The sequence below is a fragment of the Prunus dulcis genome, chromosome 4 (genome assembly GCF_902201215.1).
Source record: "Prunus dulcis chromosome 4, ALMONDv2, whole genome shotgun sequence".
NCBI classification, from domain to species: Eukaryota; Viridiplantae; Streptophyta; class Magnoliopsida; order Rosales; family Rosaceae; genus Prunus; species Prunus dulcis.
This window is the reverse complement of record NC_047653.1, coordinates 2,470,836-2,526,049: the sequence shown is the minus strand read 5'-3', so window position 1 is coordinate 2,526,049 and position 55,214 is coordinate 2,470,836. Positions and strand designations below refer to the sequence as shown.

The window sequence follows — 55,214 nt, the reverse complement described above, 5'->3', positions numbered from 1 at the left end:
CTTGTTGATGACATGTTCATGATGATCAAGTGTTGCATTTTAGAAATTTTAAGTTCGAATCTCGAGAACGATAATTATTAAATAAATAAATATTTTTAAAAAGCCCCATAGTCATTTGAGGTATGTATGTCCTTTAGTGGTATATGCAACGTTTGCCTAATCTGAAAATTGTATTGTAGGCCACAAATGACAGTTGAATTGTAAGTTGGATCCTATCCAGGTTCAAATTTGACCAACCTAAATGAATCATAATTAAACATGGTTACCATAATTAATTGCCGACAGAGGCGAGAAATAGATGAAAGTCCAACATTTAACTTTGCCTCGATCAGACATTAATGGCAGTTCATGTTTGTCTACCAATAGTTAATTCGATGGTAGTTAGGTTAGGTCTCCCTCTTTTTAGATTAACATGGAAAATGTTTTAAGGTCATTTTTGGTATCTATCGCACGCTCATGTTCAATCGAGAGCAATGCATATGGTGTCTTTTTATTTATTTATATCGAGAATAAATCCTCTAATTCTACTCTGCACTCTCAAGCAACTCCGAAGTTGGTGTACACCGAAGAGGAAAGAAGGCAAAGTCCGATCACGCGAAGTGTTTTCCTATCCTCCATGAAAGGAATACAAATGTAGTCACGTTTTCGTCTTACAGAAGGAACAAATTGCAAGGAGCATATTACACCCAATGGCAATGATGACACAAATGGAGAAGCTACGCTTGGCATCTTTTTATCTTTAAAAAAGGGAAAAAAAACAATAAGGAAAAGGCGAAGCATCCTAAGGGAGGAACAAAAAAAAAAGAAAAAAAGAGCAAAGGCTCCGTGTATATAAAGATCTCCAAACAATATGATTCCCACAACATCAAATCAAAGAGATGAAGTTCTTGCTTCAGTTCCCGTGTTGCTCGTGCTTCTGCTTCATCAAACCCAGAAAGAGCAAACACAAGCAGAAAGAGGTCCAGAGTAACTGAAAGATGGAATTCCTCTGGCCAACATGATTCCCACAACTACTGCAATCTGCTTGCTGTTTTGACAACCTTTGTCTTCTCATTCCTCTTGGAAAGATTGTATCACAAATGTAATTGTCTTTACATGAACTATAAGTTGCCCTTTTAAAGGGATTTCTCCTCAGTTTTCTTCACGCCTTCTTTACTCACCTCTTGATCATTTGGCGCTAAGCCCATCTCACGAATTTGATGTTCAACAGAAACCAAACCAGTCTGCGCAAGAAACCTGCAGCGTAAAATCAATCCATAAGTCATCAACGAGCCTTGAAATAATCAATTCCATATAGTCAAGATGAAATGAATTTGAAATAAAATGACAAAATCAAACATGCCTCAAACAACTTAGCTTGAACTACTCGGGTTTATTTTCTGTCTCTTTCTTCTTCAAAACCCACAAATGAGAAATAACGAATTCCAGATAGTCATGAAAGTTTTATCCTCCATACTCATAATTTTTCAAATAAAATGAAAAAAAATAAAGCATCCCTCGAACAACTTAGCTCAAACTAGTCAAGATGAAATGAAGGCATGCCAGTGTCTACCATATATTAGCACTTCAGAAACATAACTCGATAAAACTCAAGACTCATCAACTGTCTAAAATTGCGTAATTAGAGCTTGCCATCATCATCTAAATTGCATAAATGATTTAGGTTGACTCATAAATAGAGTGGACCACCCAATATTGCCATATGAATCTCTAGCACTTAAAAAGGTCTTTTTCTGCAAAGAGTTTAAAGATTTCAACACATACAGTGCATGCTCCTCATCCCTTATGTGAACAATGGCCAACATAAGATGGTAAACTTTCAAAGCTCAATACATCTCCATCTTTCATACTATAGTCAAACAAAAAAAAAAAAAATAGAATAAGTCTGCAAGATATATCAGTGTGCTGGCTTGAATGGGGTTCCATTATTGTAATGACAAATAACAACGTTCTAATACCCTTACCTTTTCCCCTGATTCCATTTGGATATATGCGTAACAACCGTCCATAGTTCACATCCACATCAGCACATGCTCCTAAAATTTAATCTAGTCATCCCAAACCACCCTCATGACAACCTTACAGTCAATTCTATTAGAATCACTGAAAATTAAGGGCCTGGCTCAAGTAGACAAATGGTTGGACAAGATAAAACCTACTCCATAGACAATATTTCATCCACAGTTTTACACAATGCAAAGTTTTGCTGGTCTAACAACAACGATACAACGTATCTGTCTTCATTATATTTTATAAAATACATAATCATGGACAGACAATACGTGGGGGTATTCAGCCCTATAAATAGAGGTAAGATTTAGTTAATTGATGTTCCATGTGTAACGCCTACAGAGATGAGATCTACCAGCTCATGTATCAAACAAGTTATCCCCCTAGGTGTACGAGTATTTATAACCAAATAACTCAAAGGCAATACTAACTTATGCATCAGACCCAAGGAAAGCAATCTAGTAATAACATAACAAGGTACCACTATTATTCACAGCTGAAGCATTAACAAGTGCACATTCATTTTTTGGAGTACTCACTAAGTAACTTGATTTTTTCAAACATGAGCATAGCAGCACAAGTCATTAAACACAAAGATTAATAAGTTGCAATATGAGCCATTTGCATACGCAGCTTTCTTCTTTACAAAAAATTATCAACACATACTCGTGCCATTACACACCCAATAACAGCAGAGGGAAGAAATTAACAATAAAAAAGAGACTTTGATCCAGAAAAGAAAATAAGTTTCAATTTTCAGAGCAACCAAAATAACCGATATCCAGATTGAACAAACTGAAAACCTTAAAAGGAAAAGGAATTGTGGGTATCAGAGAGAAGAATAAGCGTACCAGCTAAGAAGCAAGAAGAGGGTCATGGTGATAAGAACTAGGAACGCAACATGAAGTACCAACCAAGAGTCACTGGAAGAGAATGCCAAGCCCAGCATCACAGCAAGGCACAGACCCAACATCACAAACGCAAATCTTAGCGTTGTCCATGTGGGAGCCTGAACCAAATTCAATCAGCAAAAGCAAAATTTACCCTTTTTCATAAGATTTTGCTCAGAATCACATAAATACAGAAACATACATAAAGAATCGGAAATTGGGCGTACGTTAACACCGGGAGCTAAAGCTCCGAGAAAGACTGCATTTGCCGATGATATTTGCTCTCCTTCCGATTGTTTTTTTGCCATCCTATCTCGCTTTGGATCTGAAACTAGCGAGCAAAGCCTAAGAGGATCTGAGTCCAGGGGAGTTGTGTGAGAAGTTGGAAAAGTTGGAAGTCAATTCCAGTCCGGCGGGAAAATTAGGAAAGGTTTTCTCTTGGTCCGGATTTTTTCTGCTTGGATGGAACGGTTCATTTCCCTGGAAAAATTTTAAGAGACAAATACTAGATATCCAATTTGTCCCAAAGACGTATTTTTAATTTCAAATATTTATTTCTCGTAAATTTTTAAGAGATGCAATTTCAGTCCCTTTTTCACTGAGTTATACAATATTATTAATACAAACTAGATTCTCTGCAAGCGCTTCCGCGCTTGAGAGATGGTTTTTTTTAAAAAAAATTAAATTTATTTTAGAATTAAAAAAGATAATATGTAGTTGTGTTCCATAAAAATAGGATCAATTATCTGATTTTTCTTTTAATTTTAATTTTGTTAATATGAAAAAGTGTGAATTTATCATATTATCCTCATTTAATTAATAATTTCAATTCTTAATATTTGTATTAACCAAGAATATTTTTTGATATTTTGAATGTTTTACCATTCTCTTCCTTTTGCTTTATATATATATATATATAAATAATAATACCCACTATTTTATTTTAAGTTTTTTTATAGTAAAATTTTACTTTTATTATTTTATTTCATATTAATCAAGTTATCTTTTTTCAGAAGTCTAATTAATAAAGGATATTTCTTAGTATTTTGAAAATTACCTTAAATTCTTTGGGGAAAAAAAAAGGTTTCCCTAAATTATGCCTTTATCTTTAATTATATATATATATATATATATATATATATATATAATAGTATGTCTTTTCATTCTGTGTCTCCATCTTTCTCCTTGTTTTTGTACGTTTAGGGTTTAGAATTTGGAAGACTTCGTCAACGATGGGCGGATCAATGAAGGATGTACAATTCAAGGAGCTTGATAGCATGGTCTGTCCCTCGAGGTGTGAGCCTCGAAGCACATTGACGAGGTCTTTGCCCACTTTTCATCTGTAACTGGGTTTTGATGCTTACTGATTTTCAATAAGCATACTTCGGTTGTTGGATATATTGTTTTCACCTTTCAACAAAGTTGTGCATTTAAATATTAATCAAGTTCTGTGAATATGGGGTATATTTAGTTTTGGGGTACAAGTTCAATAGGATCACTTTGTGTTGTTTGAGTGACTAAGATCTGAGGACGATGACACGGACTATGATGTGAATATCCTTTTGTAACTAATTTCGTTGTTGGCTTGGGTTCCATGATGGTTCTGTATCCTTCTATTCTCTTGGTCATATTTTTTGTTTGTGCTTTCTTTTGTCAGTATGGAAAGGTGGCTGATACATTACAAGGTGCAGATCCATCTAGTTTGGCCAATAAAGTTGGTAGGGTTGCCAGGACAGTTGAGCCTGGAGAACCTGCTTCTGCGAGCCTTGAGACAATCCAAGAGTTGACAAAAGAAAATGAATCTTCCCAAGAGCAAATTCAAGCGCAAGATGGCTTTGATGATGCCTTGAAAAGGCGGCTGCAGAAGCTGAATAACTTTCTTTTTAATACCACTCAGAGCATGGAAAATTAAGCAGATTAATTTGCCAGCACCAACTTCAGCGACAAGATTAGTAACAACACTTCCTTCCAGGCATTTAAGAAGTTAGCCCCAAGCAGGATTTTATGTGTTTTCTGATGCATCAATGGTGTACACTCCAATCTTCTTTGACAGTAAAGGCGTCTTATAAAGGGCCATGCAAGTATTTGACGGTTCGATTGCATTGAGAACTGGAGGAGCAATTGTGAAGTCATTTAATGGTGCACGTAAAAGGATATCTATTTCCGAAAAAGAAAGTTATATATGGTTTAAGGGTTTCGGGCAAAATATTACCTTCGTTATTTAAATTCGAACTATGTATGAATGTGATGGTGCACATAATTAACGATGGTCATTCATGCCTAGTTGCTTAAAATGCAGTATACTAACCCCATGAGAGAAGAACAAAATGTTGAGATAAAAACAACTTTTTACTTGAGACATTTTCTAAATAGATAGATTCTCACATCTTCATGCATGAGAATATAGTAGATCACGTGCTACAAATTGCAATTCATTTGTGATAAAAACAACACACGATGTAGACATCAAAATGATAGGATGCATGGATTTATGGCAAACGACATAAAAGAGCACTTCTTTCTCTTTTGCTTCAATTCTAGAGTACAATTAATTCTCAATTCTCTACTCTTTTAAAGGGCGAATCTCGACAGAAAAAGAATCAGTATAAGGATCGTAAGTAAAACCACAATTTGCATCGCGTTTCGAGCACTCAAATTCCAAATGTTCACCTTCCTTCCCACATATTGAACAATCCTTGAGAAATGCACGTCCTAGGCTTGTGCCACAATCAGTACAACGTGAGTCTCTAAAGAGGCAGCCACATACAAGATATGCAAACACACAACTCTCGCCAACAATTGCGTCCTTTGGGACTTTATACTTGTAAGAGCATTGTTTTGTTGGGTGCTTATTCACCTTTAAACAATACTTACCTTCATCTGTGTGCACAATTTGTAAATCCATTGTTAAATACAACGAAAGCAATAAAAATAATAATGACAACGAATGAATGAAGATGATAAAAACCCAAAAATCAGTATTGTGAGTATATTACATAGAATAACAACAAATACATAGATATTATGCAAATAGAGAAGCTGCGTGCACTTTTGTTTTTTTGTTTTTTTCTTTTTTGGTGTCCCTAAAATCAAAAGCATACCAATAAGATTAGGAGGGAGGATAAGGAGGATATTGCTTACCAATAATATAGTTAAGCTATCGCTTGTACTATAAAAAATTCAAAAGCATACCAATAAAACATTCTTCATCCTCTGATTCTTCAGTATCTAATTCATCAAACTTGCTCCATGTTTCCATGCAATTACATTGTTAAATACAAAAAGGTAAAAAATTAAAATTTATATAAAAAAAAAAATTTTTTTTAAAAGGTGATGATGTCAAAGAAGTTAGAAGGAATGACATCTATGATCCTATCAATAAATACCTATATGAGGCACACACCAAAATAACTTGGATAGAAATTTGAAGCCTAAGTAATTAAATTGCAGAAAGTCTTGATCACCCTTGAATTAAAAGAAAAACAAAAAGCATATATACATACCGATTATTGGTGTATCACAGTTGAGGGGAATCATAGCTGACGAGAAAACCATTTTAAATTCCAGAGAACAGGCCATTGGCCCACTACTAGCAACATCAAAATTGTCCCAAACTTAACCACCTACAAAGCCCAATAGATGTGGGGTTCTATCACAAAAGACATCGGTGATATTAATAATAGAACTATTCATTATATATTTTATTTTATTTAGTCAAGTTTCCGATGTGGGACTTATATTCTTCAACGAGGTCCTTATCGAGCACCTTCGACTGGGAATCCAATTTCAGGCACTCCAAAGATGAGACATTGTCCATGGCCGGGTAGAGAAAAAACGACGGGCGGTTTTGGTGTAGGGTGAATTGTGAGAGAGAGAATTTGGTTTTTCCAAATAAAGGAATATTTTGGTGATTTTGATTCCCAAATAAAGGAAGTTAATTAATGTGGTTTTTCCTTTGTTTTACGTTTCCTTTTTGCTTTTCAAGTTTGCGCTAAAACTTCCAATCCAATCCCATTCCCCTGTCCTCCTTCCTCTTTTCCTTTCTTTCCATCTCCTCTCCTCCTTTTTTTCTTGTGATATGAGCGTGGTTGCAATAGTGGTCTTTATGGATTACATGATGGTCGTCAGTCAATAGCAATTAAGAATCCAAGTCATAAAACTCATAGCCCTTAGAAGGTGGATGATCTCACCTGATCATTGTTGATAAGTTCATCCCACCGTTTTCAGAGCAATGAGCTTCCTTTACACATGTGTCTACCATATTGAGACGATACAACATATTGCATACTGCATTTTCCACAAATTCATTTCATAAAATTGTGAACAGCATGATTTCACAACTTCATCCCCTTACAGTATATATTATAAATTATAATACAATAGCGCTTAAGCGCTAATTAGTTAACAAGTTAATATACAAAGGCATATATCATGAGTATGAAAATCTCAGTTGTTCATATAAGTAGGACCTCTGGCAGTAGGATCCAGCTGCAGTTGCCTTTCCATCTCCTTAAGGTACTGCAGAAGAGGCCTCTGCTCATTTTTTAGGTCTGTCACAGCACCACAACCGTAGGGGCTTGTCCTCTGGTAACCAGGAAAAAGCTTCTCCCTTCTTTGCCCATCTGTATCACCATAATCTGGAGGAAAGGCCGGACGCAATGCAGGGTTGTTCGTGTGCATTGCCGTATTAGAAGCCGCTTGATTTCCCCAACGGTTGATATGATGAAACCTGTAAGTATCGTAATCATGCAAGTTTCCAGGGTTGGCAGGAGGATGAAGAGAATTTGGCCATGCATGATGGCCAAGGTTGAGACTTTCTCTGTACTGACGGAGCCATTCTGATGAAGTCATTCGATGCCAAGGTGGGTATTTATCCATGAAGCCTGGAGTGCTGGGACTATAATCTGGAAGCCCTTGAGTTGCAGTCCATTTTGGATAGCTGCCTATGGGCGAATGCGATGCATCACGGACATTATCTGTCATGCTAATCCCCCCAGAGCTTTCGCAGTCAATAAAACTAGATTGACTTCCACCATTAAACCAATCAGCATCATCTGGCAATAGAGGGGCAGAAGGCACAGGAGCTGTATAAGTAGATGAAGAGGGTTGGATGCTTGCAAATCCATTTTCACTGATGGACAGACCATCCAGAGATTCTGAAGCTATTTCCTCAATAGGGCTCAACCTTGAGCCATGTTTCCCACTACCACTTGTGCTTTTCTCCCTATTGTTGCTCATATTTCCTCCATCAAGGACCCAAGCACTAAGCGAGGGAGGCCCAGCAGTGATTGGAGTTTCCAAAAATGGCTGTGCAACTCTATCCTGTACACCAGGCTTCTGCTGGCTGCGCGTAAAATTAGTTATGTCGGCATGAAAAGATAAAGGATCAATCTGAGCCTGGTTTTGAGCGATAAGAAGTGACGTAGCACGGCGCAAGCATTCATCAGAAGGTACACTGTGATCCCCCATATCTTTTGTAGGGGTTGGATCATTTAAAGCTGAGGAAATCTTGAGTGGTGCTGAATTATGTCTAGCAAGAGGCCTGAAGAGAATAACTTCTTCATCTTCGATAGTAACAGATTTTCCATTAGAACTTGAATTGTCCCCAGCAATCATCTGTTTCTCACATTCTTCTGGTGCTTCATGAATAGGCTGACTGGGCACTTTCTGATTAACATCAGAGTTGTCGGACTCCAATCTTTCTAGTTCTGGATATTCATTTGACTCTGCCCTATAGACTTTGCTAAATTCTCTTCCAGGTTTGTCATAAACAATCCACTTTTGAGAACCAATTGATTTGTCTGCAATTTTAATTGCAGCATTGATGATGCGCTGAGCACGACAATCAATTGCAGTGTCAAATTTGTCTATATATTCCCAATGAGATGAGAAATCTAGTGATGCATGTGCATAAGCTACTGGTGCAAACCCCCTCAGCTCATAGTCTTCCCACAGAGGAGTAACTTCTGCATACTTGGCCTCATCCTCATTGATGTTAAATCGCTTTAGAAGATCAACAAATGCACCGAAAAAGTAAGACATAGCACTTCTGCATTTTTCATCAACCCCATGCATTTCTGCCCCATCAAGCATAATGACCAACCACTCCACAAAAACAAGCACAGCTGGTAGAAGGGGGCAAGTCTCTGTTGCACCAGCCTTCAAACATCTTTCAACAAAGCGTCCCATGAAAATGAATGTTGCAGTCAATGCCCATTGTGTCAGCTCTTTCTGCTGCACATCATTTTTGTCTCTTGATTCTTTTATTTCTGGGATCTTAATTAGATTCTGTATGGTAAAGATTAGTACAGAAACAACTTGGAGTGCTCGGAAAGGGCCTTTTCTAACTGAATCCATACGCTGGTATGACTCCAATGTGACTTTTAATTTTGTATCATCTAGTGCCATCAATGCCTCCAACTCTCCCATAGTAGATGCAAAAGCACAAGGAAATTCGTCCTCACTGCTCACATAAACAAATGCAGCAGAAAACGTCAGAACTTAAGCAACAAAGAGTGTGATATTTAAATAAGAATTGGTAACACAAGCACACATCAAAATGCAAAGGAATTCAATGAGACAACATTAGATGGGCTTGATTACATTCTTCATCATAACACCAGTTCCCTCAAGCAATGTGAAGCAAGTTGATAACCTAAGTATAACAATCAAAGCTCAACTGCATAACTGCATATATTCAGAAGATTTTACATATTTTACAGTGCAACACCCTTTTACAATTACCAATTGCCTTAACTTTAATGTCAGCTCAATCGTTTGATATCATACAAGAAAATATGTAAACAATATTTGGGCGAAGGGAACTAGAGACAGAACAGAGGGGGACCAAAACAGAAAGGTGAAAGACTGATTTCTCTAACACCTTAGGGTTCAAAATCCAAAGTACCAACACGCATGTGGTTCTTTGCAACTTGAAAGCAAATTGACTGCCCCATTAGATGGTTTCGCTGCTAAGGAATGAGCACGAGCATAGAAGTAAATGACAAGAATAATAACCACAAACTGAGGAGAATCACAACAGAACATTAAGATGCACCACCCAAAACCAACAGTAAAATGACAAAGTGGTAAATGAAATTGAATGCTATCCAGGACAAGTGAGCACCTTGATTTTATGTGAAAGAAACTTAACGTTCCAATAAGAAGAGACCATAACTTTGTATCCGTATAGCAATTATGTTCAGCTTTCAGCATATTATGATTGCTTGACTTTGAAATAGTCTGAAGAATGCTTCTTTCAGATGGATTTAAGAAATCAAAGTGGGACTCAATTGAAAGAGAATATAAATGAGATGACCTGCTCTGCAAGATATAAGAAGCAAATGAGAACTGCCAAAATATGAATATCAGAAGGTGTTATGAAATTAATGACTAAAACAATAGCGGTTCTTATAATGTTTCTGGTTTTACCCTTTCAAACAGTAGGATAAGGTTACCCTGGGCATCAGGGAAAGGTTCTTTAACAGCTAAACTTCTTATGCAGTGGTACAAAGCGAGGAATTCATCACCAACATATATTGCCAATACAGCTAACTGCAAACAAACCCACATGTAACTTCCAACTTAGAAATGTTTAAAATAAGTTTATTCAAACATGCAAACATCATAAAGCAATTTAGTTCTCCGCGTCAGCAAGCTCTTCTGAGAAGAAATAGTTTAATGAGGAAAAAGTTATGATGAACCTGATTGTGTGGGTTTCCACTATCCGGCCAAATTACTGTTGCTTCCAAATAGTTGGTGGCTGCAACTGACCAATTTCGGTTTTGAGCATCAGGTTTTTCATATTGTTCTTTGTATCTAGCAAGATCCCCAACACATACCAAAAACCGATGGCACAAAAATTGGCATTTCTGCATCTTCTTCTGTTCTGCAAAGGTAAGGTTGCCTCCCTTTCTATAGAACACAGACTCTTCTGGGAGCCTGTTACGTTTTCTAATTTTCACAATCAAATTTTGGTAGAATTCAATAGCTTCTGATAGAAAGAGTTTAAATCCTTCTACATGATTATCATTTTGTGGCACCGCCAATTTTTTGTTTTCTGCATTAACAAAACTTCCCTTTATTCTTTTACGAAACTCATCAATACGCTTATAGTGAAGCTTCCACAAAGAATACTCGATGTCCTGAAGTTCCAACTGGTCACGATCACTCAGTATGAGATTCTCATAAGTAGATCGCACTTTGCGGTACAAGTCCTTAACCTCAGAGTGCAATAGACCTTTGGAATGGATCAGTGACCACAACTGATTTTCTGTGTTTGCAACCTGAAAGGACCACAATTTAAAGACTCACAGAGAAAAACAATACAAGAGTCTTCTACATGAAGTGAAAGTATTTAGTAGTAGCAGATGGTGCAAAAAATTACCTCAATCAAAAACTTTTGCTTTTCTCTCTGATCTTTGAGGGGAAAAGATGAATTAGCCGTCATGTTTAAAAGGAAAAAAACTTCTTCAAGTGCGAACTGCAATATGCTTATGGCATAACACACCTGTTGGTGGAAATCACAAATTAGTACACTTTGCAGTTGAAAAAACCAAAACAAAAATGGTCACCAAAGTGGTGTCATGAATTTTAGTTGCAGCACATCCTGGATAATTGGGAAGGGACTCACTCAAATTAGTGCAATATACAAACAAGCAAGTGAATGGCATCTAAGAAGTGCCAAAACTCCCTTCACAAGTATGAGGAGCATTTGCCACAGGCAATACCGGATCACGATAAAAATCGCATTTTAACAATATCTTGAGCATAATTGGACATCTTAAGGTGGGAACAAAAATTCCTATTGCAAAGAAATTTAGGGAGGGAATATATTCCTAATTTGATAAGCAGTTAAAGTTCAAGCTCAAATCCACCAAATTTGCCAAAGATCATTTGGAAAAAGAAGAAAGAAAGAAAGTAGACCTGCTATATTGACTTTTAGCCCCCCAGAAGATTATGATCATCAATTATCAACCCACCAATGAATGCCAAAGTTTGGAAGTCTAAAGCATAGACTAACTGGCCAAAAAGCAAGAATTGTTCAAACCTAAACTCTAGGTTCTTTAGCTATGTGAAATTGGTCAATTAAGTACTGATCATGTTCTCAGCTACCCAAATGAAAATTCAGAAAGAATTAAATGATTATCGATATGTATAAATAAATAATAATAAAAAAAGATAACAACAGAGAGAACCCACATACATTGAAAATCAGAAGAAGCCATCTTATCAGAGCAGAGAACAGCAAATGTAACCAAAATTACAACAACATTCGAAGAACCCAAATCAAATTCAGCAAAACAAACATCAAGAAATAAGTTTTCATCTTTAAAGATTGAAAAGACAGAGAATTGCACCAGAAAGCGAAGAGCAAAGTCCTCCTGAGAACATAAAGGGGCAAACTAGAATTAACAGTAACTCAGCAGCCAATGTTTGAGTCTTTGTCTGAATCTGATGTAAAACCAGCCAAGCAGAAAAGCACACATATGGAAGAGAGAGAGAGAGAGAGAGAGAGAGAGAGAGAGAGAGCTAAAAGAAGAGTTGGGCACCTGTAAACAGGTTAGGCTACAGTTTCAGTTGTGAAACAGACAAAGTAAAAGGTGCTGATGATGATGATGAGACTAGGAACAAGGCTGCTGTCCGGTATCTGCTATCTGCTATCTTACCCATTCACAATTTTTATTCCATTTTTCAATTCCTTTAGTCTTTGTTCCTTATAAAATAATAAGGTAATAAAAACCTTAGAAAATGGAGAATAAATTAAAGTGACTTATCATCATGTGACTCATGTCCTCATCAAATCTTGTCCTGGGATTAACATAGAGAGAGGGATCACTTGTAGTTCAAACTAAGCTTGGGATTATAATATGCTAAATTAGAAGACGCCACCTTAAGCTGTGTAACTTATGTAGCAGCCACCATCAATATACTACTTAATGCTCTCATTCTCATAGAATATACCAAAAATAATAAATGGAAAATAACACTTTTTTTTCCATACATTATTTGGATTTGACTCAGTCGAGTATTGGCTAACCGCACACGTGTGCTTATCCAAATGGATGTGGTGTCCCTATAGGTAGTTGAGGTTGGACTGTCCTTATGTCATGTGCCCATCAAATGCTCCAAATGTAATTGCATGAGTTTAGTCATAGAGACAACTCATATCAAGGCCCCATATAAAAATAGTGTTATATATTATAAACTGAGACGAAAAAAATAATAGCATAATTTCAATTTAATCCAATAAACAAAATGTTACACAAGTTAATATGATGATGGTGATGATGAATGGGTGCACTGGTTTCGGCGTGGTACAAATAGCACATGCTACATGTTGGCGCAGCAATGGATTTAGTTTAGAGAAGCTTCCGTGCAGCAGAGTGTCGTATACGCATTGAGGAGAAAGACACAAAGTTGAAATGACCATTGGGTCCCACACGAAAGACAATTTTGATGACAATAATAATCGTTGTGATATAAAGGAAATCTCAGCCGTCGCTATAGTAAGCATTGTTCTCTTGACTATGGAGGATGGAAACAAGGAGGAATCGAGAGAAATCAACAAAATCTGAGGCCAGTAATTATAACAGGTCAAAGAAATGAGTGTGGATATGGCCACGTGGGTCTACGACTCTACGTAGTTGTTGTTAGGTTGCTGATTAGGAACCCTGTACATTTAAGCAAAATTTCAACCCTAATCAATTGCATTATATGAATTGGATAAGTTGCAAAAATTGGAAGCAACGAGCACTACCCTAGCCATCAATCATTCATGCACATTCGAAAGAAAGCCGGTGATTGTGAGTATTGATCCGTTGTGAAATTTACTTACTTCAATGACATGCATATACATTTAGACTCGGATAGACAATTAATGTTAACATAACTCTACATAGTTTGAAAGTGCATAAAAAGTTTGAATTAGCTCCTCCCTTATCAAAACTAAGATGCTCCTATATCAAATCTTGGTGATGATGCTGATTTGACGGAAGATAATGGAAATTAAGCTCGTGATTTAGTTCTGGACCTATTCTTATATAAATAAAAATCTTGGTGATGGTAATGGTACGTATTCATTTGATGGCAAATAATGGAAAGCTCTTGCTTTAGGTTCAGGGCATGCTGATTTAATATGTCTTCGGTGTCTACATCACTGGACCCCAAATGTGAGTATTCTTCTAAAGGTTTCTGATAACTTCTGGTTTGTCCCTTTTTGAGTTGCTGTTTGCACTTCACGCCTCGGTTCGAAAGCTTCGAAATATTGAAGTGAATATAAGTTTGGATGCATCTTAATGAATTGCCATTACTTTTAATCAAAATTAATCACTCATTAGGCGTCCTTATTACCCAATTTAACTGATACTCAAAATCTTAAACTGGCCTCTTAATTTGTGTGGAGTGCGTACGTTGATCTGTCCATCTCGGCCAAGCAGAGTAGAAAAATCTTGGGACTAGTTTGAAAACAGAGTTGGAAACTTTGAAAAGAAAGAGATGGGCTAGAATATTTAAGCCATTCTGTCCTCACAAGCTCAAATCCACGTTTACCCCATGTCCAAGGTACGAATTTTTCAAAGAAAGATTATGGGCCACCATAAACCCAATGTGCAATGTTTCACAAGAAGGTGCCAAAATATTGGTAATATGCAAAAGAATTTGAGAAGAGAATGACCTTGGCTGGCAACCATAGAAAATAGAAAGAGGTTGTTAGTTCAAGTTACCCTGCATGCTGATCAAACAACCATAAAACTTGGAACTTGTTGGAGAGAAAATTGGATTTACATTCCAATTACAGGAAATGACGGTTAGAAAAATATAATTGGCCATTATGTCCTAACAATATTCACATACAACACAAAAACAACTACATCTATACCAAAAATAGTTGTGCATGAGCACGAGAAAGTTTTTTAACTCCGTTAATGAAATTCACGCGCTCACGCACGACTAATAATAGTACTCCTCCTCTTGTATTAATCAGGTAGCGAACAAAAAGACAGAAAAGTAAGGAGAAAGAAACGGACAACCCACAAGCTAAATTAGACCCGTCTTTTTTTATCCCAAGAAACCAGCTTCATAACCAACCCTACCCACCTTTTCCTCTATATCCTTCATTCTCTTTCCCTCCACGAACAAGGAAGGGCAGAGACAAAGGCCATAAAGCCGCTCTCTTTTCTCTCATCCTACAAACAAATTGCAAAGAACAAAAACCCAGTTTGTTTGTGTACGTACGTACCTGTCCTAAACTATCAAAACGAAGATGGGATACAAAGTGTGCTTGATTGTGCTGATGGTGGTCTTGGCCATGGTGGCCCAGTCATCAGCTAAAGGGCATGAGGCCAGCTGGGGCCTCAGCTTCACCGCCCACGACGACGAGTCGCTGATCGACAGAGCCAACAGCAAAGTTGGAGACATGATCGGAGAAGAAAACGAAATGATGATGGACTCAGAGAGCAGCCGTCGAACACTTAGAGGGGCTCAAGGAAGGTACATTGCTTACGGTGCCCTGAGGCGCAATGCTGTGCCATGCGGACGCCGCGGCCAGTCCTACTACAACTGCCAAAACAGGCAGAGAGCCAACCCTTACCAGCGCGGCTGCACCATCATCACCCGCTGCGCCAGACGCTGAATGTGATCAATTCGGTTTATTTACAAGACCAGATCAAAGAGAAATAAAAAAGAAATAGTACGTACGTACAAGGATATATAGTGAAAAGAGAATGAAAGTGGGATCAAAATCATCGATCATCATCGACATTCATGCTTTCAAGATTATATGACTTCCTCCTTTTGAATTTTAAGATTAATTACTGTGTTTGTTGAATTATTATGTGAAGTTGCTTGCTTCTGTAATCTTTGTTTTGGTTATATCTATATATCTTTATTTACTATATATGCTTGTATTTCAAGGAGGAAATGAATAATCTAGATATATATACCTTGGGTACGTATGATTTCATTTCAATGAGGAATTACAACTTTTTTGTTGTTGTTGGAGTTTTATTTTCTAATGATAATGTGCTTTGGGACTAATCACATGCATGCAAACAACTTATAGAAACAACATTTTTGGGTGCTGCCCTTAAAGATGTTTTGGGCGTGGTCCAAAACCAAAATAGCCAAAAATAAAATATTAATAAGGGTATAATTAAAGAGGTCATTCCAATACATAGAAAATTATGAATTAGTAGTTTTTTACGCCCAAATTGATAGTGATTAGCGAGATGCCCACCAAATAAAATATATTTCGTTTAGAAAAAGAAGAGAAAAAAAAAGGTGAATTGCTATAGCTTTGAGAAAACTGTGGATAAAGATAAAAGACCTTTGATGAAAAGCTCACTAAAGAAAAGTAGTGATATGAGTATGACCCAAAAATTAGGTAGTGAGATTGGTTGATGATGTCATGCATCCAAGTATAAGCCAGGTGGCATAACGTTTAGTAGTGCTTGGCTCGATCTTAAGTCGATATGCAATAGGAATATCACTTTTTGTTATACCCGGTCAATGACGCGACGACCAGAAATAGCAAAATAGTGCTATCTCGTTACAAATAAGTTTTTATGCATGTGGACAGGGCTAACATCTGACCAATTAATTTTATAATATTATATGATACCCATCAATCTTACAATATAAAAAGAGTGAGAGTTGGGTAATTTTGCAAAGGAAATTAATCTGATTTTAACATGATAGTCATCAACAAGAAAATTAGCCATATTAAATTAGGTTTAAAATAGATTAGGTTGAATCACGAATCACGAATCACGAATCACGAATCACGATGAATTGACCCAATGGATAAAGATGAATGATTCTGGTTGTACATTCAACCCAACAAGACTCGTTGACTAATTAATCTACTGGCCCAAGCTTGGAGAACTTAGGTCCACAGTTTTGGACCAAGTCAAACGCTATCTGATCCAATTTCTTGCAAGCGTTGTCAAAGATAAGAGGCGAATTCTAAAAGCATCAACAGCAAAACTAGAAACACCCAGCCATAAGTTTACCAAAGTGTTTCTTAGATATGGGAGTGCTATCTGATCCATTTCGGAGTGCTACTGCTAAGAGCTTCTTTAGAAAGCATTTTTTTGACTCATAAGCACTTGTATATTTTCTACCAAACACTATCAGAAACGTTTGTTGACGGGCGTGGAAACCCACACATCATTGGTGACACTAGCAAAGGCCAAATGGGTTTCCAAACAGTCCATATGGAAGTTTCAAATTCGCAATCAATCCCTCAACAACCATATGTTACCATACGGTGCAAAGGAAACCAAAAAAAACAAAGCACAAGAGGCCAGCCCTACCCATATTTTCTGGCTTTCCCGTCTTAATTTTCATCACTTCATCACTGCCTGTCTCTCAATCTTTCTCTTCTTTCATCATCACATGTCCCACTACTGCCTCCTCCACTTTCACTTTCTCATGCGTCCCCATTGCATTTTGCACAGAGTTTTTGGACTTTTTGTTGAGTCAAAAAGTAAACTCAAAAACCATGTTAGATTTCAACAGAGAAGAGAACCTTTGCTGATTTGCATGATTGCTTTTCACACCGATTCAAAAGGCCACGACCCACCAAGAAACTCAACCAAGTAGACGACTATAAGTCTGCCAAGTAGGTACAAAAATTTCAATGGGACCCAACAACCCAATAATCAACATCTCCACCCTAAAACATTAATCTGCAGGCAGAACAGCTTAAGATTGAGAAACACTTACACGAAACGAAACCGGGGATAGATTGACACTTAAGATGGGCCAACCATTACACACTAAGGAACTTTTTTCTGAGAATCAGCTTCTTAAGCTAGATTGATCCTAAGACTAAAAGATAAAAAGTAGGACCCATCATACATCCAAAGGTCACTTTCTCACCTATATCATGACCTATAATTATAGATCCACCATGCCTAGAGCATGAAATAGTGCTCGTAACACACTATAACAGCGGAAACGCTCGCATCTAAGCTCGATATTCTAAACTATTCTAAATTAATAATTATTATTAAGCATAAAATCCCTAAATGTCTAACAATAACAGTAGCAGTAGGTGAGGAAAGAAAAAATGCATGCATTGATATTTTTGGTTTTTAAGAAAAAGACCTATGTAGTGAATACAACAGAATGCAGGCTGCCTTGCTTGGCATCTTTTATCTCACTGAGAAAAACAACAGAAGGGTCAAGATTCCTTGCCCATTTCTTCCCCTCTTTCTTTGACAGCTATCCCAAAGCTCATTTTTCCCATTGACATAAAAAAACAAATTCTTTCCCCTTTCACTCTTTTTCTTTTCTTCTTTTACTTTTTTCTTTTTGGACTCTCACTCCTCCTGTTCATCTACCTACAATTACTTCTTACACTCTTATAATTAATGCCCAATAATTTATGAGTTGAATTACATCTTCCTATTTACTTCTCTATTTAGTGAAAAAATAAAAAGAGTAGACAAACCATATCAAGTAAATTCCATTGAATTCAATTCACTCCCCATGTTGACTTTTTGACTCCCCAATTCAAATTCTAGATTTTTTTCACCCGTCAATCGCAATTGGCCTCGTAGAGGAAATTGGAACTTTTCTTTTCTCTCCTCCCCTCAACTTTCTCAGCAACCAAACATGGGAAATGAGTTTAAAGCAAAATTAAAAGGAGAGGCATACATGAAATTTTACATTTTGATTAAGGACTCTCTCATTCTCTGCAAATATTCCATTACAATTTATGTTCCTCAATCCTCAGCATCATCATCACGATCAATGTCAACAATAACATATTAAAATTACACAAAACTAAAAAATTTAGAGTTGGTTTGATTCAAGAAGAAGATGAACCTGAAGCTCTAGGCGACGTCGTAGGGAACAAAGGCAACAGTCGGGGCTCCGATTCCCTCGGGGTCGTGCTCGGTGACGGGTGCAAGTAAAAACCGTTTTCTTTAATGGCTTTCTCTTCAGCCTCCTTGTTTAAATGGGCACACCCATTGGGATTCGACCAGTAATTGGCCGACCCGGACCGGTCAAACGGGTCGGGTATGAGCGGCGTGACCGGGCTGAGAACTAAAGCCGGGAAATCGAGAATGCTCGGAGATAAAATCTCAGGGTTTCGGGGAGAGAAGCCGGAGGCGTTGGAACTGAAGACGGGGATTAGGGGGTTAATTCTGAGGTTCTTGAGTGAGTTTCGGCGCTCGTAGAGCTTGAACCCGGATTGTTGCTTTTTGGGCGTAGATTTGATGGGTGGTATGTGGGTTTTGTTATGCGGGTCTGGGCAGGTGTTGGGGGGTTTTGAAGAGGCCTGCTTGGCGGTTTCGGAGGATCCGGTTAGCATTTGGACGACTTGTTTGAAGGAGTTGGTGTCGGCTTGGACGAAGGTGGTGGGGTACGGGTTGGCGGATTCGGATCTGGTGATGGGTTTTGGGGGTTGGGGAGTTGGAGTTGTTGGGGGAGCTTGAAGTCCATTGTTGTTGCTGTGGGTGCTACTTGTGCTGCTGTTGGAGCTGTGGCTGTTTGGAGAAGGAAGCAGAGAAGGGTTTGGGTTCTCTTGTTGGTGTCTTGGCGAGGTTTCCATTGATGATGATGGTTCTGATTTCTTGCACTGTTTGGTTGCCGAGAAAGTTGAAGGAAGGAGAGAAAATAAGAAGAGGGGGAGGGAAGGGGAGGGGGGAGGAAGAAGAGAGACTTCGATGTCTTGAGATGAGAAATTGTTGCTTTTCGTTTGGTTTGGTAAGAAAGTTTTGGTGGGGACTTTGGGTTCTACTGGTGTGGGAAGTTCTCTCACGCGCTATGAGGACGTAGTGATATATATATACTCCTAATTAATGTAATAAGTTGAGGTCAATTATCAAAAAACTGAGGCCATAATGATATTTAATATTGTAATGGGGTTGCTTTTTCCACTGATGTTGTCATTATTCAAGATATCTTTCTAGAAAAAAATATTATCATTCATGTATCATCACTGTGGACATGACTTTAAATTTGTAAATTTTATTATATCCAGCATTTTTAATGAGTATTTAACTTCTTTTTGTTACATACAAATACCATATACTAGTGAAGGGTATGATGAAGTATACATAGAAACAATTAGTTACGTGATGAGTGTTGTAGATATAATTGTTTCATCCGTCCGTTACATGTATAACGTCGCTTCTCTTACCATATTAACAAGAATTGTTATTCATAAACTATATGATTTCTCTTATTACAGTCCATATCAAGTACAAGTACAGTACAAACGGGGTCGTTTGATATGTTTTCTAGGTTTGTAACCACGAATCGACGATGAGATGGAAGTTGAATACAAAGTGAGCAAAAAAAAGTCAAAAATAATCTGAACACATATTGACATGACAGAAGCAAAGAAACCAGAACACGCATGACATAAAAAGCACAGAGCCAGCAGCAGCAAAGGAGAACAAACAAACATGCACTCAGAAAACGGGTGGCCGCGAGTTAATGGCAATACCGACTGGTTAACTTAATGGGTAGTTTTGTGTCAACTCGTTTATTTAACAAATCGTTTTGTGTTAATTCGTTAACTTAATATATTGTTTAATTAATCTAAAAATGAAATGAATAACCCGTTTCCCAGTTCTAGCTGTGAGAGAGATAACGAATATGTTAAGAAATCACCCAAAAAAAATGTTCAAAGGTGTCATTGACTTGCAAAAAAGCTTACTAGTGTGCTAACATTTAACATATTAATTAGTCAAATGCTTTGTTTGGGAGGTGGTGCTGGTGCACTTAATCTGCACAAGCCACATTTATAAACCAGGATTAAGTAAATTAACAAAATTATCTTTAGATGCAAACTATGTCCAACCTCTCCTCGTTGAATTACTACTTTACCCTCAACTTTGTTGCAATGGTTCCAAGTTCGGCCCTGGCTGGTCCATGACCCCAAGAAAATGTCATCATCAGCGGTCTGCACAATGTGTTTGTCATATGCCAACTACACAGTACATGACAGTACAACAGTACCCCGACCCAACATGACCCGGACCCATTGATTTTCTTATCTCACATTCTCTCTCTCTCTCTCTCTCTGCTTAATAAGCTTTTAACTAGCCCTTTGATATTTTTCATACAACTTGCGGTGTCGTTAATGAAACCCCATTAAACCAAACTCTCACCCTTTTGCCCTTTGTGGGAGTAAAAGGGAAAAAGACATTTTGATACGTCTTGTTTGTTCTTGCAGGAAATAACAAGAAGAACTCTTCAAGCAATTCTAAATATTTGTTATCTTTTTTTTTTTTTCATGTTTGGTCGTCTCACTTTTGGAGTTAGATGAAAGAAGTCAATGACCAACAACAAGAGTTGGTGTCCTCTAGTATTCTATATTCTAAAGATGCTTAAAGAAACTCTAACTTAAGCATTTTATACAGCGATGAATTATATGAAAAGACTTATATGCAACAATTTTATACACTTTTTCTTCAAACGAAATATGACGTGATGAGAGAAACAGAGAAAAAGATTACGAATCCGGAGTAGGTAAGTTTATATGCATCGCAAGACATGAGGAATTATATCTGCGATTGAAGTTGCTAGCTAACGGAGATTTGGAATCAGAATTTGGAACCTCCTATAAATTTGGGCGGGTGAGATGAGATGAGAGTTTCCAATCTCCTTTAGCACATGTCAAACATTGAAGTTGATACTTAATGACAGGATCCCAATAGACAAAAGTGAAAATGAGAGGTGAATCCAATTCTCATTTATATGAACTAAAAGCTTAAGCTACTTGTACTGTGAGAGGTTCAAAAGGGACCACACTCTCTGCTCTATATCAGTCACTTCTACCAAGAGCCTTATCCTGTTATCAAATGCAGGCTTGACATGTTAGGATTTTGTATATAATTATTTTAGGCCCTTCCTTCGTCTTCGAGAAGAACTTGTATATCACGAGATATCAAATTAGTGTTATTCCTGTGATATATAAATTTTTCTCCTTTCTCTTCTATGGTGGTGTTGTGTGGGGAATTTTTTAGAGCGGACAGGCATGAACATTTCGATCCTTGTCCTGATTTTGGCCTATACCAATCCCAATTTATGAGTGAAAATTGTAGATGCACCCACTGAGCACGTTTAGAAATTCTATTAGTTGGGATGCAGACATTTTTTTAATTTTCTTTTACATCACAACATTTCTGCATGCAACATACTTGCGGAAGTCAGATTCGATGCCATCACAAGCCACGATTTTGATTGTGACAGAAGCTGAAATCCAGTGCGCATTTTCACATGCATGAAAAGGGCACTCTGTAAACTTGCTTGTCTTGGGACTGCCATGCTTGGCTTGGCTAGCCTTTTCAATTATTTGGCAGCCCAACATATACACACTTTCTTCTATGATTGAAGACATGAAACTGCATAAGTTACATCCTCTAAGGGGTGGGTGCCCTACTTACCCGAGGATTTAGAGGACATGCAGCATGCTTAATTTGACTTCTCACAATAATAAACTGATCGTGGTCACCGACTTGATTTAGCCTTTATTATATAACCAATCATTTTAATGCCCCACTTAAATTAGCTCGATACGATATGCAATATTCCACTTCCAGACAAGGAATTAGAAATCGTTCATTCACTCCATACCTTTACCTTACATAAAACTGTAGAAGTAAAATGGGCTGATGGGCAAATGAAGATATGGGCTGATTATTTAAGCTTTATGTACATGGCTGTAAAAGGCCTGCGCTTGTCCTTGTTTGTTCTCTGGGTTTGGTTAGACGGCCTAATTACATTTTGATTCTTGTAGCTATATATCCATTTTCCACTTTAGTCAGTTTATTTTTCGTTTCTATATGTATTCATATTGTAACGTTGTTTGGTTAGTAATCAAGTTCTACATATCTATCATTATTAACTATAAAACAGAAGAAATTCTTACGTTTTTCATTGTTTGAAAACATTTTGAAGAGACACAAATGTTACTTGTCAATATAAGCGATATTCGGAAAGAGAGAATCGAACTTAAGATCTCGGGTGAGGAGATAAGTGCATTTAACCACTTCATCTACAAATCTTTTTCAAACTGTAATTTAGTTTCCCCGATCATGATCATGGCCATGACATACAAAACAACATGAACGGTGGATTGGGCTCATGACCTTGAAAAATATGAATGGTATAAACAATAAAATAGAATATGAGGAAAGCAATGACGAATTTTAAGATCCAAAGAAAGTCAAGCTTTGAACCAGAATCCAGATTGCGTTGGATTGCGGGGCAAAACAGTTCAGAGGAAGCATAATGTCTAGAATTCAACCTAGATGAACTCATTTTCTGACTTCATCTCATTGCCAATTCAACACAACAAGTAGATATATATATATATATAGTTATCAGAACCTTATCGGACAGGTTGAATTAATATTCAACCCAGATAAAACTAAATCAAGCAATAAAAACTCACTAAAATCTGACCAACCTCTGCAATTGCATAGGTCATTTCTGATACAAGGACAGCTTATTTATTTATTTTTAATTGATTGGAAGAAACGTAATTTTGACCCCCAAAAAAAAAGAGTAAAAGTATTGGGCTATGGAGTCAGTGAAAGCCCAAAACTCGAGGGAAGTATGGGATACAATGTCCATTAATTACCATTTAGTTGTTAATAATGGAGTAAATTATAAGTATGGATGGAATCCAAGTGGCGCATGATTTATTTTTGAACCGAATAATCGGGGTCAAATCTGAAGCGGTGGGATGGAATCCAAGTCGAACTTTCTACACTCTTGACAAGTTGCAGTTGCCACTGACAACCACAGTCTGGAGCTATAATTAGCATTCAAATCAACTAAGCTTTTTGATTAAGACACAATTAAGGAATTGTTTACCAAGCTAGGTGTGCCGACAATATTTTAGGTGTTGAGAATATGAATTCATGTTCCTTTGAGCATGTTCAAATGTCAACTACAAATTCACTCTGGATTGAATGCGTTAATTTTAATATGGTATTAGAACATGTTATTTATGATTTTAAATGACACTTACACCACACGGTGAAATCAAACGTTGAGAATAAAGAAATTTATAGTCGAATTGATTAAGAACGGTTATCCTACCCTTAGGTTATGCGTTGGAATTACCCATATGAAAATTACACGATGCCTAAAGTGGATTGCTGGGCTAGTAAATAAGTAAAAGCTGACTGATGTCTTCTTGTAAGGTACAATATTCTCTCCTCCATCAAGCAAGCTTTTGTCATTTTATGATTGCTTTGCCTCGGCCTTTTTTCTGGGCCATGTCCTACGGTCTACTCATCTGTCTGCTTTCATTTTATTCTTTTAATAAATTCCATAAACTATTATTGAGTTTGAGTTTATTTAACCAAAGACTTATATTATTAATTACTAAAATAAAAAGGTTCAACTCTCAAAGGGCCTTGGAAACTTCTACATTGCTATATGCAAAAATTGGTTACTCGTTGCTGGGCACGTGACCCTCTGTGCAGCTTGTCCACTACACTCCTACGATTCACCCTCCCAAGCCCAGCCCAAGCCCAAACCCTCCACACCAAAATTCAAAACCAAGTTCATGAAGAAAAACTGCAGGGAATCCTGGCTTCAATTTCTATAAATTTCAATTCATTGAGCCCCCCACTCCATATCTCTCTCTCTCTCTCTCTCTCTCTCTCTCTCTCAAGAAAAAAGACTAGAGAGAAGGAAGGAAAGAAACTATGGGTTTTGGTGAAGCTAGAGCTCTAGTCTTTGTGCAGCTCTCAGTTCTTCTACTGAGTTGCTTCACTGTGTTTGGAAATGTAATTGATGTTTTACCCCCAAGCTCTCCTCCCCACCACCATGTTCACTATTCACACCCAGTAGCTTCCCCTGCACACCCACCAACACACCACCACCACCACCACCCACACCCACACCCACACCCTCCTACTGCCTCCCCGGTTCACCCACCGGTTCACTCTCCAACCCATTCACCGGTCCACCCTCCAACCCATTCACCAGTTCACCCTCCAACCCATTCCCCGGTCCACCCACCAAGCCACCACCACCACCATGGCCACCCACCGGCTCATCCTCCTACTCACGTCCCGGTTCAACCCCCGAGTCACCCTCCAACCCACTATGCACCACCGGCTCACCCACCGATTCAGAGCCCAAGCCACCCCCCGGTTCACCCTCCGCAGTTCCCGCCTAAGAAACCTTTCCCAAGGAGCTTTGTAGCGGTGCAAGGCGTTGTTTACTGCAAGTCTTGCAAATACGCCGGCGTTGACACCCTCTTGGGCGCCTCCCCTGTTCTTGGTCAGTCCATAACTCCTCTGCATTTCACTTAAATTACAACAACAAAAATACCATTAATTTATATAAACATTTTTCTAACAATGTGACCTTGGATTTGGTTTTTATTTTATTTTTTTACTGCAGGAGCTACTATCAAGCTACAGTGCAACAACACCAAGTACCCATTGGTTGTGAAAACCAACACAGACAAAAATGGCTACTTTTTCATCACAGCACCCAAGACCATCACCACATTCGGAGCTCACAAGTGCAAGATCTTCCTCGTCTCATCACCCTCTGCCACTTGCTCTAAGCCCTCTGATCTCCATGCCGGTTTGAGTGGTGCAGTCTTGAGGCCACAGAAGCCTTTCATGTCCAAGAAACTCCCATTCCTTCTCTACAATGTTGGCCCATTTGCCTTTGAGCCCAAATGCCATTAGTTTCTTTACAGCTTGTGTGTTTTGTACTGAGTCTTTGTCTAGTTTTCACCACATAATCCTTGCATAATCTGCCATTGTTAGGGTTTTCCCCTAACAATGGTTTTTAATTGTACTCTGTTCTTATTTGGCTAAAAAGAAATAATGGGATTTTTAGAATGGTAATGTTGTGGTGTACCCTTTGAATTATTAATAATAGAATTACCTATTTTAACTTGTAGTGAAAGTTTTATTTATTCAACGGTCATATAATTTTTACTGCTTGCTGTAGTGTATGGATGGCAGACATGGAGCTTTCGTTTTTGCTTTGTTTTGTAGAATAAAGAAAGCATTGAATTTGAATTTGAACAGCTCCTCGGCATGCATGCATGCACAGTCTGGTGCACTGAGCTCCTCTCAGCCATTGGATTCTTGAAAGGTCATGTATAATTATGTCGAAGGAAGGAACGTTATCCAGTGGCCCCTCAGCTCAGTCGTCCTTGCTCCTTTTTACCAAACAGAGATAAAAGGCCGTATTATAGATAAGGACAACATGATTCATAGATCAGCCGCTGCTTTTAAGTTTTGTCTTTGGACAATTAGAAAAGTTAATCATGTCAAATCATGTGTCTGGTGGGGGCTGATCCAGAAAAAGAATCTTGTGGAGCCAAAAATTTACATGGCATATCTATCAAAAAAAAAGAATATGCTATAAACACCATGCGTGCTTGCCACGTGGTTGGTTCCATTTTCCACCCATCTCATTCCTTTCTTGGGTGCATTAGGTAGTAAGTTGGGTGGTGCATGGGCATGGCATTTGCTCAATATTATGCCATGGATGGAGCTTTTGAGAGCTTAATTGGTTTCTGTGGATCACATCACATGACAGAAAAAGTTGCAGACTGGGAGCTATTTTTGGGTTGGCTGAGCAACTCAGCATATACACACACCTCTCCAAGCTAAACCTACTTTTGTTTTTCAAATTTATAGTGGTATATGTAATAATAAATAATTATTGATCTCTGTCAGGCTCAATAATTTTGGTGGAAAAATTGGTGATGAAGCTTTCAACGAAAAAGCCAGTCTTGGACCAATGATGGTTATGGGACAGGTTGAATAAAATAAACACACTATCTGACCTGCAATTTTCAAACATTTTTCTCGTAAACGGCCTTAGCTTTCCAAGTTTCCTATGTCAAGTTACGAGTCCCCAGCATTTATCGGCGACGCTAGCGGTGAGTGTATGCCGATTATCCCCACCTCTCTCTCTCTCCCTCTGTGTCTCTCTCTCTGCACGCATACACATAGATTGACATGCATAGGTTAATTTAATATATATCAATGAAAAATTAGTACATTAACATGGTTGCATGCTTAGCTAGAAAATCAAAATATATATGACATTTGTGAGCGACACTATGTAAGTCCAATATAGGTCCTTACATTTTTTTATTTTCTAGACATATACTTATCATTCTATAAATTTATATGTAAAATTTAATTTTAAATTTAAATAACCAGTAGGATATAAGAGGTCATAGTATTCCTACGTTTTTACATCATTGCCACTAAATTTCATATTTTATTTATAATTTATTTCAATCATTTTATTCACTACCATAATTGTAATTAATACTTCCTATTAATAGCATATCAATCACCCCATCGCCTTAAAATTGCAAACCAAAAATATATATGTAAATTACATATCCAATAATGTACCTATGAAAAATATAAATATAAATATATGCGTATAAAAATATAGGTATATTATTTACCAAAAACATTTACAGAAAAATAGGTACATGATAATTTATAGAAAATATAGATACACAATAATTTATTAAAAATAATAGGTAAATTATTAAAGAAAAATAGGTACATAATAATTTATAGAAAACATAGATACACAATAATTTGTAATTTAAAAAATAGGTAGATTATTATCCATGAAAAAACTAAATTATAGAAAAATAGGTGCACAATAATTTTTTAAAAAAAATAGGTAGATTATTACAGAAAAATAGGTATACAATGATTTATAATAAAAAATAGGTAAATTATTATCCATGAAAAAACTAGGTACAATAAATGAAATCCAAGTTCTAAAATAGGTAATTATTATCCGGGAAAGATGGAACAAAATTTCAAAAAGGCAATATGGAAACAGACTTTTTTGGCCCACAAATTGTTGACTATATTAATGAATTTTAATAATAAAACGGATAATTAATTGCGGACAAATTTTTTTAGAGGGAATCACCACAATAAATTGGGGAACCAAAAATTAAAACACCACCCCATTACACATTGAAAAATAAATAGGGGTATTTTGGCAATCAAAAAATTATAATAAATCAGATATTGAGCTTAATAAGATAACTTGATGAGTTGGATCCTAGTTATGGGTTTTTACTTATAAAAATTGGGTATTATTTATAGGAACAAAAAATGAAGGGTTGCAGGTAAGGTAAGTTGAATTTGAAGGGTGTAAGTCAAATTTACTATATTTTTTTTATTACTGTAGATCCATATTTCTCCTGTAATTATCCAGATGTTGTAAGGGTGATTAATAATTTCTTCTTGTATAAGCCTTTAAAAAATTAAAAAAGAAGGGTGCCTCTTTCCTGTTGGTAATTTGTGGGACAATTCTGTTTCATATGGTATGGTTTGCGTCGGAGTTTGTCCAATAAAGAAGAAATCTTCTTCCCACGCAGCTGATCTTGTCCTAACCTACTTTGAGAAGGTGCTTAGTGGGGCCAACTGCTATATCATTTGGCCAAAAAAACAAAAACGCATCAACAACAAGAAGTGGATTCAAATCATGGAATTTGTGGCTCTCTTGATACTGCTGTGACCTACAATTACAACATTTTTGAGGGTTTAGAATGGGAGGCGTGCACTATTTCTTTCTTTTTAGTTTACTTCACTACACTATGAGTTGAATTGTATGAAATACGCATGACAATTTCTTAACATGGACCGTGTTTGATTTGTTTGGTAAACAATTCCACATTGGGGATGAATAGAAAGATGCATGAGAATGTCTAGATTTCTATAGTGAGGGCCCCTTAGATGAGATCTTATCTCTTAACCGTTAGATCAAAATAACAAATTTAATCAAATGGTTGAGAAATGAGGCCTCATCTAAGAGCCTTATCACTTACTGCATTCTAAATATTTTTAGATTGCTATCCTAGTGATGGTCTACCTCGTAAAGAGTTGGGCTGCAACCGCAACGAACAGCCTAGGCCCATAATATAATCCTAGCCCAATCCCCTCCACTTAGAAATGAGGGCCCAAAGCCAATAATTTCACTATTAATATTACGATTACAGAGTGGCTACTTGAAATTCCACTTCGTCCAAACAAATTGCATAACCAGCTCCTTAAATTCCCTTGGTTAACGAAATCACACAAATTTAAAGACTTCTAATTTCAGAGTAAATGGAGATGCCGCAGAGTGGAAAGAACAAGCAAACCTCCGAACAGAAGACACTCTAAACGCAAACGTAATGGAGAAAGAACTAACCGAATACCATGGACAAGAAACCAAACACGTATCAAGGCAAAATTGAAGTTTTACAAAACACAGCATAACAGAAAACTTCAGGTAAAAGTAAAAAAGAAAAGAAATCAGATGCAACAAAAACCACATTCCCATGGTCTACAAGTTTTTATCTAGCCAGTATAAAAGATGGCAGACTACAAATACTCATAGAATACTTGATGCCAGTGACGAAATAAAAGTTAGCTAACTTCAAATACAAGTCCTTGAAAAGGCATATATAAGCTTCTTCCCCCATTGCAACTATTAGAGTTGTAGCCAAGTCTCCATTCTTACCAATTGCAACATCGTTTTTAATCTGCAGTCACCAACCAATGATGAAGCAATCAAAAAAAAAAAAGGGCAACATAAAACCAATTTGTATTATAACGAAAAGTCACATTCTATCATACAGCAGGCAATATGCGCGTAAAATATGCATTTATTAACTTGAAAGCACAAGGAATTTAACCTAAGGGGCAAAAAGATAATATGCAAAACTTAATAGTAACCTCAAGAAAAAACTAAACATATTCATGAAAGCATCAAAGGATTCCTTTCTAGAAATGTGAGGAGAGGAGTTCAGTCAACTGTTCCATTTCTAACAAGAGTCAACTGTGGCTGGAAGCGAAAGAGAATCTCAACCAAAGGATTATCAAGAAACCGTATTTGCTCTCAGGTTCAAATGTGGCCAACTTTTAAGGGGAAAAAGATTAAAATCACCATATAATGTGTGCTTATAATAGAACAACAACGCGTAACATCAAGCAAGGACAAGTCAAGATTGGCAACAACGGCCTTCCACAACCTCGGGTTTATATTTAACATTTAAAAGTGAACAAGTTTCCTATTCGTCTTCTCTTTTTATTTCACCTTTCATACGATCTTTCAACACCAATCCTCTCTCTCAGCTTAAGCCCAGATAGAGGAACAATGATTCAATAAGAAAAGGATATTAATTTACACTGTAAGAAATGATCTTCGAACTTCACACGATCTAGTTAGGTTGAAGTTTGAATGACTAAAGCAAATCATTATATTCATCTTCAGGAGCCTTTTGCCATATTCAAAGTGATACATTATTCAAAGGGAAACGAACAAGGTAAGAAATCATTAAGCAATGATGAAATTATTAAAAAATGCTTAATTCCATACATTATTATTAAAAAAATAACTAAAACACTAAGAATGCAAGGAACAGTACAGTTTGAAATGCAGCTAGAAATATTACCCTTTAAGCTTGAGTAGCCTCAACCTCCTTATCCTCTACATCATTTGCAGCAGCATTTGGCTCAGCACCTTGCCCATCCTCTGTAGGTGGCTGAACTTGCTCATCTTCCGGTAACGGCTCCTCCACATAATCGTTCTCAAAGGCATCTGGAGGGACCTCATAGATCCTAACCTGAGGCTTAGACGGGTCCTTAACAAGCACATACTTGCCCTCATTCAATTTCATACACAAGTCAACAATAGACTTCACAATACCCCACATACTGTTCGTGTTCAGATTAATCTGCGAAGCAAATTCCTTGGGCTTATATCCAACCACAGCCAAAATCACATGGTTAAAGTGATCACGCGGATGAACCCTCGAAACATAACCCAACTTCATCAAATCCGCACTGGCCAAAAGAGCTTGAGCAGTCCATTTAGCCAACTTATTAGCATTGTTCTTAAGCTCAGTGGCCAAAACCGCACCCCTTTGGGTCTCCAACTTCTGCCTCCAATCCACACCAGAATACTTGGGATCAAACTCATTAAGCGCATTCAGAGTCAAAAACGACCTCTGATTGTTGACCTCCATGACACTCTGAACCTCGCATCTCGCAACCAGATACATACCTTCTTCAAGCTTCCACCTTCTGTAGCGATACGCAACAGAAGCAACCTCCTCACCTTCATTCGCAAATGGGTTGGGCTCATCGAATGTTACCTTATTGCCATCCCTAATCAAAACCTGCTGCGAGAAGTTCTGGTTAATATAAGCAGCCTCAACACTCAAGGAGTAAGCAGAATTGATATCATCCTTGGCTTCAGGCAATGGCTCCTGAGATGTCTCGTGAACCGAAAGCAAATCCAACTGCGACCCATCACGTTTATCGAAGAATAACTTGTTCCCTACTCGCTGAACAACGATATCCCAAGAGTAAATCGACCTGGGCGCGCACATGAGAGTCGAGAGAATGGTATCAGTGGCAAATACTGTAGCTTTGTCCTCGTTTGCAAGTCGGCGAATGACTGGGTCGTCGGTGGTGGTGACCTTGAAGAAGTTCCGATTCTTGAAACGCTCGAGTCTTCGCTCGTTCTTGGGCGTGATTCGATCGCAGGACCGATCGTAAAACTCAAGCCCACCGCAGAGGAGCAGGTCCTCTGGTTCTGGGACCGAAAACGACAGCTTTGAGAATGTGGAGAAAGGGATCTGGTCCAGCATGTTCCACTCGGGTTGAATATCGACCGATGATTTGAAAACCGCGGCTTCGCGGCGAGGGACATTGACATTGGACCGGTTCATGTTGTATTGCCGGTCGCGGCGGGCCCGCTCCTTCTCGGCCTCCCGCTTTTTGGCTTCGACTTCTTCGTCGCGGCGGTGAGGTAGCTGCCGCTGCTGCTGGAACCGCCATTTGGGGCCGAACCTGGGGCGCGGCGGGGGCTTTCCGTCGACGAGACGGAATGAGGCGTCGTCATCGGCGGAGGCAGGGAACGACTCGTCGTTCGAGAAGTCGAAGACTGAATCCGCCGGGTTCTTGGACCGGGCTGGGTTGTTGAAGGTGCGGGTCCAGTCGGCGATCCGACCCAACTTATCGGCGCGGGAGAATGGGGCGAAGGGGACGTTGAGGGGGAGGTTGGAGGTGGTGGTTGGGTTGGTGGCGCTGTCCGGTGGGCCCCACCCGTCTGGATTGAACGGGACGCCTCCGACTTCGAAGCCTTCGACCATGTCTGATGGATTTGAGAGATTCGGAAAGAGGAAATTGGCTGTGCTGACAGTGGAAGAAGCTTTCAGTCCCGATTGGGTTTGGGATTAAACCCTAGTTTTTGTGCATTTATATACTACGGGTTAATGTACTGTTTCATCCCTGGCCCGTTATGTATTTTTGGGGCTTGGTTGGTTCTCTCGTCAAGTGTGGGCTTTATCTGTATCTTTATCAATCTCAATTTTGTTGGGTTGGGCCTTGTAGGGTTTGCAGAATTGGATTGGATTGATTCAACACACCCAAATTAGTTCGTCAAACAAGTTCAACTTTGCTGCTTCTGCATTAATTCGTATGGAGATCGAAATTGGTCCTGACTTCTTTTGATTTACTAATTATAATTAGGGTTTTCAGTAGAAGCATAGCACACTTCTCATTTCGTTGGTGATGGCATATGTAATGCTGTTTCACGTGATTTAAGGATCAATGATGATGATGAATGCAAGGCAAACTCACACATAAAATAAGACTATATATAATAAACTAAGATTTTATTTATTTATTTATTATGTTTATAATAATTTGTAATTATTTCATGTGCCTTTTCCTAGTGAATTGTCATCACAATGTCTTTACTTTTTGCTTTTGTTGGATAGGGTTTGAGGATTTGTTATAAAGTTGGTGAATTGTAATACTTTTTTTGTGCGCTGAATGCGTTATGTCGAACTCTGACGAAAAAGTATTTGAGATGATAGACCTCATATAGACATATAACACACTTCTAACTCATGGGAAACTTGTTCTCTTTTATTTACATTTTTCAACAACCGTCAATCATGAGATTTGAATTGAGAACATCTTTCGACAAAGACAAAGTGGAGATTAAATATCAATGGATCATATGGTCATTAGCTTATGAAGCTTGTCATGGTTTTGGAAATCCCATACATGATGAGTGAAGGTTCTTATCTGCTTATTGGGCAAATTCAGTAAGCTAGTTTTTCTTATCTGTACAAATGTATGAAGGTTCTCTTTCGATTGCTCCTATTCATCGCAGACTTACCTGTTTAACAAAACTCTTCCATTCATGTTCTGAAATATCAACCAATAATTCATCTCTCTCTTCTTCAAACAATATAAGCTGTTTATGTACCCTAATAATTATGCACTGGAGAATCATTTTCAGAAAAAGACTGTCACCACCAGAGATAACAAATGTTGGTAAGCTTCAATAATTCAAAGAAAGGTGAAGTCAAGGAAGAAAACATTTAAAAGAGGGAGCATATAGGAGGATAAAAAGAAACAAGTTCCACATGAACCAGCTACTCATCAGATTAACACAGATTCCCAGTCTCATCCACTTTTTCTGTCCATTTCCTTCCACACAATATATACATATATATCAGATATCGAAATAAGCATATAACACAAAATCAAAGGAAAGATTAATAATTTTGGAACCTTTATCCTCCGTTTGGATGAACTAAAATAACTCGGAATTTAACTAAAAGTCAGAAATTTATTAAGAGGAGAAATTGACAATTCCCTTGTTTAGCAACTTAAGTACGGAATTCATTAAATGAAGGAAAAAATTGTGGAAATTGGGGCATCAAATTCCCGAGTTTAATTTCCACCAAAATAGACGTCATTTCACAAATTCTATAGTGCCATTTACAAAATTCTATCATTTACAAAATTCAACATGCATAAATCCAAACACTGAAATCTTCAATTGTCAGAAATTGAAATGACGGAAATCTAAATTCTATCATTTTAGAATTCTATGTAATTTTCAATTCCTTCATCCAAATGGAGGGTTAGTTTGTGCACATGGAAGATAAGTGGTGAAGCAACTGTAAGAAAACCAGAACACAATATTTCTGTTGCTTCTCCAACCCTTGCATTCCTCCAATGACCTAATTTTTGAAACTTACTGTAGACTACTACTCTTTGTTGTGCAAGTAAGAAAGCATGTATTTTTCGAATCATATAAGATTGATCATACTTGATTTATATCGAAAGTATAATTCGGACTCTGCCGATAGTCACCTAACAATTTATATGATGAGACAAAAAACCCCAATATTTCATTGAGTGAGTGAACAAGCATGAATTTTGCTGAACTGCAGTAAGTCCTAGATGTAAGCAAAAGAAAAGAAAAGGCTGAGACCGTGACCAAGGGGCATATGTATATAAACTTAGTCATTCTAAAGAACTCACAAGAAGATCACCAACCAAACTCAAAGAAATATACATATAATTAAGGTTATCAATCCCTTCAATATAGAGCAGCACTTTGTAATCATATTGTATGCTTCAAAATGAACCAGCTCTACCGTTTACAAGCTTTTTCAGTCTCTCTGATATCCTTGCTGCGACGGGGCCTGGTGCAGACTCTCCAATCTACTTATGAAGAAGCAAAAACATGCATACATTCATGAATAAACCATTCTATTTAGAAATATATGTATCTATATCTATAAAAAATAAAAACAATAAAAACAATTATAATGAATTAATGTTGTTTGTTTGGTTACTTATACCTGGGAATGTATTGTGTGGAAAATGGTATCTTCAACAATTGAAAAACTGGCGTTCACAATGTCGGCTCCCTCTTCATGAAGCACGCGAATTGATTCATTAAACATGAACTGATAATCCAGCCCAGTTATCAGAACAACCTGTAGAGCTGAACCCATTTCTTGAATCTCAATCTCAATCTGTGGTGATTTTAAGCCCCCTATTACTTCACCACCAACAAACCCTGCATTATTATTTCCACTCTTCTCAGTTCCCATTAGGTACTCTTTCTTCTCCCTCATTTTCTCCAAGTTCGTCTGTAGCTTTTTGATGTAGTTCACAGCATCATCTAGCTGATCCGGTAGCGATGTCACTTCCTGCAAAATCCCATTACCAAAAACACTTCTCAATATGGACTTACTTTGTTAGACAAATGCTTATGTTGCGATTGTGAAATCTCGAGTACTACTCATTTTAAACCAAATCATTTTGATGAATGAATCAAATTCACAGTTTGACAAGAGAACATTATTGATGAATACATATATATACACATAGGCTTTAGAGTGAGAGAGATACCCTTGAACGTTGATGGGGAACAAGAGAATTGAGCTTGGAGTATAGGGCTTTCATTTGATTCCTCCGGTTTTTCTCTATGGTTTTCCTATCAGCTCTTGATGAACTAGGGCACTGCTCCATGAATATGCTCAGCTCTAGCTAGATAGAAAGCCAAGTTAGCTGTACTGTGCTACCAACCAATAAACAGAAAACAATTTTCACTTGCAAAATTGAAGTGCTTGGTGATATATGTATCACACATAAATAGTCAAAAACTTTACAAATGTTGGTCATCAATTTGTTGTTGTGTGCGCTTTTATCAAGACTCTACAGCCAAAGGAGAAAATAAAGGCAGTACTATATCATTAGATGCTACTGAGAAAATTTACAGATTTCAGAGGGCACTGGGACCCTCCATCCTTGTTTGGCAGGGCCCCACGTGCGCACCACAGTCCTTGACCGTCATTTCCACAAATGAAAACACATGGTTCTGTGCTGTGCTATTTCCGGCTTTCAACAACCGTAGAGGATGTATCAATCAATTAACGTATAATTAAAATGGAAATTAGCAGATTAATGTGTTTCTAGACAATCTTTTGCATTATTTTATATAGTCACAGTACCAGCTATAAATTTATGTCCTACCTACCTTAGAAACACAAAGGGGCTATATTCTTAAATCATGTAAATCGATAGATAAGAGGAGTCATGTGTGTAATTGATATTCCTCGTTAATGCATGTAAGTCACATTGCATTAACGGTTCGTATTAAAGAATGATTGTTGTATTCTTCAATACATGCACAAGGACTCAGAAACTTCTTTTCACGCAACCTTACTCTTCTTATGTTCGTTAATTAAGTTTATGAAGTGGTTAACAACAACAAACTATTTGGTAAGTAACCATGTGGTTATTAGCAAGCACATGTTATACATGCTCACCGCTGTTGCTGATGCTGCTAAATATGACAGCACTATCTCTGGTCTTTTTATGCATCTTTTGTTCATTCACATTTGGAGTTATCATGCAAATCATTCTCCAAAGACTACTCTCCTCCACTCCTTGACCTTATCCACCAGTTATCGAAGCTAAGAGTTGATTGATTTTGCTATACATCCCTCTAATTCAACACATGCTTGAAGAGGGTCTATCAAGCCGAAAGGACCTGTGGCTTCTTCCAAATATCAGTAATCTTTCCAATTAGACATATATTAGCAAAGTTTAATCTGCATTCACATATTAATCAAAGATGATTAGGCTAGCTACCGCAACTTTAATCTGCATTCACATGTAAAAAGCTGTTTTTTTTTTTTGGTTTGTTTGTCGTTTCCCACAGAAAACGTCATATGATTATCAGAAACAGTTATAGAACTATATACATTTAAAGTAGCTTTAGGAGTTGTTACCACAACCACAGATAAATGGGGAGTTTTCTTGAGAGATTTGAAAATGACAAGCCCTCAAGAGAAACTAAAGTTGAAAATCTGAAGGGAACAGATCAAGAGTCGTGCTCTCAAATTCTCTTACAAACCCCGAAGGTGTTTTGCTTTCACGCCAGAAAAAAAAGGGGGGGACAATGTGGATTTTATAACAAGATGCTGTGTTCTTTTGATGATACTTTGAGTGTTCAAATCTTTCTTGCTACGTTCTTGCATTTCTTGCCACATATATGTAACTGGCCAGGAGTGGTTCTAATTAAACTGCTGAGGATCTTTCTAGGCTAAACACTTTTAGGAGTTGTTAGGAAATGGGTTCGAGGTTAGTTTTGATGCATGCTTCCTAACAACTAACACTAATCTAATCGATCTTTTTTGTAGTAATCTAATGATTAACAAAAGTATTGTTCTTTTATCAAAGTTTAACATTTTGTAATGTTGTATGAGATATCAGCAGGCCAACACCATAGCACAATCGGCATTACGTTGGACGATTATATAAATAAGTTCTTATACATCTTCATTAAAAGGAGCATTACTTTTTTTTTTTTTTGACAAAACAAATTTTTTAACTACTCTAATGTACGAGGAGGGAGATCGAACTCAAATATAAATGAGAGAACACACTATTTTAATCAACTGACCTAATCTATACATGCAAAGTTGAGCATTGTTTAGAATATGAGAAATAGAATCAAAATGAATGTTAAAGGCAAAATGAAGAAGAGGGGGTGAAACGGCTTAATCAACTTATGGAAAGGAGTTTGTTGGCATCATATTTGCCATACATAGTGGCTTTTGTTGGAGATTCTGTCGTTTGTTTTTGTAAGCCTTTGGAGCCCTGAAAAAGGATCGGCAAGGTCTGTGGACTATCTGCCATTAAAGTTGATTGAATTGAATGGGTCTGCCACTAATAATAATAATGTCCAAGAAGACTCATACATTTTTTATATATAATATTTATAAAGTACTTCCAGAAATGATATAAAAGTATGATTTAATGCTCTGCCTTTGCTCCACAAACACTGCAACGCATCAATCATATGTCTATCTGATATTACAATTAAGTATTATTATTTTGGTAGGTAGAACTAGAAGTAGAACCCTAGACCCTTTCTAACTTTTCTATGAAGCAAGCAAACCAAAACGTCAGCCAAAAACCATAAGGCAAATTTCAAAACCCCGTCACCAATTTCATGGGATCAGAAATTGACCATACAACTTTGGAAGAGCCAATTGGGTAGGTGCTAAATGGTCTACAAAGTGAGAAACACTTGTCTGCAATGGAAACATTATTGTTTTGTTATTCTGGTTAATCAATGTTTATCACGCGTGACATATCGTGATTGATTGGAAATAAAAAAAAATAGTGTTATTTTCGTTGCACATAAGTGTTTCTTCTTTTATAAGCAAAACTTAGGTCCAACATGTTTGGATGGGATTAAAAAGTCATTGCCGGCACAATCAAACTTGAGACATTTTCCAACGAAATGAAAATAAATATCACTAAATTAATAGTTGGTTGGATCGTTGATTTAATTCAATGATACGTCTGAAAATTTGTGGGCCGCTGGACGAATCGAACCAACCACTTGTGCTGATCGGATTGAAGAAAGAAAGAGAAGGGGAATAAAAAGAAGCCCAGTCCAACCATCTCGTAGGCAAAAGGTGCTGGAGCAGCTTTTACCCTCCAAAAAATAAAATAAAAATTCCGTCAATCTTTCGAATGGTTCATTAGTCTGGTCAAAAGGAAATAATTAAGCATCTAAAATACGTCACCAAGTATGTGGAATGGACCACAAATTGCAGACGTCACGTCTGTTAAAATAATTAGATTGTGACCTCCAGAAATGCACGACACATGAGGACCTTGTCCAAACAAATGTTGAGAAATTAACAAAATTAATTCATTCACGCCAATGTTTAAGACCCAACATTTGTATCATGCAATTAAATGATCAAGATCCACTGCATTTGAACCAACTATGAATCATTTGCCAGTCTGGGAAATTTCACCTTTTCATTTTCACTGCTTGGGGCAACTGCATTCATGGCTCATGATGTTCTGTTTCCAATTTTCTTCTTCTTCGATATCACTTGTATCGATTGAAAAATATCACGGATTGAAAAATATCACAGGTTGGAAGTTATAGGTGGCAAAGGCAGAAAGCCCATTCTCTATGCAATGCATATAAATTCTGTTAGGGGAGTTGGTAGCGAAATGTCATATCGCAACATTAAACTCTTTAGCTACACAAGGAGACAATTGTGTTGTTCCTTGAATGAGCAGACAAACCCAGTTGTGTTCTGGGCAATACAACACATGAAAACATTGTAAGAATTTATGTGAACATGTCCTTCACCACCTACCCTTTTAAAGATCACGGATTTTTCTGAACCCAAATTTCCATACAAGTAATCAAACATTATGATGCAAGGAGAAACATGTAGGCCATGCATTCACGTTCGCCTCAAAACTAGACATTTATGTTTGTATCAAAGAGTCTTCAAAGCGTGTAAGGCAGGCAAGGGGTAGGGGAGGAGACAATTGGACAAAAGGTTAGATGACTGGGTGGTGCAATAAGAAAACAGAGGGGTGTGTGGTAATTGCCTAGTTGGACAAGTCACTTCATTATTGGTTTGGTTTGATGAAGGATGCATTCAAATGCTTGGGAAGGTAAATAGAAAGAAAATGAAACAGAGCACCAATAATTCTGGTTGTGAAAACCAAACCCATCCTTGATTGATTGCATGAACAAAGGTGAATCTATAAAAATTTATATAAAAAAATCTAAAAAGGCTTGGACAGAGAAGAAGAACTAATAAGAATATTCAACTTGCAAAAGAAAAGAAGTTAAAAATGTCACCATATGGCATTTTCCACCTCTCTCTCTCTCTCTCTCTCTCTCTCTCTCTCTCTCTAAAGAGATAAGAGAGTGAGAGAGCTGAAAAAAAAATGCAAAATTGATAAGCATTTGTTGTGTATGTAAATAATATGAAAAATATATTTGCTTCACTCCAACGCATGCCTATCAATCTATTTGTTCACTTCCACTGTTCCACATGAATGTAACATAATAGAGAAATACAATTTTAAAAAAAAGGCTTGAAAAACGAACCTTCTTTTTTAATTACAATTGACCTGGTGACACTACAAAAGCCAGATCATAAGAAAGATTCAAGAGAACTTGGGTTTGGGCACGGGTGTGCTATGAGGATGCACAGGACCAAGCTTATGAATCCGGTGAAGGAGCCCCTTCTTATGATCTTGGCAAATTAGATTTTGTACATGAGTCAACGTTCCGTCGCGGGCAAGGGAAGACTCGAATTGCTCCAATACCTTCACAACCTGACAAAACTCAGGCCTTTTATCTGGTTGCAAGGACCAACATTGCTCGATCAAGACTCGCATGGCAGATGGGCAGTCCTTTGGAATAACAGGCCTCAAATTCTGAAAAGAAAGAACCCACAATATCTTAGAATATATTCCATATGTAACTTTTAAGTTAGAAGTTTCTTTTTTTATAAGTAACTTTCATTTTATAGGTATGCGTATAGAGCTTCACAAGAAAGAGTAAATGGCAATATTGAAGGTGCTGCAAGTTCAAATCTTTTGCAAACTCATTCCAATATGAGTTATGACCCTCATCTGCTATTTATTGAAGACTAACCTTCACAGACCAAGGGAAGGAGCCCGATATGCAACCCTTCTAAGTTCGAACTATAGACGGGAAATAAAAGTTAGAAACATACCTTATTCACTACAGCAAAAGCAGCTTGAATGGGATTCATATCCTCATAGGGGATTGCTCCGGCCACCATTTCCCACAAGACGAGTCCGAAACTGTACACATCAACCTTCCTCCCATAGGATTTACGCTTGATCATCTCCGGGGCCATCCAACGGTACGTCCCAGGGTCATCAGCCAAAGAATCGCAGTATGCCTCCTCGCATGCTATACCAAAATCAGCAATTTTCAGGTGGAATTCTTGATCAATAAGAACATTTTCGGGCTTGAGGTCCCGATGAATGACTCCTTGTGAGTGTATGTATTCCATTCCCCGAGCAATGTCCAAGGCAATGGCAATCAGTTTCTCCAAAGGAAGAGATTTATCCTCCAGTTTGTGTAAATATGCCCTCAAGGAACCCTCTGATAAATATTCCGTGACTACACAATATACGGGTGGCTTTCTACAGGCTGCAACAAACTGTTTCATTGGATCAAGATATCAGTAACAAAGGATACACAATTTCAGCAAACTAAAAGGCATGAATCGCAATTATGATAGTTCTAAACATAGTTAAACCATATATGATGTCTTAAAACTTCAAGCTATAATAGACTTGGTTGACCAGCATACGAAAATTGAAAAGCCAAAAGAATAATTCTGACAAGGCAAGGGAGAAAATTACATAACCAAATAACATATGAAAGGTGGAGAAAGGAAGAATTCAGTCACCTTTATGACATTTGAATGGTGGAGACGTGATAGAAGAGTGACTTCTCTACTAAACTGTTTCTCCAATCGAGCTGCCAATACTCCACTTTCGTCATCATCCGGAGCCCTGATAATCTTAACTGCAACAGCTTCATCGTTGTAAATACCATGGTAAAGCCTGCTATGCGCCCCATGAGCAAACTTAAGCCCAAGAAACAACTTTGACAAATCAACACTAAATTCATCGGCAGCTTCCACAGCATTAACTCTGCCACCGGCATGGTCAAAGTACTTGGCCCAAGGCGACTCCTTCCGGTTCTTCGACTTGTCATTGACTTTCATAGACGCCAAGTGCCTCAGGGGGCTCGTATTCATCGGATTCGATACCTTAGTTTGTGAATCCTTACTAAATAACCTTCCCATAACTTTTCTCTTAGGATGTGGTGTCGAAAACCTCTTGGCTTCAGACTTGGCTTCCTTAAACTCATCAGAGAGGGTGGTCTGAGGCAGAGGGGACAAAGATCTCTGCTTGTTGATAATGAGATTTCGCTGAAACCGTGAAGGAACATGGTTCCTCTGAGTCTTTGAATTACCGAGACTTGAAGTCTGATTAGAAGGAGCCTCTGTTGCTGTTGCTATAGGCCTTGACTTTAACCCTGAAATCCGGTCTTGTTCAATGGTTAGAGGAAGGGAGGCCAATCTTGAAGAATCAAAGCGATGAGAAAACTTTGTTCTCCTAATCCAAGAATTAGCCTCTTCCTCCATATTTCCCAGTAATTCTCTGAATCCAACCCAGCTTTACACCCACAAAACCTCCTTAATCTTCTTCTCCTCCTCCTCTAGCTGAGAAGGCGGCTTAAAGCAAAGTCGATACTCTTTAAACAATCTAATTTCAACTATAGAGCTCGAAAAACCAAATTTCTTCAAGCCCATCAACAACCTCTAGCTTATAAACTAATACACGGAAGGAAAAAAAAATCAAACTTTTTTCATCACTGAAAGCAGAAAAGCATTCAAACCCTTGAAGAATGAGGCTGCATCAAATCCTAATCTCATCTCCATCAGAACCAAAATTCCATCAAACCCACCATATCCCATCCAAAAGCAGACCTTCCAATCAAATAATATGGACCCTGAGCACCACCAAACCCTCTAACCTCTCGAAAACAAACTTGTTTTGGTTTCAAAGTCAAATACCACCTTCCGTAAAAGCCTGGAAATTCACACACATAACCCAATAAACAAGTCAATACAAATTAAAAATACAAAAGCCCCAAAAAAACAAAAGTGTACTCAATTATATTGAAAACGAAGAAACACCCATGATTACAACCCCATCAACCACGTAAGAGAAAATAAAAAATTTAAAAATAAAAAATCATTGTGTCAAAACAATCATAAATTCACTAAAATAATACAGAATAAAATATACCCAGATGCGAAATAATTAACATTCCACATAATATCACACCAAAAACAAAGTCAAAAAATTATATTTAAAAAAGGGTAACCAAGTAAAAAGTCCGAGCTGATAAGCTTACCATAAGGGATATGGCTTCTACATGATGGCGACAAATCACCATGAATTCGAATTGTATTTCACCATTTCAACTTTTGATATGGGTAATGGGAAGAAAGCTATGATCTTTGGTAGGGAGGAAATATTTATAAATAAAATAATAATAAAAAACCCAATAATCCTAGCAGATTTTTTTCTATTTTTTTCCGTAGACAAATTGCTTATACGTATCGTATAAGCTGGAGCGTAGATTCCATGGACCTCGATATTTTTGGTGAGGTCTCTCTAATGGTGCGTTGAGGAGATGTGGGATTTCAATGGGGGCGGTGGTGGGTGGGGGCCACCAGAGCGGAAGTCAGAAAAGACGGATTTGAGAAGAAGGTGAGGTGAGAGAGAAGAGGAAGAGGAGAATTCTTTGATTAAAGTAATGTAAAATGTGGGATTACATGTGTCGTTATCGGAGAGAATGAGGTACGGATGACTTTTAAAAGCCGAACGCCAGCGGGCACCGAAAGACAACGAACCTACGGTTATCTGGTACGGTTCGCACGGACCAATATCTATGTACGTGCGAGGTTCGACGTGTCAAAGCTTAAAATTGTAAATCTTTTGCTGTTTGCTGTGTGATTATGTTAGGTAAAGAGCTGGAGATTATGGAACCTTGCATCTAGGATTAGTAAAAATAGTAATTGTGGATAAAATTTCAACTTTTATCTTGAATGCGAGGATAAATGTGTTGGATATATATCTAGATTTTATAATAGATATGCATGCAAAATTTGAAGATGAATTCCGTCACCAACCTCGATGTGAGAGTAAATACTCTATTGTTAGAGTCATATATTATTAAGTTTAATCTAAAAATGGATTACTTAATTTTTACAAATTTAGTGCAAAGTCTTGATTTTCTACATGTGTATTTCGTAGAAAATTACCATAATACCGTAGTTTTTATGAAGTAAATAGAAATGCAAAAGCCTAAACTCTAAAACAAGGATGAGATAAAGGAGAACGAAACAATGACACTTAAAGTATAGAAGTATTTTTCATGCTTTCACACTGGGAGGGTTTTTTTTCCAATTTCTAAGCTATCATCTTTTACTTGATTAGAAGGATTATGTAGTCTCCCAGAGGTACATGGATTGGTTAGAGCATTCGTGATGGGCTTCCTAAATCACCTTATTAGACAAATTTTATAGAGGAATTAGAAAAACACAACTTCAACCATGTACACCTCCTAAAATAGGGAGACTTCTAGGAGCTCCCAAATATAAGGAGAGAGAAATGACTCCTAATGACTTGGCCATTTTTTTCTCCTGTCAAAACAAAATTTATATTCCCATATATCCATTACGGATGGCTAGGGTCAGTGGCGGATCCAGGATATTTCCTTCCAGGGGTCAATGTCTAAAGGTGAAAAAAATTTATACAAAATATACTCATAAAAATGAAACGATAATATTAGAATTCATAATTCATAGAAAAAAACCATATTACAATTGTCCACGACGAGTTTTCATATTCTGAAAACGTAGCATTATAGTTTCATTATCAATACAAGCAAACACATCTTTCTCAATATAAACAAGTAAACTATCACTCAACCATTGATCTCCCATTCGGTTGCGAAGTGGACCTTTCACAATATTCATAGCAGAAAATGCTCTCTCCACAGAAGCAGTTGCAACCGGTAAAGTTAAGGCTAATCTGAGAAGCAAATAAACATAATTATAGGTTCTATGCAACCCTTTCTCCACCATTTCTTTTGCAAGGCTACCAATCCCTTTCAATTGAGAAAAATAGTCATCGTACGCATATGAGTAATATAAATCTCAAGTTGATCTTCAAGTGCCAAGAGATCTCGGGAATTAAAATCTTGAGGATAAAATTCAGCAAAACGAAGTAGCTTTTGTTTGTCAAAAGCTATGAATGAATCATCTGGACTCAAACATGTCAAACAAAGAAGTAACTCAGTATTTACCTCACTAAAGCGACGATTTAATTCCGCAAGTTGCCACTCAATGATTTGAATAAAGATGTCCACACGATAATGATGGAGGTGTGTTATTATAGGAGCTCTCCGATGTGATCTCCATTGAGCTACATATGCATCATCCATGTTTGGAACCAAGATATCATGTTTGGCACAAAAGGAAGATACTTGATCAAGCAAGGCTTCAAATGCATTCTCTCTCATGTGTTGTAGTTGGTCCTTGCAAACTTTGACTAAAGTCATTGCATTCTCAATATCTTGGTCTTTCCTCTGTAATGCTTGTGACAAGTCATTTGTGGCTCCCAATATAGATCTCATGAAAAATAGGTGAAATACAAACTCAAAAGATTGTATTTCTCTCAATGACCTATTTGCTTCACCTAGATTATCAGTGGAGCCATCCTCAATAATAAATTTGAGCACTTTCACCACAGATTTAAACATGGAAATGATACTAAGTAATGTACCATAATGTGAGTTCCAACGTGTATCACCGGGACGCTTGAGACAAGTTTCTTGATTTAAGCCTCGCCCTGTTGGAAAAGTATCTTTTTCTAGAGCTTCCGTAACATCCTTTTGTAGTTGATCTCTAAGAATGTCACGACGCTTGCACGATGCTCCAACAATATTAACCAAGCTATTGCAAGATGTGAAGAAAGTGGCGATATCAGCATTTCCCTTTGCCACGGCCACAAGAGCTAATTGAAGTTGATGTGCAAAACAATGAATATAATAGGCACAAGGATTTTCTCTCAAAATCTGTGTTTTAAGACCATTGAACTCACCCTTCATATTACTAGCTCCATCATATCCTTGTCCTCTTAGCATGGAAATGCTCAATTCCTCTCTTGCAAACAATATGTCAATAGCCTCCTTGAGTGAGTTTGATGTAGTATCCCTAACATGTTGAATGCCCACAAACCTCTCAATTACATCCCCACTTTTGTCCACATAACGAAACACCACCGCCATCTGTTCTTTTACTGACACATCACGTGATTCATCAACTAATAAAGAGAAGAATGCACCATCCATATCCTTGATGATTTTCTTAATAGTTTCAGTGGCACAAGCATTCACAAGATCTTTTTGAATTGTTGGAGCTATTAACTTGAGATTCCCGGGAGCATTTTCTAACACAACGGCCTTCACTTTCTCATCATGATCAGCAAGAAACTGTAAGAGCTCTAAATAATTCCCCTTGTTGCTTGAAGTGTCACTCTCATCATGCCCACGAAAAGGAAGACCTTGCCTCAATAAAAATCTCACACAATCAAGAGAAGCTGTCAAGCAAATACGATAATCAATACGAGCTTGCTCTGATTGCTTTATCAAAACTGTTCGGATGTGTTGCTTTTGATTCATAAGATCCACACAATACTGTCTAGATTGATTATGAACACTTCCAACAGGTCCAACATGTTGCCTAATTTTATCTTTCTTCTTCCAATTCCTAAAACCCATCTCTGTGAAGGCGTCGCCACACCCTTGACCAATTCTGAAATTGGATTTGAAGAGATAACAATAAAGGCAAAATGCAGCATCTTTACTAATACTGTACTCCAACCAGTCAAACTCATCAAACCACTTGACATTAAAGCGTCGATCATACCCTGAAAGATCAGTTTGTGGAAATGTGTGATCCTTGGGCTGACATGGACCCTTTTGTAGATATGCTCTTCGAACTTCGTCTCTAATGTTAGGATCATAATCCAACATTTGAGGTCGAAGTCCAGGGTCTGCAATAAGATTAGCTAAGATATCTTGCAACTCACTTTCTTTCGAACTATCCACATCTCTAGAAATATCCACATCTCTCGAACTCGAACTACCCACATTATCCGAACTAGAAGTAGTTGATGCGAACCTTCTCTTAAAGTATCGTTCCATAACTGTATTGGTAGAAATAACCAATCAAACATCAACAATATTAAAAAGCCATAACTTATGCAAACTAACCAAAATAAAATCCAACAACTAATCAAATTTACCAATTATTATCTAACATAAAACACTAATTTATTCAAACAAACTAACCAAAACTAGAAGCCCTTAATTTATTCAAACTAACCAAGAGATATAATCTTACATAAAAGTAAAATCCTAATTTATTCAAACTAACTAACCAAAATCAAAACCCCTAATTAATTGAAACTAACCAAGATAATCATATAATCTAACATAAAAATAAAACGATAATTTATTCAAACTAACTACCCAAAACCTCTAATTTATTCAAACTAACATAAAAGCCCTAGTTAATTCAAACTAACAAACTAAAATAAAATCTCAACAACAAACAACAACAACAACTAATCAAGAAAAACACTAACATATAAGAATCTTTACTAATTAATTAAAGCATAAAGAAAATAGGATAACATACTTTCAAACTAACTAACCAAAATCAAAACCCCTAATTAATTGAAACTAACCAAGATAATCATATAATCTAACATAAAAATAAAACCCTAATTTATTCAAACTAACTAACCAAAACCAAAACCTCTAATTTATTCAAACTAACATAAAAGCCCTAGTTTATTCAAACTAACAAAGTAAAATAAAATCTCAACAACAAAAAACAACAACTAATCAAAAAAAAAAACACTAACATATAAGAATCTTTACTAATTAATTAAAGCATAAAGAAAATAGGATAACATACTCTCAAATTTGAGGGATAAATCCACCTTTGAAATCAAATTGAATTTTGGAGGCACTTATTCAATTTTCTGCTGCCCAGTGCCCACCGCCGACGCCACTTTACTGCCTCCACCGACTGATTTGTGAGGGGGGGGGGAAAGCCACCATTGAATTGGATTGGAGGTTGGTTGTTTTAGTTGGGGTTGGAATTTAGGTTAGAGAATTTGATATTGAGAAGAAGAAATGGGTTTGAAACTGACGGGTTTCGGGTAGCACAGCAGCTGTGCTGCTGTTTTGTTTTTTGTTTTTTCAAACCTGTGCCAAAACGACGTCGTTTTGGCCAGGTGTTATTAAAAAAAAAAAAAAAAGTATAAGTGAAACGACGTCGTTTTGAAGAATAGCGCGCAAAAAAAAAAACCTTAAGTGCAACGACGTCGTTTCGACGTCGAGGGCGCAAAAAAAAAAAAACCACTTAAATGAAACGACGTCGTTTTGACGTCGACCAAACAAAAAAAAACGATGCGCGCTGTGCGCACGAGCTGCGCTGTGTGCAAGCTCTCCACAGCTGCGCAGCAGCACACCAGTTTGCCCCATTGGGGCATTTCATCGAGCACCTTGCGAGGGTCAATTTGGGCGGCTCTAATGGAGGATTTCAGAGGTTGCAGGGGTCAATTGACCACCCTTGCTCCTCTGTGGATCCGCCCCTGGCTAGGGTGGTTCCAAAAGAGTGATTCCTTTGCCATCTATGTGGATTTCACAGCTAATACTCTCTGCGGATTTGGTTACCATAGCAAGCAGCTTGAACAACACAAATGTAGGAAGTGCAGTTTTGGTCCAAGTCTTGTTGGATGGTTACTTAGAGCAAAAAGGCGATTAGTAAAAGGCAAAAATCCTTGGAGCAAAAAGACGTGATGCTACATGTGTAATTTTCAGACTACTCGTGAGCAGCAGTCAGGAAATCGAGTTAGGATATATAGAAAAAGAATATATATATATATATGTATATGCTCTTTTTTTTTGGTGTTGATATGGGAAATGAAAGAGATTACGAGTTTTGAAGATATGATACTTACACATGTTTAAAGAAAAAGAGAGGAAGAAGAAGAAGCAAAAAAAACACGCTATTGAAGTTAAGTTGGAGTTAGTAAGGTTAGGGCTTTTTTCCCTTACTATTTTATATTAGAGGTAAATTGAGTTTTTATTTTATGGATGATTTGACGATCCGGATCCCATGACTTGTAAATTGATCATTGAATAAAAAGAAAATGGAGGTCTAGTTTTTCTTCCTTTTACGAAAAGAAAGGAAACTGGATATAAAGAAAAAGGTCCAAATATACATTGAGACAAAGCCCATATGTTCACATAAATCCAACCCAAGCGAATAAAATTGGATTTTGACAAATGTTTGACAGGCACACGTTGGTTTACTATGAATTGGGCCGGTCTAGTTTTGACCCAATGAGCATTCCGGCGATGAGCCACAACGTCCGATGGGCGTGATTTAAATGGACCAATCGTATTGGTGTAATTTAATGACGCGCATGCCGTAGCAGTAGTAAAGGAGGTATTTTTAAATAAAAAAAAGAAAGGGAAAGTAAAAGAAAGCGTTCTCTTTTCAGGAAAAGGAAAGTAAAAGAAAGATTTTTAAAAATAAAAAATAAAACCCCTACCGGTAGTAGAAATCCATATCCCATTCCCATACATACATATGCTGCTAACCCAGAGCTTCTTCCTGCCTGTCTGTTTTAAACCAGAGTTATTTATTTCACAGGTCTACTCTCTTCTTCAAAATATGGCCTTGTGCTTTTTCTAATATAGTTTTACTTTTAAATTAATACTCTTCTGCACTTTAATTTATGCTCTTTTGTGTCCTATTAATTTATTATCGTATATAGGTACGTATATGTATATGATGTACTTGTGGTGTTTTCTATCAAGGTGATTTAAATCTTAGCTGAAGCTTCAAATTATCATAAAATCTAATTTTGAGTACCAGACAAAATAGTGTCCGTAATTCCACCATGTTTATATAATGTGTATGATCGCGTATCGTACAACTGGCATGACACAGTAGTATTTATGATCCTTCACATACTATGGTATTCGTAATTCACTTGTTATATGACTGAGCTTGTAATAGTTAAGAGTATATATCACTAGACCCAATGTAATGTGCTCGATTCCCATTCTCTATTTGTGTAAAACAAAGAAAAATATGTTACTAAGTCAATATACTAATTGGCTTTTTTTTATTTTTTCCAGACAGATTGAGTAAAGTGAACGCTTCAGAAAAAGAATGTTGTGGTGTTCACATTGCGGAGTTCTTGTTCCTCCAATGAGAGATGATCTTCAGTTTGTGTAAGCAACGCCTTATTATCTTTTGCTACTTTACATAATTGAGATGGTTTCCTCAAAAGTGCTTTTTTATGAAAAATTGTCTCTAGATACACTTATTAAATTTTATGCCAAACGCTTGTGCATGTGCGTGTGGCTCTTTTAGAAGCATTCATAAACAAACCCATATCACTGCTTTTGCTTCTTCTCTTTTTGGTTTACTTCAGATCATGCAGTGGTTGTGGAAAAGTGCTTATCTATCGAGATGCCAGTACTAGTGAACCTACTTTGGTCAAAAGCTCCGGAAGAAAGGTACCATATCCCTCTTTTGGACCCCATATGCATAATCCATCTCCTGGTTATTCTCCAAGAACGTACCAACCGTGGGAACTGATGTTTTTGCTTTTTTACTTCGTTTGCAGGGCAGGAGGGCAGGTTCTTCTTTAACATCGGTTTCAAGTGACAATTCACAGTCGTTTGAAGGTCCTTTAAAAGAGGGTATGCCTTAAAATTAAGTACATCAATTAATTTTCTGAACATACAAATATAAATGCAGATCTTCAAAACTGTTCTCAAAACGTTTATTTCTCTCTATGTCCTGTTTTTCTTGAAATTAGGACTCTGGTCAAAACGAGCTGTCGGTGCCAATCCTGCTTTGCTGCTCAAGATCAAGAAGGTTAGTCTGAGGAATTTTTTTTGGCTGAAAGCAGTAAATCTTAAATAGAACTGGCATTTTGTGTTCTAATTACATGATTATAAACATAAACACAAAACTAATTTGTTTAAGGGTCTTCTACTTTGCTGTGAATACTTCCAAATTCAAAATTTAGACACTTGAATTTCCAGTTTGAAACCAAACTTTATTTTGCCTTTTGTCAAACAAATAATTGCTTGTTCTTCATCTGTTGGCAGCAAGATCCTAGTTCAAGGAAAAAGTCCAAGGCAATAATTATTCATGCTGGTGATGCCAAAGGACAAAACCCTCTCACCATAGAGCATGAATCAGACATCTCTGAAAATGACTTCAAATTGAGGCAGGATTATGAAAATATTAAAGAGGAAGGTGATGTAAGGCCAGCAAATTATAAATCGCACGTTCCGAATCAAGAAAATGTTCATGAATCTACCTATGATGCTGATGATGATGCTGATTATGATTAGTGATGTTGGATGTTTAATGTGTCCTATATGCGACTGTGTTAGGCTGCTCATACATCTGTGTGAAAATCATGTTCCATCTACCAAGCAAGTCTTAATTAGTAATAAAATGAAATTTCATCAAACAGAGCATGTTTTCTTAGAAACAAAAACTCCCCCATGTTCTTGATTGAAGAAGTTATTATGTTAAAACTTGTGCCTCCATCAGCAAGAAAATGTGTAAAAAGGTAAAAGAATTACAATTGCTCCTTCTTGAACCTTTTATTTTTGCAGAAGCAGAACTGTTATTTTGCAGTAGCTTACAGTGGGCAACAACAGATTTCATATCCATTATTACTAATTAGATGATCTTCTTTCCTTTACACATATAGTATACATACACTAAGCTCAGAAGTATTAAAAACTTGACTATTTCAAAACGATCAAAGCAAGAAGATGAACCAAAAAACTTGCTTAAAATCACACAACTTCAACTGCTGTGATGCAAAAACTGTTAGGCAGCATCTCCAGCAAATCTACCGTTAGCATGGATTCCTTCGGCTTCGGCCGCAACCGGCCAGAGTTTCCCACTGACAAAAGTGGTGTTGATGTAGTTCTTTTGCAGGGACTCAGCCATTTAGCTTGCATGTACTTCTGCTTCCTCCATGGCCCCATGTGCATTTTCTTCTCCTTCATGCATTTCTTTGCAGCTGAGCATAAGATTTTAATTAGGTTTTGTAGTCTCTCAACTTTGCCAACAAACACTTCAGGAAGCCGGTTCACCAGATTATTGTATTCATTGCTTGCTCTGGCCATCTCGAACTCTGCTCTGAAGTTGAGTTCTATAATCACCCTCACCTCTCCTTTCTTAGGGTTTGAACTGTCCACCACATCAATAAATGTGTGCTCTCCTGAACAACAATGAAAGCAAAAGCATCATTAGCATCTTAACTTTGGTTCGAATGTGAATCTGAGTCATTGATCATATAGATTTTTGTTTGAATGTGTGATATCGAGATACTACCTACCTTAATCAACGGCTCTATTTTTCTTTTTATCTTATTTACTAAAAAAGGAAGAAAATAACACAAAGGGGCTGTACGTGCTAATTATAGAAGACATTAAACATTTGTGTGCAGACTTGTATTATTTTAGGTAGAAGGTCAAAAAAAGAGCAAGGTAGGTCAAGAAAGAAGGTGTGTGATGGGATATATCGTAGTAATTAATTAGTGAAGTATTTAAATTATATATTTAATCTGTTTTTACCTGAAGGAATATCCGGCGAACTCCTCCACTTAGACTTGCAGATGGCACTGTTGTAACCAGCATTGCAAAGCCTGCCGGAAACTTCTCTCACTAGGCAGCTCCGGCAACCGCTAGCCATCGGTTTCCCACAACCACACTCTGTCCCTTCCCTATTTATCTCCTTCACCGCCTCTTTTGTCACACTCCTAATTCTCGTCTCAAGAGAACTAGTTCTGCACAAGATCGCCTACAAAATACGTAACAAATACTTACGTTGTCAGACTCCAAATAAAGGTATTATCTAACTTTACAGTTTGATAACATAACATTTTCGTATTATATATACAAATGCGTATGCTTAAACAATTACTTGTAAAAGCTGGTGCTGGTTTTCCCAAAACCTCCTGTCCTTCTCCTCCTGATCTCCAGCCTCTTCTTCCTCTTCATCTAGCAAGAAGGCCTCATTTTCTTGGCTTCCATCGCTGCTGCTGCTATAGCTTTCACGGAATTCTTGACCATCCTCAAGAAACCCGAAAACCATGCCGGAAAAACTCGCCGCCAGTAATTGTTGAGCGGTGGCAGGAGTTGTAGCCATTTAAAGAGATCCCACGCTACTAGTAATTTCTAGCTGCTACACAAATGGTGTGAGCGTATTGGCATTGAACAATGTGAGGAATAACATTGGGCTTAAATACCAAAACCAAAGTTTGGATGATGGTGGGGCCCACTAGACCAACGTGGACTACAGGCCGCCGCGGCCGCGCACATGTGGGGGGACGCTATTTACCAACGTGGCTCGATCCAATTCGGTCAGGTAAATCGAAGCGGTTCGGTAGAGATTGGGCCGGACAGCAGGGATCCACGTAAGGCACGTCCAATAATTGCAACAGTCTATCTGGATATACTCGAATATCCAGCTTCTGTTTTTTATTTTGGTTTTTTATTTTCTATCTCAAATGTTTTTATAAAATAGTGCAGAGGAATAATAAAATAAAATAACGATAAAAGTGACGATGCATCTCTATCATAATCTTGTGACTAGTGGGACCACCAGGGCTGGAATGATTGAGATGACACGATGTTTGTTGAGTGTCTCAGATGTTGCAATTTGGATCGATCAGAGCCGTTGATGATCGAGCTCTATCCGATTAGCGGGGCCTACCTGTCGCTCAACCAACCCATTATTAGTACCTTCTAGTTAATATCGTATGTCTTTTGCAAGATTAAGATTAGATTTGAGAATGTCACGAATACGCGGCGTCTTGGACTCGCCAATCACATTCTCTCTTTTTTTTCCCCTGTTTTCCGCATAATTTGAGGGCACTTTCGTCATTTGACGGTCCAATCGTTTGAACCATGCCCACAATGGGTCTATGTGCATTCACTTTGTCCACATGCTAGGGTAACGTACATTTTCTATGTTTTCTGTGATGGATGTGATTGATTTCCAATTTCAATTTCATGTTTAAAAATGGTTTAATTTTCACATGAAATGAAGCGTACCTAACTAAAATTCGTGAAGTTAGCTCTTCATCTAGTAATATTTCTTATTTAAAACGATATTAGGTTTGGATTCATTTTCTAATGATACACGTAACTATTAGATTTCTGAAGTTAAACGAAAACCTGTCATTAATTTTTTGGGCTTTTCATGTATAAATTCAAAACGATTAGCTGTTATTAGGTTTAGTCCTCGCATTTTTGGTTTTATATGTAGGTCCTTTGATATTTATTACTTTTTTTGTTGTGTCAATTTTATCCTTTGAGGTAAATAAGGAAAACACATTGAAAATTTAAATTTAATACATTATTTCCTTGTAATTGAATTCCAAAATTTAAATTCTGAATTCTTTCCTTGATAATATTCCTAATATATAGATAAAATACAATATAATCAATAAAAAGTAAAGACCCACATATTATACCAATCAATCAGACAAGCACCCACATTAAATTATGTACATGACATACAGGTAAATAGTGTTACTATTAGCAACGAAAAATACTAAGTGATAAATCGTGTTAACTATAAGTTAGGAACATAAATTAGAAAACTACCTATAAGTCAGACACAAAAATAGATAAAATAAAATTGTATGTTACTTTAAAAAAAAAAAGTAAATAAAATACTATTACATGTTGTAAAAAATATGAAAAAACATATATATATACCTATGCAATAGGCAATAGGCAATAGGCAATATGACATAAATGGCTATTACTCGATTCAAGTTATAAGGGGCAACATTGAAACAAAAAATAATTTAAAAAAAAAATAATAAAAAGATTACATCATAAAATATTTAAAAAGGATTGTTATTCTATGTGGCACAAAAGTCAGAGAACTTGGATCAAAGTTACCAAATCCGAGAATTAAACCCAACTCCTCAATAGGAATTAAGATCTATATCAACTTTTCTATAAATTTTTTTTGAGCTATTACAGAACTCATGATGAAGCAAAAGCTATTTTATGAATTATGGCTGCACCAGTCTTAAGTATATTAGACCTAACGCACATGCGAGAACTAAGCTAAGAAAAAAATTATATTAATCTTACGTACCTAGAATTGGTCAAGTTAGGCATCGGTGTCTGCAGGTAGGTTAATTAGGTCTTTCACTATAATATTAATTCAAACACTTTTTGGTAAAAATATCACAAAAAATATTCTAATCCTTTCCAAACATTAACTAAACTATCGTCTAAGCATTGTTGCTTTTGTTTTACATGTTCTTACTCTTCTATTATATTATGTCTGGTTTTGTGATCGTTATCCCAACAAATATCTTTTCCGCGTCCTCAATGCTAATCTTTTGATCCCTTTTAGATTAAACAAAAGCTCTACACTAAGTATGTTTTTATATGAAAAAGAGGAGATTCGAATTTAAAATATCTTTTACAAGCACTAATCTGTAATTAATTAAAAAAAATAAAAAAAGGAAAAGCGATAGTATTTTATTGATAGGAGGATAAATAACTAGTTATAGTATTTTATTGATATTATTTTGTTTATTGGTGCATAGACTATAGTCATTGTTTATTAATTGTCTATGAGTGTATGGTGATGCCATCTTAGTTAATTAAACCTAATAATACTTTGGCTATACGTTAAACACACAATAAGAAACAAAGTCGGAATCTAATTTCACTAAGAATGCAGATACCAATTACCTTTAGAGACATTTAGTGATATACCTACTTTTAGTACTAATATTATAAATAAACCTTACACAATTGAATTTCTATAAACAAACCCCAAAAAATTGACAGCTGGCCTTAGTAAATTTAATATTAATTATTAAATTACTTTGATACCCTATTAAGTATTTTGGGTATTTTTATTAGATTTTGGGGTTGGGCTTGTTTTAAGAA

General features: G+C 37.1%; 10 protein-coding genes and 1 pseudogene across 13 annotated transcripts; 3 read left to right on the top strand and 8 right to left on the bottom strand.

Annotated features, from left to right (window-relative positions):
- Nucleotides 1–585: 585 nt before the first annotated feature.
- LOC117623853 lies at nucleotides 586–3,412 on the bottom strand. The gene is made up of 3 exons (XM_034354857.1): nucleotides 3,128–3,412; nucleotides 2,862–3,019; nucleotides 586–1,236 (listed from the first exon to the last, which is right to left on the bottom strand). The coding sequence occupies exons 1-3, from the start codon at nucleotides 3,206–3,208 to the stop codon at nucleotides 1,116–1,118; spliced, it is 360 nt and encodes a 119-aa protein (XP_034210748.1). The 5' UTR covers nucleotides 3,209–3,412; the 3' UTR covers nucleotides 586–1,115.
- Nucleotides 3,413–7,162: 3,750 nt separating this feature from the next.
- On the bottom strand, nucleotides 7,163–12,797 carry LOC117624456 (protein SMG7L). 4 transcript variants are annotated; one of them, XM_034355711.1, is made up of 7 exons: nucleotides 12,260–12,445; nucleotides 12,106–12,127; nucleotides 11,287–11,409; nucleotides 10,604–11,185; nucleotides 10,332–10,454; nucleotides 10,027–10,223; nucleotides 7,163–9,363 (listed from the first exon to the last, which is right to left on the bottom strand). In XM_034355711.1, the coding sequence occupies exons 3-7, from the start codon at nucleotides 11,347–11,349 to the stop codon at nucleotides 7,347–7,349; spliced, it is 2,982 nt and encodes a 993-aa protein (XP_034211602.1). In that variant the 5' UTR covers nucleotides 11,350–11,409; nucleotides 12,106–12,127; nucleotides 12,260–12,445; the 3' UTR covers nucleotides 7,163–7,346. The 4 variants fall into 4 exon arrangements, with proteins under 4 accessions (XP_034211602.1, XP_034211601.1, XP_034211600.1 ...); XM_034355710.1 differs by lacking the exons at nucleotides 12,106–12,127; nucleotides 12,260–12,445 and adding an exon at nucleotides 12,452–12,797; XM_034355709.1 differs by lacking the exon at nucleotides 12,106–12,127.
- A 2,185-nt stretch (nucleotides 12,798–14,982) lies between these two features.
- Nucleotides 14,983–15,890, top strand: LOC117624677 (protein RALF-like 19). Its single transcript, XM_034356067.1, has one exon. It carries the CDS (start codon nucleotides 15,163–15,165, stop codon nucleotides 15,529–15,531), a length of 369 nt encoding a protein of 122 aa, XP_034211958.1. The 5' UTR covers nucleotides 14,983–15,162; the 3' UTR covers nucleotides 15,532–15,890.
- Nucleotides 15,891–18,530: 2,640 nt separating this feature from the next.
- LOC117623769 (VQ motif-containing protein 4) lies at nucleotides 18,531–19,663 on the bottom strand. The gene has a single exon (XM_034354737.1). The coding sequence runs from the start codon at nucleotides 19,459–19,461 to the stop codon at nucleotides 18,715–18,717; it is 747 nt and encodes a 248-aa protein (XP_034210628.1). The 5' UTR covers nucleotides 19,462–19,663; the 3' UTR covers nucleotides 18,531–18,714.
- A 4,856-nt stretch (nucleotides 19,664–24,519) lies between these two features.
- Nucleotides 24,520–25,799, top strand: LOC117626135 (non-classical arabinogalactan protein 31-like). The gene is made up of 2 exons (XM_034357787.1): nucleotides 24,520–25,163; nucleotides 25,287–25,799. Exons 1-2 carry the CDS (start codon nucleotides 24,584–24,586, stop codon nucleotides 25,580–25,582), a joined length of 876 nt encoding a protein of 291 aa, XP_034213678.1. The 5' UTR covers nucleotides 24,520–24,583; the 3' UTR covers nucleotides 25,583–25,799.
- A 3,295-nt stretch (nucleotides 25,800–29,094) lies between these two features.
- On the bottom strand, nucleotides 29,095–32,114 carry LOC117624717 (eukaryotic translation initiation factor 3 subunit D-like). Its single transcript, XM_034356134.1, has 2 exons — nucleotides 30,337–32,114; nucleotides 29,095–29,424 (listed from the first exon to the last, which is right to left on the bottom strand). The coding sequence occupies exon 1, from the start codon at nucleotides 32,038–32,040 to the stop codon at nucleotides 30,340–30,342; it is 1,701 nt and encodes a 566-aa protein (XP_034212025.1). The 5' UTR covers nucleotides 32,041–32,114; the 3' UTR covers nucleotides 29,095–29,424; nucleotides 30,337–30,339.
- Nucleotides 32,115–34,058: 1,944 nt separating this feature from the next.
- Nucleotides 34,059–35,292, bottom strand: LOC117626283 (transcription factor bHLH162). Its single transcript, XM_034357957.1, has 3 exons — nucleotides 35,114–35,292; nucleotides 34,558–34,911; nucleotides 34,059–34,417 (listed from the first exon to the last, which is right to left on the bottom strand). Exons 1-3 carry the CDS (start codon nucleotides 35,231–35,233, stop codon nucleotides 34,331–34,333), a joined length of 561 nt encoding a protein of 186 aa, XP_034213848.1. The 5' UTR covers nucleotides 35,234–35,292; the 3' UTR covers nucleotides 34,059–34,330.
- Nucleotides 35,293–39,511: 4,219 nt separating this feature from the next.
- LOC117624567 (serine/threonine/tyrosine-protein kinase HT1) lies at nucleotides 39,512–42,993 on the bottom strand. Its single transcript, XM_034355892.1, has 4 exons — nucleotides 42,510–42,993; nucleotides 40,990–42,181; nucleotides 40,282–40,737; nucleotides 39,512–39,979 (listed from the first exon to the last, which is right to left on the bottom strand). Exons 2-4 carry the CDS (start codon nucleotides 41,731–41,733, stop codon nucleotides 39,707–39,709), a joined length of 1,473 nt encoding a protein of 490 aa, XP_034211783.1. The 5' UTR covers nucleotides 41,734–42,181; nucleotides 42,510–42,993; the 3' UTR covers nucleotides 39,512–39,706.
- An 844-nt stretch (nucleotides 42,994–43,837) lies between these two features.
- On the bottom strand, nucleotides 43,838–46,370 carry LOC117624194 (annotated as a pseudogene).
- A 3,040-nt stretch (nucleotides 46,371–49,410) lies between these two features.
- Nucleotides 49,411–50,738, top strand: LOC117624702. The gene is made up of 5 exons (XM_034356106.1): nucleotides 49,411–49,484; nucleotides 49,688–49,772; nucleotides 49,883–49,958; nucleotides 50,078–50,136; nucleotides 50,373–50,738. The coding sequence occupies exons 1-5, from the start codon at nucleotides 49,423–49,425 to the stop codon at nucleotides 50,619–50,621; spliced, it is 531 nt and encodes a 176-aa protein (XP_034211997.1). The 5' UTR covers nucleotides 49,411–49,422; the 3' UTR covers nucleotides 50,622–50,738.
- A 96-nt stretch (nucleotides 50,739–50,834) lies between these two features.
- Nucleotides 50,835–52,518, bottom strand: LOC117624701. Its single transcript, XM_034356105.1, has 3 exons — nucleotides 52,213–52,518; nucleotides 51,864–52,089; nucleotides 50,835–51,508 (listed from the first exon to the last, which is right to left on the bottom strand). The coding sequence occupies exons 1-3, from the start codon at nucleotides 52,435–52,437 to the stop codon at nucleotides 51,078–51,080; spliced, it is 882 nt and encodes a 293-aa protein (XP_034211996.1). The 5' UTR covers nucleotides 52,438–52,518; the 3' UTR covers nucleotides 50,835–51,077.
- Nucleotides 52,519–55,214: the final 2,696 nt, after the last annotated feature.

Excerpts from the sequence above, each read along its gene's own strand:
- LOC117623853 (XM_034354857.1), bottom strand. The coding sequence starts at position 3,208 with ATGGCAAAAAAACAATCGGAAGGAGAGCAAATATCATCGGCAAATGCA. Across the intron at positions 3,020-3,127 it reads CTTTAGCTCCCGGTGTTAAC|GCTCCCACATGGACAACGCT; the intron begins GTACGCCCAATT and ends AATTTGGTTCAG. Across the intron at positions 1,237-2,861 it reads CTCTTCTTGCTTCTTAGCTG|GTTTCTTGCGCAGACTGGTT; the intron begins GTACGCTTATTC and ends TTTACGCTGCAG.
- LOC117624456 (XM_034355710.1), bottom strand. The coding sequence starts at position 11,349 with ATGACGGCTAATTCATCTTTTCCCCTCAAAGATCAGAGAGAAAAGCAA. Across the intron at positions 10,455-10,603 it reads GTGGAAACCCACACAATCAG|TTAGCTGTATTGGCAATATA; the intron begins GTTCATCATAAC and ends GTTTGTTTGCAG. Across the intron at positions 9,364-10,026 it reads TTCTTTCACATAAAATCAAG|TGAGGACGAATTTCCTTGTG; the intron begins GTGCTCACTTGT and ends TTATGTGAGCAG.
- LOC117624677 (XM_034356067.1), top strand. The coding sequence starts at position 15,163 with ATGGGATACAAAGTGTGCTTGATTGTGCTGATGGTGGTCTTGGCCATG.
- LOC117623769 (XM_034354737.1), bottom strand. The coding sequence starts at position 19,461 with ATGGAAACCTCGCCAAGACACCAACAAGAGAACCCAAACCCTTCTCTG.
- LOC117626135 (XM_034357787.1), top strand. The coding sequence starts at position 24,584 with ATGGGTTTTGGTGAAGCTAGAGCTCTAGTCTTTGTGCAGCTCTCAGTT. Across the intron at positions 25,164-25,286 it reads GGGCGCCTCCCCTGTTCTTG|GAGCTACTATCAAGCTACAG; the intron begins GTCAGTCCATAA and ends TTTTTACTGCAG.
- LOC117624717 (XM_034356134.1), bottom strand. The coding sequence starts at position 32,040 with ATGGTCGAAGGCTTCGAAGTCGGAGGCGTCCCGTTCAATCCAGACGGG.
- LOC117626283 (XM_034357957.1), bottom strand. The coding sequence starts at position 35,233 with ATGGAGCAGTGCCCTAGTTCATCAAGAGCTGATAGGAAAACCATAGAG. Across the intron at positions 34,912-35,113 it reads TTCCCCATCAACGTTCAAGG|GAAGTGACATCGCTACCGGA; the intron begins GTATCTCTCTCA and ends GGGATTTTGCAG. Across the intron at positions 34,418-34,557 it reads TCCACACAATACATTCCCAG|ATTGGAGAGTCTGCACCAGG; the intron begins GTATAAGTAACC and ends CTTCATAAGTAG.
- LOC117624567 (XM_034355892.1), bottom strand. The coding sequence starts at position 41,733 with ATGGAGGAAGAGGCTAATTCTTGGATTAGGAGAACAAAGTTTTCTCAT. Across the intron at positions 40,738-40,989 it reads ACCATTCAAATGTCATAAAG|TTTGTTGCAGCCTGTAGAAA; the intron begins GTGACTGAATTC and ends CCAATGAAACAG. Across the intron at positions 39,980-40,281 it reads CTTTTGCTGTAGTGAATAAG|AATTTGAGGCCTGTTATTCC; the intron begins GTATGTTTCTAA and ends CTTTCTTTTCAG.
- LOC117624702 (XM_034356106.1), top strand. The coding sequence starts at position 49,423 with ATGTTGTGGTGTTCACATTGCGGAGTTCTTGTTCCTCCAATGAGAGAT. Across the intron at positions 49,773-49,882 it reads TCAAAAGCTCCGGAAGAAAG|GGCAGGAGGGCAGGTTCTTC; the intron begins GTACCATATCCC and ends CTTCGTTTGCAG. Across the intron at positions 49,959-50,077 it reads TGAAGGTCCTTTAAAAGAGG|GACTCTGGTCAAAACGAGCT; the intron begins GTATGCCTTAAA and ends TCTTGAAATTAG.
- LOC117624701 (XM_034356105.1), bottom strand. The coding sequence starts at position 52,437 with ATGGCTACAACTCCTGCCACCGCTCAACAATTACTGGCGGCGAGTTTT. Across the intron at positions 52,090-52,212 it reads ACCAGCACCAGCTTTTACAA|GCGATCTTGTGCAGAACTAG; the intron begins GTAATTGTTTAA and ends CGTATTTTGTAG. Across the intron at positions 51,509-51,863 it reads TTCGCCGGATATTCCTTCAG|GAGAGCACACATTTATTGAT; the intron begins GTAAAAACAGAT and ends ATTGTTGTTCAG.